Raw genomic sequence first — 65,637 nt, 5'->3', positions numbered from 1 at the left:
CAAAGCACCAGAAACAAAAACAAAAACGGACAAATGGAATTACATCAAGCTAAAAAGCTTCTGCACAGCAAAGGAAACAATCAATTGAATGGGGAGACAACACACAGAATGGGAGAAAATAATGTACAATCTCCCCGTCTGACAAGGGATGAATATCCAGAATATACAAGGAATTCAACTCAACAGCAAAACAAAACAAAACAAATAATCTCAGGTCTTACGGGACAATACAAAAAAAACAAAAACAAAACAAAACAAAAACCCCACAAATAATCCACTTTAAAAATGGGCAAATGATCTGAATAGACATTTCTCGAAAGACACACAAATTGCCAGCAGGTATATGAAAAAAATGCTCTACATCACTAATCATCAGAGAAATACAAATCAAAACCACAACAGTATCTTACCCCAGTCAGAATGGCTATTAAGATTAAAAAGAACAGATATTGGCAAGGATGCAGAGAAAAAGAAACTCATATATTGTTGGTGGGAATGTAAACTAGTACGGTCACCATGGAGATTTCTCAAAAAAGTAAAATCATAATTACCATTCGATCAAGCAATCTCCTTACTAGGTATCTATCCAAAGGAAAAGAAATCAATACATCAGAGGGATATCTGCACTTGCATGTTTATTGCAGCACTATTCACAATAGCAAAGATATGGAATCAACCTAAGTGTTCACCAGTACATGAATGGATAAAGAAAACATGGCATATATACACAATGGAACACTATCCAGCCATAAGAAAAAGAATGAAATCATGCCATTTGCAGCAACATGGATGGAACTGGAAGTCACTACGCTGGGTGAAATAAGCCAGGCACAAAAGACAAATATCACATGTTCTTACTTATATGTGGGAGTTAAAAAATTTGATCACATGGAGGTAGAGAATGGAAAGATAATAGAGGCTGGGAAGGATGAAGGCAGAGGAGCGGGGGGATGAAGACAAGTAGGTTAAAGAGTACAAACACATAGTTTGTTATATACTATCACATTATATACATGTGACGAAATTTTACATGCAATCCATCAATATGTACAAATTTTTCTAAAGAGTTCAGCAAACCAGAACTTCCTTGCTCTGATAGAGTAGCAAAACCAAGGAAGATTCAATATTGTAGCACTGTCAATACTCCCTAATTAATCATTAAATGTGATTCTAGTTTAAAGAAAGAGAAAGAGAGAGATACAGAGAGAAAGCAAGCTGGATACGGTGGCTCAATACCTGTAATCCCAGCAGTTTGTGAGGCTGAGGCAGGAAGATAGCTTGAGGCCAGGAGTTGAAGACCAAATGGGCAACGAGGCGAGGCACTGTCTCTACAAAAAATTTAAAAATTAGCTGGGCCTAATGGTGTGCACCTGTGGTCTCAGCTACTTGGGAGGCTGAGGTGGGAGGATTGCTTGAGCCCAGGAGTTCAAGGCTACAGTGAGCCATGTTTGCACCACCGCACTCCAGCCTAGGTGACAGAGTGAAACATTGTCATAAAATTAAAAAAAAAGGACAGAAAAAGAAATTTCCTAGAGCTATTTGCTTTTTATCCTAGTTTATCATTTTACAAACTGATTCTCATACTGAATTTAAAAAGCAGGCCAGACATGGTGGCTCATACCTGTAATCCTAGCACTTTGGGAGGCTGAAGCAAGAGAATTGCTTGAGCCCAGGAGTTAAAGACGAGCCTGAGCAACACAAAGGTGGGATGGAAGAGTGGAGGGGAGGCAGGTGGGGGTCATGGGGGTGGGGGATCACCTGAGCCCGGGGAGATTGAGGCTGCAGTGAGCCATGATCATGCCACTGCACTCCAGCCTGGGAGACAGAGCACGACCCTGTCTCAGAACAACAACAACAAAAAACAAAACCAAAAGGCCAAGAACATTCCTTAAGAAAAATACAAACGTAAGAGACTACCCTTGTCAGGTATCAAGACATATAATCAAGTTATAACAATGAAATAACGTGATACTTGGCCCTTGCTTAGGCAAACTGACCAATGGAACAGAACAGGAAGTCCCCAAATAAACATTTGGCTACAATGGCAAATTTCCGTGTAAGTAAAGCCTCTGAGGAAAGGATGCATCAGTCAATAAATGGTGCAGAGAAAACTGATTTTCTACATAGTAAAAAAATAAAATTTTAAATATGTATCACACATACACAAATCAACTCCAGGCAGACTAAAAACTGAGATACTTTTTTGATTTTCAGAAGCAACTATAAACAACTATGACCCTGGGATAGGACAAATTTCTTAAAACATAAAAAGGACTCACATTTGAATATGTTAAGTTTTGTTTACAAAAACCCAAAGTGAAAAGATAAGCCACAAACTAGATGAAGGTATGTACAAAAGGACAACAAAAATATCAATATCCTAAATATAAAAAACTCTTAAATAAGAGCAAAAATAGAAAAATAAACAAAAGACATCAAGACATATTTCACAGAAGAAACAGGAAAGACTAATAAACATGAAAATGTTTTTAACTTATTAATAATCAGAAAAATGCATTTTTTATATTGATGTCACATTCATAAGGAAAATGCAATTTAAAGCCACAATAAAATACCATTTTACACCTACCAGATTGGAAAGAATTGGGTCTTATGATAGCAAGTAAATAAGACACCATACTGTAAAGCGGTGCAACCAGTTTGGAAAACAACTTGGCATTATCTTGTAAAATTGTTATAAAAGCTGATCAGGCACATGCCTTACAAACCACCAACTTTGAATCTAGGTTCATACGCTAAAGAAACTCTTGGACATGAGCACCAAAAAACTGGATATGAGTGTTCGTTTCAGCATTATTTGTAAAAGCAAAAAACAAAAAAGTGAAAACTAGACTCAACAAAATAAATTGTAAAAATAAACCTGTTGTATAAAAACATCAAGTTACATAAGACTACATAGAGAATACTTTTTTTTTCTTTTTTTGAGATGGAGTCTCGCTCTGTTGCCCAGGCTGCAGTGCAATGGCAGGATCTCGGCTCACTGCAACCTCCACCTCCTGGGTTCAAGCAATTCTCCTGCCTCAGCCTCCCAAGTAGCTGGGACTACAGGCACGTGCCACCATGCCTTGCTAATTTTTGTAGTTTTAGTAGAGACGGGGTTTCACTCTGTTGGCCAGGCTGGTCTCAAACTCCTGACCTCGTGATTGGCCCACCTTGGCCTCCCAAAGTACTGGGATTACAGGCGTGAGCCACCACGCCCAGCCAGGATGATACTATTTTTTATAAAGCTCACAAAAATAAACAATATATAGCCATGGGACATATGTATAAAAGCAAAAGGAAAAAAAAAGACAGGATAGATTTAAAGTAGTGGTTACCCCTAAAGAGTAGGCTGGGGATCGGAATTGAGAAGGAACACAAAGGTAGGGTTAATACCACCAGAAAGGCTCCAGTTCCTAGTGGGTGGCTTCATAGGCATTTTATTATTAAGCCTTCGTGTTGCATATATTTTTATGTATGCATCAAATACTACCTACAGAAATGCAGTGACCAGGCCAGGCGCGGTTGCTCATACCTGTAATCCCAGCACTTTACGAGGCTGAAGTGGGTGGATCATTTGAGGTTAGGAGTTCGAGACTAGCGTGGCCAACATGATGAAACCCCATCTGTACTAAAAATACAAAAACTAGCCAGGTGTGGTGGCTGCAATCCCAGCAACTCAGGAGGCTGAGGCAAGAAAATTACTTGAACCCAGGAGGCAGAGGTTGCAGTGAGCCAAGATCACACCATTGCACTCCAGCCTGAGAGTGAGACTCTTGTATCAAAAAAAAAAAAAAGAGGCTGAGGCAGGAGAATCACTGGAACCCAGGAGGAGGAGGTGGCAATGAGCCGAGATCACGCCACTGCACTCCAGCCTGGGCAACAGAGTGAGACTCTGTCTCAAAAACGACGACGACGACAAGAGAAATGTAGTGACCAGAAATACTTTCATATTGCTAAGAAGAGGCTATAAAAAAAGGAAATGATCTTTTCTTAATGTATGTATTCTGTATTACCTAGTGAATGCAGATGTATATAACTGATATAGGTGGGGCAGTTGAGTTTTTTAATCACAAAGAATATTAGTCAATCACTAACTTAGTTGTGATCTTGGACTAGTTATTTAATGTCTTTGAACCTATTTTTTTTTAACTTTTGAACCTAATTTTTTAACTGTAAAGTATTGAATTACTAAGTGACTGGTACAGGCAATATATTTTTTAAATGATAGCTAATACTCCCCATGACTATTACTCATATCTAAGAAACTCCTTATATTCTACTGAACTTAGCCTCAAACCACTAAGATAATGGAAGAGTAACTTGTTAAAAACAACAAAAAAAAAACACCAAAATTTCTGCATTCAAATAAGGTTGCCCCTCAAAGAGACTATACACTTCTTTCACTGACCTTGCCATTGCTCAGGATGATTTTAGAAATATTTCATTCAAACTGTTTAGTGTTGAAAACATTTTTACCAGTAAAGGAAAAACCTTAATTCTTTGAAAGTAGATTTTATCTATGAAAATAGACATGAAATATTTTCAATCATGTTTGATGAATAATCAAGTTAAGGTTTTGGTCAAAATCAACACATAACTATGATGAAACTAATTCTTTTGAGTGACTTACAAATGATCTCTTCAGGCTATTTTCAAAGATGAGTTTCAAAAGAAGTTTTAGCAATGGCAACCTTAATTTTTTTAAAACAGCTATAACTTTGCAGAAGCTACAACTTTGCGAGGTTTCTACTTGGAAGGACAATAGTCATTCTAATGCGTAGTCTCATTTCTATATAGTACAAGTCTGAAATTACTGAAGAGACAGCTACTTAAGATCAGTGAAACTATTTACATCGGTTACCTTCAACCTTTAATTTTTGTAAGGGAAAACGAAAAGCTTTCTAAAATTTTCAGTTAAACATAAAGATCCTTCATGTAAGGAGAAAAATACAGCCAACCTACTGAATTTTGTATTTGAGGAGTGGAGAATAAACAATTACACAGTTTTGACAGGATCCCACAACAGCAATCAAATAATGATGAGAAGCAGTTACACAGACCTTAGAGAAATAAGTTTGTGCTAATAGAAATATGCAATATATTTTAATTAAATAAATAGCACTGATGTGACCCCAACTTTTTGATATCAATAATTGGTGATATATATGACCATTTATTACACTGATTTGCTCTAGTATTATAACACAAATTTATAAACGGTTTTAAGAAAATATTATAGAGAAGTTTTACTGACACTTGGAATTTTACATGAAGGGGAAAGAGACATAGCCAACAGCACCCCAATAATAATTTCTTTACACATCTGATATGAGAAACCACAGAAACATTCTTAACTGATACAACATGAATTAGATTCTAAAGGCATTCTTTAAGACATAGAGAAAAAAGAAGCAAAGAAAATTCTCAAGTTTACCATTTACAAGAATAGTTTATGCAATTTCAACAAGTCCTTACCAAGGCATTCAACAGCACTGTAAGTTCAAAGTTCATTGGGGAATTAAAAGAATGAATAAAATACTCCTTAGAGGGAGTATAAAGTTTATTCAAATATTTTAGAAATAATCAATTAATTACATAAGAATATAGTGAAATCCATCAAAAACAATGTCAAGTAACTTGTTTTTAAAGTGGCAGTGCAATATAGTAACGCAATGGCTTTAACGACTAAATGAAAGAATCACAAAGCACCTAGAAATATTTATTGAAGAAATAATATACAAATTTTCATGATTTCTTTTGACCATTTACAATTTCAGTATTTTAGCTCTATTTCATATCATTTTTTGGTAGGTGCTGTTAACATATGAGGTTAAAGTGGTAAGTCTCACAATAAAGTAGCCATCTTCTTTGAATGAATATTTGAATATTTCATCTCTTCATTTCTATGACTATAATCAGCTTTCAGCTGCATGATTCCTTAAGCCCGATTCTCATTTCATGTCTCAATAAATGCTTTTGTCTGATAAAGAGAACTGTGCACATATTGATAATATTTATCTTTTTTTCTTTTTTTTTTTTTGAGATGGAGCTTCACTGTTGTTTCCCCGCTGGAGTGCACTGGCGCAACCTCGGTTCATTGCAACCTCCACCTCCTGGGTTCAAGCAATTCTCCTGCCTCAGCCTCCTGAGTATCTGGGATTACAGGTATGCGCCACCACGCCTGGCTAATTTTTGTATTTTTAGTAGAGACAGGGTTTCACCATGTTGGTCAGGCTGGTCTTGAACTCCTGACCTCAGGTGGTCCACCCACCTCAGCCTCCCAAAGTGCTGGGATTACAGGTGTGAGTTACCATGCCTGGCCTATTTATCTTTTCATACTGCTGTCAGGTCCTTCAAGGCTATGCTTCTGATTGCCCATACACTTTACTTGTCTTATGAGTATTTCATATTTTATGGGTAGGTAGGGTTCCAACTTAGTATGTTAGATAACCACTGTATAGTAAAAACCAGAAATGAAAATATAATAACCCTTATAACTCCTTACATATAACAAAGACAGAAATATATCAAAGCAAAAACATTTTAAATAATCTCAGGAAACAATAACAAGATCCTCTTCCCAAAAATAAATATAACAAACATATTAGTAACCACAGCTAAACAAGCACTGTAATATAAGAACTCCATGAGACATGATAAATCGACATTGAAGCCAGGTTTTGACACTTATTCTCCACATCCAGGCAGTTGTCACAGTCTACTAAGTGCTACAGGGTTAATTGTCTCCGGACTGACTGAAATATGGTTGTACTGACACAAGAGAACACTGGTTCAGATCCAGCAATGCCTTATGAACTTGCCTATAGGTGACAGTAGAAAAAAATAGCTTATTGGATTTAAATCTGCTTCATAAGAGATTTTATCTGCCAGCCTGACCCCTCTTAAAACTTTTTTTTTCTTTTTTTGGTTTGATATACTCAATAGGCACTGGCTTTTGTGATGTGGCTTTCCACACTACTGTACAAGTCCAGAATCCCATTTAATAAGATACATGAGCTATCAGTCAATGAACTTTAGGGCTGGATGGATAAAGGAAGTGTTTTTCACTGCCCCCACTTCCTTATGAACCAGATAACTGACGAGCGGTAAATTACAACAAATTCAAAGACACAACTAACAAAAACTTAGGAAGACCTGGAAAAGAGGTGCCAAATTGCACTGCAAATACAAAATAAAATATTTTCATGTTCTTGATAAATATTTACAAAAAAAATACATATAATGAATAGGCCATTTTACAATGCTAGTTAAAACTTTGAAGAGCTGTTAAATCTGTAGGTCCACCAATATCCTGGCTTCAAATCAATATGTAGAAATATTTTTAATTAAATTTCAATAAATACACCAGAGGGATTTAAATATGATAAAAACAGTAATTCAATCTCTGTTTTTACCAACGATATTTTTAATTGGCTCATGATAGGCTTGAACTAGTCAATAAACTACAGTCTACAAAAGGGTTTTTGTAAAAATGCATTCATTTCTGATAATAAATAAATGCAGATTCTGTACAGTCAGAAAAACCAGGATGGTGGCAAATAGCAAAATAGAGAGTTGATAAATCTTGGATCCAAAATCAAATGATCAAAGAAGAGAGTTAAAGATATTTTCAGACTGCCCACATTCGAGTCATGTAATCTGCATCATTCTTTCTCAAGGTCTCTCAACTGGGCGCCAGACTAATATCAGATCTAAAACCTTGTTCACTATTTCCTCTGGTTCACCTTTTGATTATGTAACAAATACTTCTTGCAAAAGATGAAAAAATAAAACTGTAAAATCATTTGGATGGCGTTAGCCCGGCTAGGTCTTTTGGTGTCCTAGCAATTCAAACTGAAATTAAAGGCTTCTTATAGCCTATAAGCTTCTGAAAATGCAGCCAAGTGGCACTCAAAAAGACAGAACATTTTTTCTACTTCTGTAAATACAAAAGAAATTGAAAAATCACCAACTAGAAAAAAAAAGCAAGACATAAATTCATCAGCACCAAGTAGAAATCATCTTCAAAAGGGGCAAGTCTTTTATGTATCCTCATGTTAATGAATAGGTACTAATCTCTCCTCTAGGAAAAATCCACTGCCTGAAGTTAACATCTTTAGGCAAAAGAAAGGGCAAAACTCAACAAATTACATTTTGATTCATCCAAATAAAGAGAGAGAGAGAGAGAGAGAGAGATTTCAAGATTTTTGGCACTACTTTAAGCATTTTTCAGGGTAGGTATGGTTTTAAGTTCGACTGTCTTCTTTCTTTACTCCATAATTTGCAAAAGCAGGAAATATCAAATTTAATTCTATTACTAATAATTCTTCAGGTATCATTCCAAAAGTTGTACTTTGTCACAATACATCAGTTAACGTTTACATAAGACTCTAGTTGTAGTAAAAAGTGTTGAAAGGTGGTCATATCAAAATCTTGGTTTTCTTTCGTACCTATCAGATATGACTAAATTGTTGGTGGCCAGAACTCAAATCACATACAGTCAACCACATTATTGGATCCATGACCTACATCTCGAATTTGGCTAGTTAAACAGGAACACACAGCTACGCCTGCTCCAGCTCTGCAGTGAGACACAGATCCAACAAGCTCCCACCTGAAAAAACAGAGAAGATAAAATGTTATCTTAAAACAAAGCATAATTTACTTTACTCAAAATACTAACCAAAGACAAAAATTCCCTATGTGGGACTGGTTTTGAAGGACAGCAAGCTTCCAGTGGGAGATAAGATACCCCAAAGCTTAGTATTAACTACGACTAGCAACATTCTAACACTCTGGAGTAATCTACTATTATACCAGAAGATACTATAAAGCACAGACACAACATGTAAATTACCTATTCAGCACTGGATCGAATGCTTCTACTGTATTTAAGTATGCATTGCCATTATGACCACCAACTGCAAAGATTTTGCCCATCACTGTTGCGATTCCCACTCCACCTCTGGGGGTAGTAAGTGCTGCCACATAATCCCACTTGTTGCTTCGGGGATCATACCGCTCAACTGAACTCAGAGGAGAATTATCATCAAAACCACCTATGTAAAGAAATATTTTAAAAACAGCATTACATTTCTTAGAAATTAACTATTAAATTTCAATTCAATGGGCTTTACAACCCAATCTTTTAAAATCATTTTAGAATGGTTTAGAGAAAATTTTTTAAAAATTTCATCCAATACCCGTCTACCACCAACAACTACTATTAGACATTGTCTACAATTCAATGTAAGATAAGTGACATTTTCCTCAACACTAGGATTAAAGATCTTATAAGTAGGAAAAAACTGGAGTCCCTGTATCTAGGCAGATAATTTAGAGAAAAAGAAAAAAAAAAAAAAAAACACAAACATACATAAATTTGTCCTTAGCCGTCTAGAGACAAGCAAGACAGTACTGAGATTCCTTCTCTGTGTATTATATCTTTAACAGAAGGCATAAGAAAGGAATAAACTGAATCATGTGATTCATCCAGATAAAAGTTAAAGTTTTCCAATTGTTTCCCTTAATACTATAATCGCCATCATAATTACAGAGATGGACTATGACTGAATTCTCAGCAATTTTTGCCAAAACAACATTTTCCTGCTACATATTCTAGAAGATAGCAGTCCTTTCTATAGCTCATTCTAACAATGTACTTAATCTATTCCTGAGGTTACAGACACAGTTATTTCAATAGTGCTCCTTCCTTTAAAAACAAGTGTGTCTCTTTTTAGGCTCCAAGTTTAAATGAATATAATGGCTTTCTTTGGTGACAGCCTAATTTACTGAGAATAGAAAGTGTTGATATTATGATCAATCTATTTAAAAACAAAGTCAGAGGCCGGGCACGGTGGCTCACCCCTGTAACCCCAGCACTTTGGGAGGCCGAGGCGGGCAGATCACGAGCTCAGAAGATGGAGACCATCCTGGCTAAATAAAACGGTGAAATCCCATCTCTACTAAACATACAAAAAATGAGCCGGGAGTGGTGGTGGACACCTGTTGTCCCAGCTACTCGGGAGGCTGAGGCAGGAGAATGGTGTGAACCCAGGAGGTGGAGCTTTCAGTGAGCTGAGATCACGCCACTGCACTCCAGCCTGGGCGACACAGCGAGACTCCGTCTCAAAAAAAAAAAACAAAAAAACAAAACAAGGTCACAAAAAAAAATTCAAGTCAACTTCTCTAATGGGTTTAATTTTATTAAATCAATTAAAATGAAATTCACCAATTTTATCTGCATTCTTTCCATGAATTCTGACAAATGTATAGTGTCACTGCCATTACAACCATTACATAAAACATTTTTTCATTATAATAAAGGGTTTGGCTTTAATTATTGCTCATGCTAATGCAGAAGATTAAGGGGTTTTTTTAATTTGTTTTTTGTTTTGTTTTGAGACAGGGTCTCACTCTGTTGCCCAGACTGGAGTGCAGTAACACAATCACAGCTCACTGCACTGTCAACCTCCTGGGCTCAAGCGATCCTCCCACCTCAGCCTCCCAAGTAGCTGGAACTATATGCACATGCCACCACTCCTGGCTAATTTTTTAAAATTTTTTTAAAATAGAGATGAGGTCTCACTATGTTGTCCAGTCTGGTTTTAAACACCTGCCCTCAAACAATCCTCCTGCCTCCGCCTCCCAAAGTGCTGGGATTACCCGGGTAATCCCTACACCTGGCCAAGTTTTTGATAGTTATATTTTATATAGTCTTTTTCCATAGTCTTCTTTTTCACTAGTTCCCTATCATTTCCCCAAATAATGCATAAAAATATATTATAATGAAGAATTCAAACCAGGGATAGAAAAAGTAAAATGCAATTAGGATGTTAGACATGCCCACACCTTCAAATTTTTCTTATTCAGATCAGTTGTACCTGTTTTAAGTAGAACTTGAATGACCAAGATTTTTTTAATGTTCAACCTGAATCATTCTTATTTTTACCATGTCTGTTCTAATTATAAAGGTCCAAAAGATTAAAAAAGTAACAGCAACAATGTTATTCCTGTCGACATATAATATATGTCAACACCTGTGGTAGGACAGGGAGCTGTGAGAGGTAGCAATGATATAACCTAAGAACTTTGGATTCACAGACCCAAGTTCAAATTCCAGCTTTGCCACTTATTTATGCATGTGACCGTGAGTAAATTATTCATTCTCCCTGAGTCTCTTGACTACCTTACAGTTGTGATGATCAGGCAAGATGTAGAGGTAAATTATGTTATTTCCCTTCTTCCTTAATACACAAGAGCACTGAAAGATTCAGCATTACTTCTGCTACTTATAGATATTTATATGCATTCTCTTATAAGAAATATGTTAAATACAGCATTCTAAGAAATATGTTAAGTAACACAAACAATTTACATCAACATATATGAATATGACCTTTGCTAGTGACAATCTCTCTGAATTCATTTCCTCCTCTATAAAGGAAGGTATTACTAATCACAATATAGCTAATCATGTACTGGGGAACTACAAAGTGCCAGACCCACTTTGAGATGCTTAACGTGTATTATCTCTAATTCTTAAAGTGATTCTGAAAGATAGGCATTATTCCCGTTTCATAATCATTTAAAGCTTTGCTACTGGAAGTATGTTGTGTGAACCTGAAACTGTATCACTATAACTTGAGAACTGTTTAAAACACAGAAACTAGGCCCCTCCTTTGCAATATAACAAGATCTCCAGATTATTCATATGCACATTATGATCTGAGAAAGCACTGATCTAATGTTCCTCCCAACTCTGCAATTCAGTAAGTCAAAAAGCAATATAGACCAATTACTGAACACTACAGCCAGGGCAAGTCTTGCAGTCCCCAGGTGGTGCACATTCGCTCCCGCAGGCCCGCCAGGAAGCAATGTGCCTGCAGCCCTGAGATGGATGACCTGGGGACCAGCAGGAGGAGAGTGAGGATGCGGGGGCCGGTCCCGCCAAGAAGGCCCCAGCCAGACAGGACAAGCCCAAGACGCTGCCCTTCTTGCCACTGGGCAGTCGGTCAGTATCCAGAGCAACGAGGCTGCGGCCCTACTCAGACTCATGGCCTGTAATGTGTCCATGGGCTTTGGTGAGAGTTGGAAGAAGCATCTCCACGGAGTTTGGGAAACTTTTTTACCAAGGTAATAGGTTTGCTGCAGAAGAAAGGAAACATTACACTGTTTACCCATCCCCACACTAAGTCTTCACTTGGATCTAGATGTGTGACATAAGAGATGTGAAGGTTGTCATCCCGGGACAGGATCCATATCAGAGACAGAATCAAGTTCATGGGCTGCTTTAGTGTTCATAGACCTGTTCCACCTCTGCCCAGTTTGGAAAACATTTATAAAGAGCCGTCTACAGATATGGATGGTTTTATTCATCCAGGTCATGGAGATTTATCTGGGTGGGCCAAATAAGGTGTTCTCCTACTCCAGGCTGTCCTCACTGTTCTGCCCCATCGAGCCAATTTTCATAAGGAAAGAGGAGGCTGGGAGCAACTTACCAATGCGGCTGTGTCCTGGCTAAATCAGAATTGGAATGGCCTTGTCTTTCTGCTCTGGGGCTCTTATGCTAAGAAGGACAGTGCCATGCACAGGAAGCAGCACCATGTGCTGCAGATGGCTCATTCCTCCCTGTGTACAAAGGGTTCTTTGGATGTAGATAACTTTCTAAGACCAATGAGCTCCTGCAGAAGTCTAGCAAGAAGCCCACTGACTGGAAAGAGCCATGATCCTGAGCTGAGGGGCAGCCTGTCTCCACTGGTGGTTATTGAGAAGCTGTTGGTAAAGTATTTGTCACTTACAAAATCAAACTGAAAATTTTCCTATTAATTCTTAAATACTCTGCGCAAGCGGTAAAGCTTCCATAAAGCAGCCATGAACCAAGTTGCCCAGAAATGGCAGCTTTATGTAGCCACACATAGCAAAGCCTATCCTTTGGCCAAATGTCTCTACAACATGGCTTCAGCCTAAAATATGCTGACTTCTCAGAAGACAGATGAGGTCAAATGCTCACTTGGCTCTCCTTACCCCGCTACCCCCCGACCTTTATGGTTAAAGCAGGGAAGACGTATACCTTTTAGGTAGAACCATACTTTGGTGCCTGCTGGTACTTGGTTTCACCTGGTTAGACTTTCAACTACAAGGTGTTTTAGGGGGTATTTTTGCATAGAAAGGCCCCCTTTTCCCAGCCTGGCAGGCATTCCAATCTGTGCCAAGTACACTGCCCCCTTGATCTTTCAAGGGGCCTTCAGGTCCTTCCTTGAAGGAAGTATGAAGGTTTTGCAGGTTTCTAGAAAACTGGCCCTGAAATTAGGGCTCAATTCTCTGATGGTAGCAGAGGTGAAGACTCCTAAGGAAGAGCCCTTAGTGTTGGTCTTAACAGACAAGGGCCGAGGGATGTGAGCTGAGTCTTGTTATTCTTTGGGCATTTCGTGGAATAAGCAGTGAAATTTAGACAAGAAAGAATAGAAAAGAGAATTTTCTTTAAAGGGGGGAGGTGATTTTCTCCTAGGGTTATCCTGAGTTGGGGTTTTTAAGATAGCACAAACTTGCTACATGCTGTTTTTTATGGACTGAAATCACTTTATAATATTTTTTTCTGTAACACTGGAGAGTTTTAGTTTACAATATATACACATATGTATCTCCTTCTTTTTCAAGACACAATCTTTATTGGGTCTGTACCTTCATCCTTGATCTTGTTAGCAATGCCATTTTTTTTTTTTTTTTTTTTTTTTTTTTTTTTTTTTTTTTTTTTTTGCTGTTAGGTGGTTTAAAGCGTTAACCCTGCATGGGGTTTGGTAATAAAAGCTTGTTAAAGTAAAAAAAAAAAAAAAAGCAATATAAACATTGACATGACCTTTATTTATATTAAATACCTAGGCCGGGTGCGGTGGCTCATGCCTGTAATCCCAGCATTTTGGGAGGCCAAGGCAGGCAGATCACTTGAGGTCAGGAGTTCGAGATCAGCTTGGCAAACATGATGAAACCCTGTCTTAACTAAAAATACAAAATTCAGCTAGGCGTGGTGGCACACACTTGTAATCCCAGCTACTCAGAAGGCTGAGGCAGGAGAATCACTTGAACATGGGAGGCAGAGGTTGCAGTGAGCTGAGATCACACCACTGCACTCCAGTCTGGGTGACAGAGCAAAACTCCATCTCAAAAATAAATAAATAAATACCTACTGGCTTACTTGAAGTATTCAACATAATTTCCCTTGAAATGAGGCTGAGAAAAACAAATCTTAGACCTTTTAAAATTTATTGTAGCAAAGCACATTCTATCTGTGTCCTTCCATTTAAAAACATATAACTTATTTAAATGTAATCTCCTTCTTTAAATAACTTTGTTACTCTTAGAAAAATAAGGTTGTACATGTTTTAAACATGAAAGATGAAGATTTAAACACAAATTATGAATGTGACCTTAACAATTCAGCTAGGCATGGTGGCCCATGCCTGTACCCAGCACTCTGGGAGGTCAAGGCAGGAGGATCACTTAAGGCCAGTTGTTCATGACTAGCCTGGGCAACACAGCAAGGACCCATCTCTACAAAAAATAGAAAAAAACTGGCTGGGTGTGATAGCATGGGCCTGTAGTCCTAGCTACTTGGAGGCTGTGGCAGGAGGATCATGTGAGCCCAGGAGTTCAAGGCTGCAGTGAGCTACGATTGTGCCACTGCACTTCAGCCTGGGCAACAGAAAGACACTGTCTCCCTCTAAAAAAGAAAAAAAAGAAAAGAATTCAAAAGCATCAGACTGAACACGTACAATTCTTCTCTGTTAATTATAAACAAAATTTTTAAGAAAGAATTCAAAAGCACATTTCAGCACTGATTCTACTTAAGGCTAAATGCAATGTAATTTTTGTTACTCTGTTATATGACACTTGTCATTGTATATACTGATATATTAGAAAAATACCCATTTACTCACCAACTACGTATAAGCAACCATGAAGCTTGCTAACTCCATTGCCTGCTCTTCGCTGACCCATTTCTTTAACTTCTATCCACTTATCCAGATGTGGATCGTATCTCTCCACACTAGATAAAGAAGCCATTCCATCATTGCCACCTACTGCATAAACATGATTCTAAACGAAGAGAGTCAAACAAAACACATTAGATTTTGAATTTACTTATATATTGTTCTAATGGTAAATTAGAATGTACAAGGCAGTATCTCATGAAATAATATGGTATATAATATCTTCATACTGGTGACGACATATTGGACCTTTCCTTATTTTGGTTATGAATGTGATGCAACGTAACAATGGCAAGTTGCCATATAACTTACTACTAGAGCAACAGAGCCAACTCCTCCACGGGGAGTATTCATTGGTGCCACTGTACTCCACTGATCAGATTCTATGTCATATCTCTCCACATCATTGAAGCAAGTATTGTCATCTAACCCTCCAATTGCATAAATTGGGCCTCCTAAGGAAGCCAAGGCAATTCCTCGCCTGCAAAGACAATAAAACATACTTTAGCAAATGGATTTGTTTCCAGGAAAAAAGTCATATAAAATATTGTGCTAATGCAAATCATTTATCATGTTAACCTTCAAACAGTATAGTTTGTTTCCATTACCTTTAGATTTATCAAAGCTTTTGACTAGATGGCTACAGAATTGCCAAACTGCAACTCTATGTGAATACTGCCCCCAAAGTTGTACAGTGCATAACCTACACAGGCTTAAACTCAAAACAATAAAATATAACCCAACAAAATAGTATAAAAGAGTCCAAAATACTCAGTTAGTGCACACACAGTTGCATAATTGAGAGGTTAATGAGTTGACAGAGAAGTTTTGCAGTGGAGGTCAGAAGCCAATCTCACTTACAAATCCATGCAATTACAGAGCTCATTTTGTTGCAGGACTTCATTATATCACACAAAAGAATATTAAATTTTATATTACAGGTTTTATGTCACATTCCTTTATTTCTGAAGGGTATTTACTTCTCTTTGAAAGTAAGAGACTTAGCCCATGTTAAAAGCTGACTTATTTAACAGTGATCAGAAAAAAACTCAATTTCTTAAAAAACACACTGCACCAATCAAAAGTTGAACTATTATCAAACTATTATTTTGTCACTAGCTTGGATAATTTATAAACCTCTACTACCTTGTGTCTCATCTGAGACACAGCTGATATTAATGAGTCAATACAGGTAAAGCACTAAGAACAATGTCTGGCCCACATTTAGTGCTATGAAGTATTAGCTTTTATTATTACTGAGAAAGCAGCTGCTTCACTGAGATTCTAACTCTAAATTTACCAGAGAGTATCCAACAAAAGAATTATTAAGGATAATGTTATCATTCACTTTCAGTCTCCTCAACCTCTTTTCTCTTGGGTATAAAGCTATGAGTTACCAAATACTGTGCTTATAAAAATGTTCAGCTGTGTCAGAACAAGCACATGTGTTCTCTAGAGTGTAAGGATGTTAGGTCAGGGAAATAAAGTAAGTATGCCTAATAATTGTCCCTCCCCTCAAACAACAAAAGCAGACAACATTATTGGTTTACTTCCTACTCCTCAAAACTCTCTTCATTTTCATAACAACACACATTTTAGTCCACTTCTACTCTGGCTAGTGCTTTTCAGCTTCCTTTATCAGTGCCTTCTTTACTCCATCATTAAATTATAAAGTTCCCTAAGGGTCACTCTATACTTTCTCTCCCTAAGCAATCCCATTCTTTCCACAGATTTGTGATAATTCAGATATATATTTTCAGACATATACCCAATTTCTACCTCAAATCTGTCTTGCTGGTTCTTCAACTTTAACTTTAATCTGAAATGAAACTCACTGCCCACCTCCCTGTGATAGGCAGAATTTTAAAATACTCCCCATCCCCCATGACCTTCAGCCCCTGGTGTTACTCTCATGATTATGCTACATTATATGGCAAAACGGAGGTGACCTTGGTGGGCTTAATCTAATCAAACAAACCTTCAAAAGCAGAGAGGTTTCTCCAGCTGGTAGTCAGAAATTCAAAAAACCAGGTGAATGCAGTGTGCCACTACTTGTTTGAAGGTGGTGGGGGGGTGACATGTGGAAAGGATCTGACAGTGTCTCGTAGCCAACAGCCAATAAAAATGAGAAACTCAGTCCTATAGCCACAAGGAACTGAATTCTATCAATAACCTAAATGGCCTTGGAAGTGGCTTCTTCCCCAGCGCCTCCAGATAAAAGCCTAGCCCAACCTCTTGATTCTGGCCTTGTGGGACCCTAAGTAGAAAGCCCAGCAAAATCTGTATCACTTTTGAACAGTGAGCTAATAAATGGGTGCTATTTTAAGCTGCTAAATTGGTGGCAATTTGTTACACAGACACAGAAAACTAATACACCCCCATCACAAAACAAGCAAAAATTTTATCCCGTTCACCATGTTGCTTTCCTAATTCAGAAATCATACTACCTATCCAGTTGCTAAAGGCAGAAACTGAAGAATCATCTTTGCCTCTATCTAATTGTTCTTTCTAATTATCATAAAGTCTTTTTGACTCTACACCTCTGAACTATCTTTCAAATATGTCCTCTATTCTCTATCTCAATTTCTATCGTCCAAGCCGCCATTATTTCTTTACATCAAAGGATGAAGAATTACAATAACTCTTTTTGGTCTGTCAGACTGTTTTCACTCTGGTCATCCTCAAATCCCTTCTCCATTTTGTATGCAGAAGTTCTCTGAAAAGAAAATCTGATCCTATAAAATGGGAGATAAAAATCCCAAAGTACTTTTTTAATCCTTATATCCCTGTTATTATGTTGGTTTTTGCCAAAGACTGGATGAAACTTCTCTAGCAAAACAGCAGTTGAATTTCTGTAATCTTTTAAAATATGCCCTGAGCATTTACAATCTGTGTGAAAAATAATAGAGCTACAATTATTTTGTCATATTACTTGTTTATAACTTATATACCCCCAAATAATCTTTTTAGTATGCATTTCAATAAATTTTCACATGTGAAATATCGGTTATCTTTATTTTTTTATTTCATCTTTCCACTGAAATGGACACCGATGTTTGTTCAAGTTGTGAGTCTGTTGAAACCCATCATCCTGACAGCATGTCTAAAGATTCACTTACCTATTCAACAAAAAAGTTGTAAATGCCCACCACAAGACATACCAAGTGGTAAAGATACCACTTTGTTTTTTGCTACCAGCAGTAAAAAACATAGCCAATATCTCTGCCTCTGTATAGCTTACATTGTAGTTATCTCATAGTATAAATCACTCCCTATTAAATCACTCCCTATTAAAGTATTAAAATGTCATTTGTAGACAGTGGGAGATAACAGTTTAAGACTAGCTTTTTTTTTTTTCTAGGATTCTTTCTCACGAGAGGGAGAAAAACTTAAAATGTCTTCACATTTCTTTTCAATCTTTCATATTTTAACACATGAAGCAAAAACTAGTTGAAAATATTGTTATATTATTCAAAAACAGAAAATTAGAGGCAACATATCCCCATATGTAGTTTAGTTTTTAATTGCTCATTTTGATAACAAGTCATTTTTAACTCTTATAGAATGGTGCTAATTTGCCAACCATATAAGCCACAGTATCTGAGGTATGGTTTTACTAGTTCAGGTTTGTTTCTTTTAATTAAACCGTGGGTGATACATTTATATATATTAACATATGTATCACTATATGTCATATATATATATATATATCACCTGCAGGTTTTTTGTTCTGAGACAGAATTTTGCTCTTGTCATCCAGACTGGAGCGCAATGGCGCAATCTCAGCTCACTGCAACCTTCACCTCCTGGGTTCAAGCGATTCTCATGCCTTAGCCTCCCAAACAGCTGGAATTACAGGCACTCGCCACCATGCCCAGCTAATTTTTGTATTTTTAGTAGAGACACGGTTTTGCCATGTTGGCCAGGCTGGTCTCAAACTCCTGACCTCAGGTAATCTGCCTATCTCGGCCCCTTAAGTGCTAGGATTACAGGCATGAGCCACTGTGCCAGGCCCACCTGCAGTTTTATTAAAAGAAACTCTTCAGCGATATTTTCAATATTTACTAAGATAGCCCTCTTCTCTCTTCTTGCATTATATTTTCACTCTGACACAGAGGCAGAATTATTCTATTCTCTAGTTTCATATAAATTATTAAGCTCAGTCTTTGAAATCCTCATGCCATTTACAGAACAATAAAGTTGAAAAAGAAAAATAATAGACAATAAAATTTAATCTCCCATTTGGTGCAAAATATATGTGATCCTTCTGACAATACAATTCCAGACACTGGGAGGAATTACAGTATGCTTCACTGCTACTATACTGAATCATAAATAAATATTTATTCCTTCGTAGTAAAGCAACATACACCTCTTACAATATCTAGTTACTCCTGTAAGTTTTCTTGCCTCCAGATCATAAAACTTCAACTATTTTTTGTAGATAACATGGTTTTCAGATGTATTACTAACCCACTAATTTTCTTACATGCATTCCAGATTATCATTCTCACATTTATAACAATCCATTTTTGTGCACCTTCTATGTATCTTATTTTCAAATTATAAACACATTCGTGTACTAACAAGTTATGTTCATTATAAAACATCCACCCAAAATAAATTTTTAAAAATGTACAGAGACTCTAATCTTTTATTCTCATACCCCCACTGGTGTTATATATCCTACTTCAACAACACAGCTATAGATACGGAGAGATCAGTGTCAAGAACAATAAAACTACAAACTCCCTTAACCTAAGGCTTCGCTTTTTTTAATGTAGGCAACTCTATTATATTCACTTTTTTCCTTTCCTTTTTTTAAGAGCTGTGTTTCATAATGGTTCAGGTACTTTTCTCCATTTGAAACAAAAACCTGATTTCCCACCATGTTATGTTGTGCTCATGTGATTGAGTTTTTAAAATACCTAAGGCAGGTTTTAACCAATAACTCTCATTTTAACATTTTTTAGGTTTTTGTCTAGAGTATATGTGGTCTACTCTGTCTTTGGAATCCTAATGTGGTCACATGCCTTAGTGATCTTTCCACCTTAGGATATCTAAAAATTTGGTATTCGAGTCATTAATAAAAGTGTCAAGCAGGTTAGAGTACTAAGTATGTCACTGAAAATCTCCCCTTTAGACTGATACATTAATCAACATATATTCCAGTTTATGTTGATGAGAATATAAATATTAGAACATAAATATGTAAATGGGAACATAAATATGTAAGCAATAACTTAAAATATTACTGTTCATCAGGATAAAAATCAATGAAGAAAAGAGAAATTGAGGACTATTTTATTAACATGATAAAAATATAGATACCTTAGTCCTAAAGTCAGTATCTTATTTAACAGCAAAACACTAGATACTTTTCTAATAAGATCAGGAGGCCGGGCGCGGTGGCTCAAGACTGTAATCCCAGCACTTTGGGAGGCCGAGACGGGCGGATCACGAGGTCAGGAGATCGAGACCATCCTGGCTAACATGATGAAACCCCGTCTCTACTAAAAAATACAAAAAACTAGCCGGGCGAGGTGGCGGGCGCCTGTAGTCCCAGCTACTCGGGAGGCTGAGGCAGGAGAATGGCGTGAACCCGGGAGGCGGAGCTTGCAGTGAGCTGAGATCCGGCCACTGCACTCCAGCCTGGGCGACAGAGCGAGACTCTGTCTCAAAAAAAAAAAAATAAGATCAGGAACAAGACAAAAACACCTACTGTCTCTGCCACTATTCACCTGCATTAGATTATTAGGCAATACAATTAGACAAGAAAAATCAATAAGAAGCATAAGGATGTGTGGGGAAAATGACCGAAAAATTCTACAGATTAATAGTACTGTACCAATGCTAATTTCAAAAACCACTATGGCTGTGTAACATGTTAACATTATGGGAAGCCAGGGGCAGGGTAAGTGGCAAGGTTTTGCCATCTTAGCACTGGCATTTGGCATTATCTTTGCCACTGGCATTTGGGCTAGAAGATCCTTGTTCTGCACTGTAGAATCTTTAGCAGCATCTCTGATTTCTTCCCATAGATGCTAACAGCAATTTTCCCATCCCCAAGCTGTGACAACCAAAAATGTCTCCAGACACTGCCAAGTGTCCCATAGAGGAGGCAAAATCATCTTCAGTTGAGAACCACTGGTACACAGAAACTTTAATATTTTTGCAACTTCTCTGAATAAACTAAAATTATCTCAAAATAAAAAGTTTTAAAAATCAATGCTCATGTATAAGTGAAAACCGTGACTACCATACAGTACTCCAAAACACAACTGCGTTTTTAATTCTTAAAAAAACTAAAAGGTGGTAACAAAGTATCACCTTGGACATGCTAACAAAATGTGTTTGAGAAGGTATTTAAAGTTTTTAAAGTAGCAAAAAAAGTTTAAAATAAGGCCTTTAAATTTTAAGAAATCTTATTTCCACCATCAGTTCAAAATAACTTTCCATGCTGATCTACCTCTTTGTGTTCATTGATGCCTTCATCATCCATTTATTAGTGAGAGGATCAAACATCTCCATGCTACCTAAATGTTCATTTCCATCATGTCCACCTACTGCATACACTTTACCTGTCAAACAGAGAAGTATTTTCATTTGACTCCAAATAAATTCATAATATTAATGTTACATATATAAACATTATAAAATTAAAATGTCACCAGAAGTTAATTTTCAACAATTGTTGTTCTGTTCAACATGATCATCAATGTCATTTCAGTAGTTGAATGAAAAATCAATGTAAGCTTGCACTAAACATGCTGTTCTACATGAAGTTATTTATTAGTAAATGCTCTAATATTTATCGCCCCTTTTAGGTTTCCCAACTTTTTATTACTTGGTAGACGAAATCACTAATCATGCCTTCAAAGAATGCTTAATAAAATGGAGAAACGCTCTGATTAGGTTATATTTTAACATATAAAACTGGTGGCCGAGCACAGTGGATCATGCCTATAATCCCAGCACTTTGGGAGGCCAAGGCGGGTGGATCACCTGAGGTCAGGAGTTCGAGACCAACATGGTGAACACCTGTCTCTGCTAAAAATACAAAATATTACCCGGGCGCGGTGGTGGAAGCCTGTAATCCCAGTTACTCGGAAGGCTGGGACAGGAGAATTGCTTGAATCCGGGAAGCGGAGGTTGTAGTGAGCTGAGGTCGCACCACTGCCTTCCAGCCTGGGCAACAAGAGCGAAACTTCATCTCAAAAACATAAAACAAAACAAAACAAAAAATACATATATATAAACTGGTTTGCGTGCGCACGCATGCACACACACACACACAAAACTTGTTTGTTGTTTGGTTTTTCTTTTTGAGACAGGGTCTTGCTCTGTCACCCAGGCTGGAGTGCAGTGCCATTATGACTGCTCAATGCAGCCTCAAACTCCTAGGCTCAAGTGATCCTTCCACCTCAGCCTCCTGAGTAGCGGAGACCACAGGCATGCACCACTACATCTGGCTAAATTTTTAAATTTTTTTGTAAAGATGAGGTCTCCCTACATTGCCCAGGCTGGTCTTGAACTCCCAGCCTCAAATGATCCTCCCTCCTCAATCTCCATAAAACTGTTAATATGATCAACTTTTTTCCTAGATGATACAAACAAAAATACACAGAGAAAGACAGGAAAGACTGTACACCAAAATGTTAACTGTGACTATTTCTGGGTGTTTGTGTTGCAAGTGGTTTTCATTTTTTATGAAAATGTTTTTATAATGTTAAAAATTCATTTATACTTTTATAATAAAAAAGTGACCTTTTAGAGTTTTCCGACAATTTATCCATGATTCTACAATTAATTCATTTTCAGGAATGAGTATTAAAATAAGATGGGTATTTAAAAAACTGATATGTAATTATAATTTGGGTTCAATAAACATTTTTCCTTGGTTTAGTTTTTTGGTAACTATATAACTCAGAATAGTTTATTTTAACTCTTTATATCTCTTTTCTCTGATATTCATCTCCACATTATGCGCACTGAGTATCTGTGGCACAAAGCAAGTAAATTATCACTAACCAGCATTTTATTTAAAAATAATTTACAATTTAGTCATTTTCTTATATAAAAAATACATTTTCAAAGTTGAAATACTTTTAAAAGAGCATTGTGATCATGTGATATTTCAGACAAAGTGGACCCACCTTCCACAGAGATTACACCCACATGTCGCCTTCGACTATTCATTTCTGGTCCAAAGAACCAACTGTTTTTGTTGATAGAATAGCATTCAATACTGCGAAAGGGGTCACCAGATCCACCTCGACCACCTACACAAAACAGCACACCTAAAGGTAAAGCCACAAAATAGAGATAAATCATAGCTGCCAAATGAAAACAAAATTAGGGTGGAAAATATTTAGAAAGTCAAAACTTTGAGTAAAAGTAAAAAGACACACACAAAAAGTTATTTGGATAGTATGTTATTATGTTACTATAAATCTAATAAAATTTTCTTCCTGTCCCCTCATAGAATAGGGTATATCAACTATCTCTGCTTGCTAATATCCCACTACAATATGGTCTATACTCTCACGTACCATCTAAAATTACTCTTGCTAAGGTTGTAACAAAACCAATCGGCCTCTAAGTTAATTTCATATTGAACACAATTGTAGCACTTGATATGCTGATCATCCCATTTTTTGGGAAACATCTTACTTCCTTGATTTCTATAATATCAGTTTCCTTTTATCTCCAATCATTTATTTCCTTCTATGTTTTCCATGTTCCATCCTTAGTCCATTTCTCACACACTTTTTGTTATAGGAAAAGTTCATCCCTTTGTTTTAGATTCCACCTATATCATAATACCTTCCCACATACATTTCTAAGCCACATCTCCACTTGATGTCCCACAGACACCTTAAACCCAACAAGTTCAAAAGGATCTCCCCTCCTTGCCTACCTAAACAATCTCTTCCTTTCCTGTGGTGTTCTATCTGTTCCTCTCTGTTCCCAGTGCCACTGGGAACAGTTCATGCTCTCATCAACTATTACCTAACTACCGCAAAATCCTGTCATCTCTTAATACTAAGCTGTCTTTTTGCGTTCAGATTGTAAACATAGTACACTAACGAAAAGGCTCTTTTGATAGCCTTCCATTACCTACACCAGTACTTCTCAAAAACTTCAGTGAATGACACTGAATTGTACACTTAAAAATGGTTAAAATGGGCAGGTGCAGTGGCTCATGCTTGTAATCCCAGCATTCTGGGAGGCTGAGGCAGGAGGATCATTTGAGGCCAGGAGTTGGAAACCAGCCTGGGCAACAGAACAAGACCTCCATCTCTACAAAAAATTTTTAAATTAGCCAGGTGTGGTGGGGCATGCCTGTAGTCCCAACCCCATAGGAGGCTGAGGCAGGAGGATCACTTGAGCCCATGATTTCGATGCCACAGTCTGCTATGATTGCAACACTGTACTCCAGCCTGAGCAATGGAGCGAGACCCTGTCTCTAAAAAGTAGTAAGACAAAAAATGCTTAAAATGGCAGATTTTGTTACATATATTTAACCACAATTAAAAAAAAAAAAGAGTGTAGTGTAATGCAGAATCACCTGAAGGGCATAAAACACAGATTGCTGGGCCTGACTTCCAGAGTTTCTAATTCAGTAGGTTTGAGATAAATCCAAGAATCTGCATTTCCTACAAGTTCCCAAGTGAAGGCTGATGCTGCTGGTCCAGGGGCGACCACTTCCTTCACACTTTGAGCAGCAAAGGCTGCCTTACAAGGTAAAACCGTATCACAGCATAAAGGTCTTCCAGGATCTAACCCAATCTCCTCCCCTCTTTCTCTCTCTTAAACTTCATGCTCCTGCAACTATGCATATAGTACACATCTTTGGTGTTCCTATAGCACTTTTGGTAATTAGCATTTATTTAACACATAGTATTAAAATGATCCATTATGCCAACATCTGTTACTAGAGTCTAAGGTAGGTTAAGACTGTGTATTAAGCAATCATGCATGAATACGGACTAGCACAGTACTTGCAATGTACTAGGCATTCAATAATTGTAAAATGAACTGAACACCCTTACCCTAACTAGCATTCAGAAGAACATTTATTTATTATTCACAACTAAGGCTAAGGTTTACTTTCTCTATAAAACCTTTTCTGACTCTTCCAAGATAAAAATAACTACTGTTTTCTTTGTAAGTCCCATTATAGCTTATGATGATATAAAAGCACCTGCTAAGACTTTACTGCATTTATTTATTCAAATGTCTATTTTCCTAGACCAGACAAGTTATTCCAACATAAGTCTGGCTATATTCTGTATGTGCCTGCATTTCTTACGCCTAACCCTGAGCCCTTCACATGGTAGGCACTTAATAAATGTTTGCAGAATGACTGCATAAATGAATGCCTTGAAGCTGCCTGTGCTATCTTTTCCAACTAATTCAATATTTTAAGTTAGATAAATGTAAAGTCGGAAGAGCAGCTAGGTGTGGTGGCTCACACCCATAATCCCTTTGGGAGGCTGAAGTGGGTGAATCACTTGAGCCCGGGCGTTCGAGACCAGCCTGGGCAGTATGGTGAGACCCACTCCCTACAAAAAAGAAAAAAAATTATCTGGGCATGTGTCTGTGGTTCCAGCTACTCAGAGGGCTGAGGGAGGAGGACTGCTTGAGCCCAGGAGGTTCAAGGCACAGTGAGCTGTGATTGCAGCATTGCATTCCAGCCTGGATGACAGAGCAAGATCTCGTCTCAAAAAAATTTTTTTAATTAAAAAAAAAATGGTTGGAAGAAACTGCGAAGATCATTTAGTCCAACTGTTTATAAGTAAACGGAGGCCTTGATTAAGAAATCTGTTTATAAGTTGGGCTGGGCGCAGTGGCTCGTACCTGTAATCCAGCAGTTTGGGAGGTTGAGGCAGGCGGATTACTTGAAGCCCGGAGTTTGAGACCAGCCTAGCCAACATGGTTGGCTCTACTAAATATATGAAAAAAAAAAAAAAATAGCCTGGCATGGTGGTGCACACGAGAATCTCTTGAACCTGGCAGGCACAGTGAGCTGAGAAAGTACCACTGCACCCCAGCCTGGGTGACAGAGTGAGACTTGGCCTCAAAAAAAAAAAGAAAACCAATGCCCTGATTAAGGAATTTGCCCAAAATTACAGATGTTCAATGGCACAGCTAGGATTATAAACCCAGAATGTAACATTAATCTTTGATTAGATTTTCTTTAAGTGGAAACTAGCATTTCATCTATATAGTTCACACAGGAACAAAGTATGGAAGAAAAAAAAAAAAGTAACTAAAATAAAAGTAAAAGACCAGGATGCACACTCTTTTTCTGCTATTCCTATGTGTGGCCTTCAGCATATTTTTAACTTAATTCTTAGTCTCCTCATCCTTAAAATGGAATAAAACCACCTATTTCAAAATGAGGATCAAATCCTTCACTAAAACCTACTACATAAAGTTCCTTCAGTCATTTAAGAGATCATTTATATGACTATCTAGTACATTTTGGCATATAACCTAGGCTGCTAAGATGTTATTTGAATCCCACTCTGAATTTAAAGAATTTCATCAAATACCTTGACTTTCTAAATTCACAACAAAAAAGCTACGTAACTAAAAAAATGAATTATTGGGGTGGGCGCAGTGGCTCATGCCTGTAATCCCAGCACTTTGGGAGGCCAAGGTGGGCGGATCACAAGGTTAGGAGATCGAGACCATCCTGGCTAACACATTGAAACCCCGTCTCTACTAAAAATACAAAAAAAATTAGCCGGGCATGGTGGCGGGCGCCTGTAGTCCCAGCTACTCGGGAGGCTGAAGCAGGAGAATGGCATGAACCTGGGAGGTGGAGCTTGCAGTGAGCCAGGTGAGATCGTGCCACTGCACTCCAACCTGGGTGACAGAGTGAGACTCTGTCTCAAAAAAAAAAAAAAAAAGAAAATTAATTCTTTACATCAACCTATAGAAAATGAGGATAATTAGTTGCATGTTAAACTAATTATCTAGAAGAACTACTTCTTCATAGGTAGGTGTATGACTTTCAGCGTTTCTTTGTATTACCTAGATAAAATTTCATTCTACTCATAATCATGAGTAGAACATAATCATGTTGTTTTCAGGCTACTTCAAAGACCTCATTATTTGATAACTGCATATTTAGATAGCACCATATATAGAGGAAGTCTCTATTCAGGGCACCTCTTCCCTAAATTTCTGAACCTCATGTATTCCCTCATGTCTCAAATATATTACACTTTATAAATATTTTATTAAAAAGTGATACTTCTTATAGCATAATGTCTCAAGAAAAAGAAGTGAACATGAAATATTTTCTTGGGAAAATATAAAGCCTAAAAATTGTATCAAATAAAGGTGAAACTGCATGCCTCCTAAAACATAAGGGCTTTAGATTCTAACAGTTTAATACAACCCATTATACAAATGTTAGCTATGTTTAGTGCCCTTTTTATTTGGTAAAATGAAAAAACAAATATTTAGACACACAATATATTTCGAGCTCCACGCTTGGCCCCAGGGATAGAAACCTAAATAAGATACTCAGCTGTCTTTGAAGAACTCAAGACATGTCAAATGAATAAATGAAAATGCAACATAGTAAAGCAAGTTCAGAGTCGGGGAAGATTTCAAAAGAAGAGATATTTCAGTAGGCTCTGCAGAGTATATAGGACTGATTATGGCTTTTTGAAAAACTGGCTTATTAGTAAAACTAAATACTGTACAGTAAAAATGATAAATACATATATAAAACCGTATTTGCTAATTATTACTTTAAGGCAATCAGACACTAATTATATTACAACTAAGTTTGGGCACACAAGAACAACCCTCAAATACAACAAAGATCCATCCAGGAGAGTTGACAAAATAATTTGGTTACCAGCAGTATGCTTCCTTGGGGTAGTTCGAATGGAGTATTCAAAGTCAGGTACTGCTCTGCTACTCAAGTGAAGATGGTAATTTCTTGCTTCATCCAGTAAATCTCTACATTTTAGATTTTGCTTGACAATCTGTTCTTTTGCCACAACACCCATAAGAAAATCAACCGGCAACAATGGCAGACGAACCTAAGATCATGAATAGTTGCAATATAATACATTTTATATTTTCTTGGGAAAATATAAAGTCTAAAAATTGTATCAAATAAAGGTGAAAATAAGATGGGTAATTCTCCACTTCTACTGCAGCATGTTCTCTTTTTAAAATTTGTTACTTCATGAAATCTAACATGTTCATGAAATTCAACGTGCCAAATTCTAAAGCAATTTCCAGTATTCATTTCCAGCTCAAATGAAATCAGACTACACGTTAAATTACATCCACCCACTTTAAATATAGGTTTAAATAGGCTTTATAATTGAATTATCTTCAAATTGCTTACTTCCAAAAACGGTACTGACATAATCACAAGGCCCTTCTGTTGATAAAGGTACAATCAAAACAAAAGTGCTGGGCTTTGTTCTTTTGTCTTTTTAAGCTAAGATTAAACATAGGGAAATGTGATTTCTAACTTAAAAATGTAAAAATTAACATCTGTAACAAGCGTTGTTTTCTTCAAATCAATGATCTTGGAAGGGAATATACTAACTCAGGGATGCATCCCCTTTTTCAACAGAGGCATTCGCCATTCCTCTATTAAAGATGCACTGATTTTCCAATGGATTAAAGGGGATGATGAAACCAGGTAATGCTATTTTGAGTTAAAAGCACACACACGTAAGGGGTTGAGTCCGGTCTCTCTCCCCAGCTGCAAGACTTTGTTGCAGCAGTCCCTATATCTACTGTTATGGCCCCCTCCTTGAATGAAGTCTGCCTTACCATCTTAAAGAAAAACACATATACACAAATAAGATATAGCTGCATGATAATGAAACTTTCCATTTCAAAAGTTGAAGATTCAAACGTGTTCTGAATTTTGATACTCATATGAATGCATAAATATTGTGATATGCACTTGAAAAAATATGTCTTATCATCACACTTTGAACAGGTTTACTTCATCTGCCTATAAATATCTAAAATGACAACACTGGTAATTATAAGCACTTTCATTCTTCTTACTATTTGTTTAACTTTCTGATAATGCTATTAAGAAACTTTGTTATTAAAAATCACAAGATTGCCAGGCGTGGTGGCTCAAGCCTGTAATCCCAGCACTTTGGGAGGCCGAGACGGGCGGATCACGAGGTCAGGAGATCGAGACCATCCTGGCTAACACGGTGAAACCCCGTTCCTACTAAAAAAATACAAAAAAAAAACTAGCCGGGCGAGGTGGTGGGCGCCTGTAGTCCCAGCTACTCGGGAGGCTGAGGCAGGAGAATGGCGTAAACTCGGGAGGCGGAGCTTGCAGTGAGCTGAGATCCAGCCACTGCACTCCAGCCTGGGTGACAGAGCCAGACTCTGCCTCAATAAATAAATAAATAAATAAATAAATAAATAAATAAATATCACAAGATTATCATTGAGTGCTTTTAATAAGCACTAGTTTTAATAAAGCATTTAATTTAGAAAAAATAAGTAAATAGGAACACTCTTAAATAGTAAAACATCATTTTACTTCTCAGGAATAAATGAAGAAAGGAAAAAAGGGAGGAAGGGAAGGCGGGAAGAGAGAGAAAGGAGAGGGGAGGAAGACAAAAGAAAAAAAGATCACGAGGGCCTACAATCTTCTTATCCTGGTAACTGCTATCGACAGTGAAAAATAACAACAGTAACAATGAGACACATTTCTGAGGTTTAAAAAGTCAAACTATGGTGAAAGAAGAAAACAGAAAGTGATGTCCTATGGTTGTTTACATAATAAACCTTCACACATTAGGAATAACTATACTTTTATTAGCAAAATAATTCATTAATTTAGAAACTTCATCACAAAACAATAATTATAAATTATATTAATTTAGAGCTGTTTCCTCAAACCATTTTCTACTGGCATAAATAAAATATTCATCATTAGTATCCCAAAGGAATATTTTAAATATTCAGGTTAAAAAGCAGAGAATGATACTGGTAATTCAAATGTGACAAATTTAGAATTATCCTGAAACAGCACAGCAAGTTAATAGGAAAATTAGAGAGCTAAAAGTCATTTTTATCATTTATTACATCAATAATTTCTATATTCCTTCAAATAATCTACACTTTTCATAATAAATGAAGCATGTTGATTTGCTTCCGTATCATTTCATTTCTGTGTGAAATCTTATTTCAGCCCCTACCTGTGCAAGTGTTTCATCCAACCATTTGGAATGATGCTGAGGATTGGCAAGTAGCCACTTGATGGCAGCATTATAGACCTGCTTTTCATTTTCAATATTTAGATCACTGGAGGACAAAAGCTTATGGAGGTGCTGGGGTGATACACTTACAAAGTCTTCACACTCCACTACTTCAGTAAAATGCTCACAGGCATACTGATCCGCCATGTCCATTAAGTCTATTCGATTGTGACTTTCTGCAAAGGCTCTTACTGCCAGGCAATTGGAGGGATGAAAATGTAACTTCATGTATTCACAACAAGCTCTAGCCACCAGTTCAACCTGCAGAATACAGGCTGCATATAAAAGAGGCTGGACATTGTCAACAGTCAAAGTGAGCCGTGAAGAATAGACAAACTTTACCAAGTCTTCTATTGCATCACCATCAAAATCTCTTATCTCAATGAGCGTTTGCTTGGCTTCGGCCATTTCAGAAAGAAACATGGCTCTAAAGTAGGGAATAACACAAGCCAATACCAGCTTGTGACAAGAGATTAGCTTTGAGCCAACCTGTTCAAAAGAAACCAAGAAAGATTCAGTTTAATATCAAAATCAGCTTCAGGTCAGCATTTAACATGTGTTTGTAACAGGAACATAATTTCCAGACAAATTTAGAGTATCTTTTTACAAGGCGAACCTTTGGTCACTTACTTTCAATGTAGGCCAGTTTCTTAAAGTCAAGCAATTTTCATTTTCCAAATTAACCACATATCTCATATATATACATACATATACATACACACACACACACACAATTTATTTATTTATTTATTTATTTTGAGACACGACCTTGCTCTGTTGCCCAGGCTGGAGAGCAGTGGAGCAATCTCAGCTCACTTGCAACCTCTGCCTCCTGGGTTTAAGCGATTCTCTTGCCTCAGCCTACCAAGTAGCTGGGATTTTTCAGTAGGGACAGGGTTTTGCCTTGCTGCCCAGGCTGGTCTGAAACTCCTGGGCTCAAGTGATTCACCCACTTTGGCCTCCCAAAGTGCTAGGATTACAGGCATGAGACACAGAGCCTGGCCTTCTAAGTGCTTTTCATATACTAACTCAACTGTCCCAACACCCCTGTGAGTAAGTACTAGTATTATCCACAATTTATCAATCAGAAAACTGAAGCACAGAGTATTTAGTAGTATTTACTATGAGCTCAACTAAGATTTTTTAATTTTCTATTTACATTATCTTGAAATGATATAGCTCACATAAGAGCAGTTAAAAAAAAAAAAAAAACCACTGCAATCTCATCACCTTAATTATTGAAAAATCAGATAGCTTCCAACAGTGTGCTATTACAAACAGCACAGCAGTGAACTTCTTTGTAACTAAATCTTTCTTCACATTCGCTATTATTCCAACAGATAAACTCTTAAAAGTAGAAATGCTGCTTCAAAGGATACAATGTGAATACGTGAATACATACTGTCAAACTGTCCATTTCTGAGCTTCTTACAGTATTTGCACCATATCTTGAGTGTTAAGAAACACTTTTTTTTTGTACAAAGTCTATGCTGCCCAGGCTGATCTCAAACTCCTGAGCTCATGCAATCCTCCTGCCTCGGCCTCCAAGAGTACTAAGATTACAGGTGTGAGCCACCATGCCGGGCCATAGTTGCCAATTTGATGAATAAAAAGATCTCATTGTTTATCATTTTTTCTCTCTCTAAGATCGAATCATTTATAAATTTTGAGCTATGTGTATTTCTTCTATGAACTACACATTTTTTATAACTACTCCTCATATAATCAGAGTATTAGGTATTTGTCATATATATTTCAAACTTCTCTTTTAGTTTGCTTACAAATTTTATTCTCTCCCAATGGATTTTTATATAATTAAATGAAGTCTTTTTATTTATTGTTTTAGGTACCCTGCTAGAAACGGGAATCATTCTAATATTCTATATTTACTTCACATATTTTTTATACTACTTTTATGATTTTATGTTTTACACTAAAATTTTTATTTACATCTGGAAGTTTTTGGTACTGAGTGGGCAGATATCTTTTTAATATAGAATTTATCCCATTTTCCCAGGAGTTTACATTAATCAAATACAAGTAACAGTTATAGTACTATTTAAACAATTTTCCTGTTTTCATGTAGTGTTTTGATGATATAATAAACTTACAGTGGCCGGGCGCGGTGGCTCAAGCCTGTAATCCCAGCACTTTGGGAGGCCGAGACGGGCGGATCACGAGGTCAGGAGATCGAGACCATCCTGGCTAACCCGGTGAAACCCCGTCTCTACTAAAAAATACAAAAAAAACTAGCCGGGCGAGGTGGCGGGCGCCTGTAGTCCCAGCTACTCGGGAGGCTGAGGCAGGAGAATGGCATAAACCTGGGAGGCGGAGCTTGCAGTGAGCTGAGATCCGGCCACTGCACTCCAGCCTGGGCGACAGAGCGAGACTCCGTCTCAAAAAAAAAAAAAAAAAAAACCTACAGTTGTACCTCACTGAGAAATAATTTTTAAATGACAACTTCTGGAGTGTTCAAATGTATAAATGGTTTTGCTTATAAAAGCCTCTTCCTCAGTCTTTCTTCACTAATGTGGAAGAACCAGTATCACTTATTTCAGCAAGTACAAGACAATCATTTCTGTCTGTTATGCTATATTAAATTTTTTCACAGAACTCACAAGGCAGGATTTAGATTCCATTCAGACTAAAGTTGTAATGTAGATTATAACATAAAGCTTGGCATGTTTTCAAATTCACGTCAGCTCTAAAATGGGATCTGAAATCTGATACTAAGTAATTTTTAAATAGCCTAAGCATATCCTTTAAAAAATTATTTCCACATGCCACCACCGGGATTCAGTTTCTATGTAAATATTTGTAAGTCTCACATGACTTAAACCTGCTCCATTAAATAACTTGCCAACACTCTCCTACATAATAGTATCATAAAATATGGTTCTACAATTTCTAGATAACCATTATTTTAACACTTGCCATTCAAGTTGTACAAATCAATGGCCAGCAAGTCATTTTCATGTTGTTTTTAATAAGATTCTGTCCCTTTACAATTCTATTTGAATCTTGATTCAAATAAACGAAAATGTGGCGATTTAACACATACACCCCACGTACCCTTTTAGAATAAATATCCATCTTTACTTTATAAAGATCTTTGAGCCACACGTATAAATAGGAACAGCCAAAAATTTGGCTTTTTAATGCAGTGATTCTCCTTTGATGTTACATAGTTCATTACATTCCTGAAAGTTTATTTGTACATTTTCTTTCTCTGGTACATAAAAATAATTACCAATTACCAAAATCATTTCATTAGAAATTTGAAAATGAAAGGAATCTAAGTCTAAAGATCTGATATTTAAAACTGGATGAAAAACATACAAGTTACATAATATTAGACACTACCATATAATTTAGAATTACATAAATACTACACGTACCTGATACTCGTTAATTTTCTAATTTATATTCTTTCTTTGTTAGATCAGTGAACATGTGACTAATTCAAGATACTATCACAAAAGAAAAACCTTAGACAAATTTAACAGAGTTTAACTGAGCAAACATGGATTCAAGAATTGGGCAGTCCTGGAACCAGAATAGGTTCAAAGAGACTCTGGTGCTGCTGCATAGTCAAAAATTATTTACAGACAGATAAAAGGAAGGTGGCACAAAGAAAACGGAAGTGAGGTGCAGAAACAGATGGGTCAGTTACAGCTCAGGGTCTGCCTTACTTGAACAAAGGTTGGACAATTGGTTGCCTATGATTGGCTGAAACTCAGTGATTAGCACAAGAGTAGGTAGCAGTCTGTTTACACATCCAGTTAGGTTACAGTTCACTGTGTACAGAGAAACTTTTAGGCCAAGCTTAAAATACGTAAGGCGGGAGCTTTAGGCTAAACTTAACAATACTCAGGGAAAAATGTCACACTTCAGTATTAAAATATGTAGAATATCAACATTCATTAAATAATTCCTTAGACTTCTGTTTAAAAAGCTTGAAATACCAACCATTAATAAAAACTCTTGAGTAATTTTCCAGAGATTACCCAATATGAATGGAAATACAATGAAAAAAAGGCTTTTGGATTAGTAAAGCACTTGACTATCAACATATAAAGCATTCCTAACTCCACTAGTTAGGACTCCATCATGGCTCTTGAGCGCCACTTGATCGAGCCCACTTCCACTCTGTGGAGTGTACTTTCATTTCAACAAATCTGTGCTTTTGTTGCTATTTAAAAAAAAAAAAAAAAAAAAAAAAAAAAGAGTTCACCATGGTTAACATTTATTTTGTAAACTATTTCCACTTCACTTAAAAAAGTTTAGCAAACAAAAGGCTGGGCATGGCGGCTCACACCTGTAATCCCAGCACTTTGGGAGGCCAAGGAGGGCAGATTAGGAGGTCAGAAGATGGAGATCATCCTGGCTAACATGGTGAAACCCCATCTATACTAAAAATGCAAAAAAAATTAGCCGGGCATGGTGGCACGTGCCTGTAGTTCCAGCTACTTGGGAGGCTGAGGCAGGAGAATTGCTTGAACCTGGGAGGCAGAGGTTGCAGTGAGCTGAGATTGTGCCACTGCACTCCAGCCTGGGTGACAGAGTGAGACTCCATCTCAAAAAAAAAAAAAAAAAAATTAGAAAAAGTTAAATTTTATCTTAGTATTATTAACCATTATATATACAGGAAATTTTCCATATCAGTATTTGAAAAATGCCCTTCTACTCTAATATACTTTAACATTCATCATTAGCAACTCATGCAAGCATTTCTTTAATATCTAATATTTTACGCTACATGCATATTATTCATTACCATTTCAATGTTGTTTTGACATTTACATTATGACTTTTTAATTACCGTAAATACTATTATAGTAGATATACAGTTGCATAACTTCGTGAGTAAGAATAATCGTGACACTTGCCGTGACCCACGATTGCATCACTCTACTCCAGCCTGGGTGACAGGACAAGACCTTGTCTCAAAATAATAAAATAAGCCTATAATCTGTCCTTTCCCCTTATAAAGTAAAAAAATTTTACTATTCCTTCATTCTTAGAGTTTTATTTTTATTTTAAATTTATATTTTTATTTTATTGTAAATATATATTTATAAATAATTATATAAATTATAATTTATAAATAAATATATATATTTTTTGGTTTTTTCAACTTTTACTTTAGAATTAGGGGTGCATATGTAGGTCTGTTGCACAGATATATTGCATCATGCTGAGATTTGGTGTATAAATGAATCTATAACCTAGGTAGTAAGCATAATACACAACATGAAATAAACAGTTTATTTCAATTCATACCCCCACCACCTTCCCTACCTCCCCCATCTTGTATTCTCCACTATTTTTCCCATTTTCATGACCACGTTTACTCAGTATTTTGTTCCCACTTACAAGTGAGAACAAGTGGTATTTGGTTTTCTGCTTCTTTATTAGTTCACTTAGGATATTGGTTTCCGGCTGCATGTATGTTGCTGCAAATAATGTGATTTCATTCTTTTTTATGGCTGTGTAGTATTCCATAGTGTAAATATAACACATTTTTCTTATCCAATCCACCACTGATGGGCACCTGGGCTGATTCTGTATCTTTGCTATTTGCCAATAGCACTGCAATGAACGTACACATGTGTCTTTTTGATAGAATGATTTATTTTCCTCTGGGTATATACCCACCAGAAGGATTGCTGGGTTGAATGGCAGTTCAACTCCCAGTTCTTTGACAAGAATCCAAACTGGTCTCCACAGTCCACAGTGGCTGAATTAATTTACATTCCCACCAACAGTGTGTAAGTGTTCCCTCCTCTCCACAGCCTTGCCAGCATCTGTTATTTTTTGACTTTTTAACAAAAGTCATTCTGACTGATGTGAGATGGTATCTGGTTTCATTCCTCTAATGACTGGTGATGATGAGTATTTTTTCATATATTTGTTGGCCACTTGTGGGTCTTCTTTTGAGAAGTGTCTGTTCATGTCCTTTGCCCACTTTTTACTGTACCTTTTCTGTTTAGATATGTTTAGATAAACAAATACCATTGGGTTACAAATCCCTACAGTTTTCAGTATGGTAATAGGCTACGCAGGCTTATATCCCAGCGACAACAGGCTATACCATATAGCCTAGGTATGTAGGTTATACTACACATGTAGGCTGTGGTAAGCAGTTCTAATACAGTCATGTGTCACTGAAGGATGGGGATATATTCTGAGAAATGTGTCAGGTGATTTTATCATTGTGCAAATGTCACAGAGTGTACTTACAGAAATCTAGATGGTATAGCCTATTACATACCTGGGCTATATGGTACAGCCTGTTGCTCCCAGACTACAAACCTGCATGGCCTGTTACTGTACTGTACACTGTAGGCAACTGTAGCACAATGGTAACTATCTGCATATCTAACATATAAACATAGGAAAGGTACAGTAAAAATACGGTATAAAATATATTTTTTTAAAGTATACCTGTATAAGGTATTTGCTATGAATGGAGCTGCAGGGCCTGAAGTTGCTCTGGGTGAATTATTGAGTGGTGAGTGAATGGGAAAGCCTAGGACTTTATTGTACACTACTGCAGACTTTACAAACACTGTACACTTACGCTACACTACATTTTAAAAAATATTTTTCTTTCTTTCATGATTAACCATGTCTTACTGTGACTTTTTCCATAAACTTTTTAATTTTTTTAAAACCTTTTGACTCTTGTAATACCACTTAGCCTAAAACACACACATTGCATAGCTCTACACAAATATTTTTATATGCTTATTCCAAAAGCTTTTTTCTATTTAAACTTTTTTTCTTTTACATTTTAAGCTTTTTTGTTAAAAACTAAGACACAAACTCAGACATTAGCCTGCATCTATACCAAGTCAGGATCATCCATATCACTGTCTTCCGCCTCCAGATCTTGTCCTACTAGAAAGGAGATGACACATGAAGCCGTCATCTCCTATAGTAATAATGCTTTACTCTTGAATACCTTCTGAAGGACCTGCCTAAGGCTGTTTTTACAGTTAACATTTTTTCTTTTCTTGTTTTTTGTTAAGAATCAACTTTCTGCAATTTTTTTCTTTTTTTAAGTAATGTTCTTTTCTTTAGAAGTAGCAGGAGTACACTCTACAACAATAATAAAAAGTACAATAAATACATAAACCTGTAACACAATCATTTATTAGCATGAACAGGTATTAGGTACTATACATAACCATGTATTATACCTTTTACACAACTGGCAATGCAGTAAGTTTGTTTACACCAGCATCACCACAAGCACGTAAGTAATGCACTGTGCTAGGACACTATGATAGCTACAACATTACTAAGTGATAGGAATTTTTCAGCTCCATTATAATCTTATGGGACCACCATTGTATATGGGGTCCATCGTTGACCAAAATGTCCTTACGTGGCACATGATTATACCACCTTTCTGAGAAACATGAAAAAGATTAAAATACTGATTTACTAGCTGAATGGATGAAGTAAAAGGTAATCTTCCTTAAACACAGAATCTTAAAATTTCTTAATACAGAATGCTTACGTGTTAAACATAGGATCACTTTCTCCATTATTATTTTTCTCTTCTATCAAATTATGTCTGTGCTATCTTCTAAATGTCCTCCAAAATCATGTGTTGAAACTTAATCCCCACTGTACTAATACTAAGAGGGGGAACCTTTGGGAAATGATGAAATCATAAGGGCTCTGTGCTCATGAATGGATTAGTGCCTTAAAAGAGGACTGGAGGGAACTAGCTTAGGCCCATTTTGTCCTTCTGCCTTCCATGTGAGGACATAGTGTTTATCCCCTCTGGAGGATACAGCAATAAGGCACTATCTTGGAAGCACAGAGGGCAGCCCTCACCAGACACCAAACTTGCTGGTACCTTGATTTTAGACCTCCCAACCTTCAGAACTATGAGAAATAATTATCTACCATTAGCACAGTGGCTTACAGTTATAATCTCAGCTTTTTGGGAGGCCCAAGGCAGTAGGATCATTTGAGACCGAGTTTGAGACCAGCCTGGGCAACATAGCAAGACCCATCTCTAAAAAAAATTTTTTTTTAATTCGTCAGGCATGGTGGTGCATGCATCTAGTCCTAGCTGCTCAGACACTTGTGGCAGGAGGACTGCTTAAGCCCAAGAGTTAACAAAAAAGTTTTAATATTTCACTGAGAGATAAGAAGAAAGTACTTTAAATGTGTAATGAGAAACAATCAGAACACAGGCTTTTCCATACTGCTTTATCACTTTTCCAATTTTATTAAAACTGGTTGCTTTAGGAGAACAACATGATCCTATAGATCATGAGCAAAGTTCACTGAGGACTTTCTCATCTAAGGTTAAGTAGACTATATTTCACTATCAGGTGTAGATAAACAATCCCACTTAACAGATGAAAACAATGAAGTAGAGATTGAATTACTGGAATAGAGATATACAGTAAATCACTAGCTGAGTAAACAATCCAAAATTGCTGACTTCTAACTTACTTCTGTATTCAGAGTAAGCAAATACACCAAGTTATTTAAATTCACAAGTGAAAAGCTTATCTGGTCAACAGCAATTTATTAATTTCACTAATAATATTTGTTGTTCTAGGGTTTCAGAACTCTCAGAAGTTAACTAAGAAATAATGAATATCAACATTAAATTGGTACAATAATTTTATCTTATTCTAACTTCTCTTCATTTGCCCTCTATGTCCTTTCTCCTACACTAAAAAAAAAGATTGAGACTAAAAGCACTCCAACTGTATCAACTATGTATAGCAACAAAATTTGCCTTGTGTGGTTACAGAAACCCCATTTTGCATATTACACTGAAGCGGCCTGAGAAAAGTAGAAAAAAGGCAATCTCACCTTGAGTGTGACATCGCAGAGTTCTCCATTTTCATAAAATCGAAGAAGAGAACCATGAAAATCTTTCCAAGCTTCATTTGCTTCAAAAATAAAGGAATCTTCTCCATCACCATCACTAATTGAGGATCTGTTCTTTATTTGCTGGTGCTGTTGTTGCCTTTTCCCCTTTGTAATGTGATTCCTAGCTTGTTTAGTATTCACAGAATCTGAAGCCATTTGCAATATTCCTCTTTCAATATAGCTCTCTTCTCAAACATGTCATTTATTCTTTTTCAAAGGGTAGGGAGAAGGCAGAAGGTAGATGTAGACACTACAATTCAGACGTTTTTCAAAACCCACTCAACTGCCATTGTACAGTTTGCTGTGACTGAAAAATCAATAATAAAACACATAGAGACAAACCAAAAGAAAAAAATTATTGTTAACTATAATTTGTTAATACTATACATGCAAAATAACTATATCAATTATTATTTATAAAAGAACAAAAAACTTTGTTTTTATGCTAAATAACACATAATTCACTTCTGCTAATTATTTTATATCAATAAAGGAACTCCTTTAAAATCCAACAGGAACAACTGATTTGAGCACATGACTTTTGAGATGTGTAATATGCTATCTTCAAAGAGAAAGGCTATGGACTACTAAAATTTTTCTATTTTTAAATTTTTATTTCAGAGACGGGGTTTCTCCATGTTGCCCAGGCTGGTCTCAAACTCCTGGGCTCATGCAATCTGCCCACCTAGGCCTCTCAAAGTGCTGGGATTACATGCTTTAACCACCACACACAGCCATGAACTGAAAAAGTTAAGTTTTGAGACTTAACTCGGATTTTTTTTTTTTTTAGCAGAACAACATGATCCTACAGATGATAGGTAAAGTTCACTAAGGACTTTCTCATCCAAGTGTAGATAAACAACCCCACTTAACAGATAACAATTAAGTAGAGATGAAATTACTGGAATAGAGATATACAGTAAAACACTAATATAGCTGCCTTCCAGCTATACAATTTAGTAATGCAAGGCCAAAACAGAAGGATATTTTGATTGAACTAGGTTCATCCTAGATTCTGAAGTCAGATTATGGTTCTACCACATACCAAATATATGAGCTTGAGCAAATGACAACCCGCTTAGACCTCGATCTCTTCTGTAAAATAGAGATACCACTTAAGGAAACATTTTGAGGATTAGAAATATTGTACTGCCAAACATACGAAATGCTGCACTCTTATAAAGATCTCATTTCATTTGCATTTTTAGATAGAACTTATTAGTATTTACATACCAAATCAAACTTTCCTCATCATCAAAGCATATTTGATGAACAGTCACACCATCAATAATTCTATGCTACAATTCTACTTTGCTGACAAGAACAGAGGATTTCAAGTTACTAATAAATAGACACCTATTCCATCACTCACTGGCTGTGTAATTTTTTTTGAGGCTGTGTAATTTGTAAAACTGAGGCTTTACTAATCCTCAGTTTCTTCATCTATAAACAGGGATACCTATCTCCCTCATGGCACTATCCTGAGAAATACATCAAATACAATAATGAATTTACAAGTGCTTGTTTAAAATATTGGCATTATCAGAGTGGATAGCTCTGCTTATTATGTAGTTTCAGAAAACTGTAAATATTCTAACCAGAACTTTAGCTATATTAGGTTCTTTATTGTTAATCTCATCATTTCCAGCTTTTGACAGAAATCAAAATGGTCAATGTAAGGTTATAGATTATAGTTATTAATGCCTTCTTATGGTTTCTGTGGCAGACATACATGATAGTGATCCTTAATGAGTCATGTCTTCATATAAATCCCTTGCATGCAGGAAGAGCCTGTGACTTGCTTCTAATTGACAGAATGTGGGAAAGTGATGAGATGTCACTCTCTTGATTACGTTACATTATAGAATACTGTGTGAGCAGACTGGAGTAAGAAGTTCTCCTGCAGGCCTTGAAAAGCAAACCACCATGGAGACAGCCAAGTAGCAGGGAATTACAGGCAATCCCTAGGACCTGAGAGAGGCTTTCACCTGACAGTCAGTAAAAAGCCAGGCCCTCAATCATACAGCTCCAAGGAAATGAATTCTGCCAATGACCTGAGTAAGTGTGGAAGCAGATTTCTCCATAATTGAACCTCTTCATAATACAGCCTGGCCAATAGCTTTATTGCAGTCTTATGAGATCCTAAGCAAAGGACCCAACTACACTGTGCCCAAACTCCTGATGCACGGCAACTGTGAGATAATAAATGCATATTATTTTAAGCCACTAAATTGTGGTAATTTGTTACACACAATAAAAAACGAATACAGACACCTTCTGTCAGGTCTAAAATGTTATCTGAGGAAAGCATATATAGATATTCTAACAGGCACCAGTCACTGTAATATCTCTTCTAAATTCACATTCCTGCTGCAAAATCAACAAAGAACAGATGGGACAAATAGAAAACAAATAGCATAATCAGGGCTTAAAAACTTTTTCTGTAAAGGGCCACAGAGTAGATATTTTTTGACCTTCTGGGCCATATGGGTCTCTATCACAACTACTGAACTCTGTCATTGTAACACAAAAGCAGTCACAGACAATAGTAAATAAATAAATATAGCCATGTTCCAATAAAACTTTAATTATAAAAAAAAAAAAAACCACTTAGTTGCCGGGTGTGGTGGCTCATGCCTGTAATCCCAGCACTCTGGGAGACTGAGGTGGGTGGACTACCTGAAGTCAGTAGTTCGAGACCAGCCTGGCCAACATGGCAAAACCCCGTCTCTACTAAAAAATACAAAAAGCCAGGCATGGTGGTGCGCGCCTGTAACCCCAGCTGCTTGGGAGGCTGAGGCACGAGAGTCACTTGAACCCAGGAGGCGCAGGCTGCAGTGAGCTGAGATCACACCACTGCACTCCAGCCTGGGCAACAGAATAAGACTGTGTCTCATAAAATAAAATAAAACAAAATAAAATAAAATAAAATAAATAAACAAAGAATAAACACTTGGTGAGTGTGATTTAATTCCCAAGCTCATAGTTTGCTGATCCCTGAGTAAGATGTTGATTTAAACGCAACAGTATCAATAATCACATTAAATATAAATGGACTAACCACTTCCAATTACAGGCAGAGACTCAGGAATGCTACTCAGCAATAGGGACAAGCTATTGAAACATGTAACAACCTGGATGAATCTCAAAGTATGCTCAATAAAAAAAGCCATACAGTAGGATTCTATCTATATAACATTCTCAAAATGACAAGGTTATAGAGGTGGAGAACAGATTATTGTTTGCCAGAGGTTAGGGAAGGATGAGAGGAGAGGAGTAGCTGTGGTTATAAATGAGTAGCACAAGAGATACTTGTGATGGAACTGTACTGTATCTTGATCATATGAATCTACACGTGATAACATACACATACACACGAATGCATGTAAAACAGGTGAAATTTGAATAAAATAGACAATGTATCAAAGTCAATTTCCTAGTACAAAAGTTATACAAGATGTTATCACTGAGGGAAACTGGGTGAAGGAAATATAAGATCTATTATTTCTTAGCATTGCAAGTGAATCTACAATGGTCTCAAATAAAGACTTCTTTAAAAAGAAAGATTTTCAGATTGGATAAGAAAAAGCAAAATCCAACTATCAAATGCGTACAAGAAAAAAAACCTACTTTAAGTATAAAGACACAGTTAAAGGAATAGGATAGAAAGAAGACACACCATGCCAACAGTAACAACAACAACAACAAAACCCTAAAGAATTTTTTTAAAACTGAAGAGTAGCTATAATATCAAACACATAAAATTGTTAGTGATAAAAAACACTATATAAAAATATCATATGCAAAAGAAAGCAGTTGGACCCTTACTTTACACCATATACAAAAATTAACTCAAAATTCATTAAAGACCTAAATGTAGCCCTGAAACCATAAAATGACTAGATTTGAAACCATAAAGCTACTGGAGGAAAACACATGGGGAAAAGGCTTCACAACATTGAATTTATCAATGATTTCTTGTGTATGACGTAAAAAACACAAGCAACAAAAGTAAACACAGACAAACGGGACATCAAACTTTAAAACTTCTGTGCAGCAAAACAATCAATCAATAGAGAAGAAAAGGCAACCTACAGAATGGAAGAAAATAGTATTTGCAAATATATACCTGGAAATGGGTTAATATCCAGATATACAAAGAACTCCTACAACTCAATTAAAAAAAAAAAAAAAGAACCCAATTTTAAAATGGGCAAAAGGTTGGGTGCAATGGCTGGTGAATGACTGTAGTCCCAGCCACTTGGGAGGCTAAGGTAGGAGGATCACTTGAGCCCAGGACTTCAAGGTCAGCCTGGACAATACAGCAAGCACCTGTCTCAAAACAAAACAAAACAAACAAAAACTAAAAACATGCCAGGTGTCACCGGTTCACTCCTATAATCCCAACACTGGTAAGCTGAGACTGGAGGACTGTTTGAGCCCAGGAGTTCGAGATCAGCCTGGGCAACACAGACCTTGTCTCTACAAAAACAAAACAAAAATTAGCTGGATGTGGTAGCATGTGCCTATAGTCCCAGCAACTCAGGAGGCTAAGGTGGGAGGATCACTTGAGCCCAGGAATTCAAGGATGCAGTGAGCTGTTATCATGCCACTGAACTCCAGCCTGGGTGACAGAGTGAGACTCTGCCTCAAAAAAAAAAAAAAAAAAAAAGAAAAGAAAAAAAAAAAGGTAAAGGACTTGAACAGACATTTCTCCAAAGATGATATACAAATGGCCATGAAGTACAGCCCTTACTCAGTATCCTCAGAAGACTGGTTGCAGAATCCCTGCAGATACCAAAATCCATGTATCCTTAAGTCCCTTATATAAACTGGTATGGTATTTGCATATAATCTATGTACATCCTCCTACATATTTTAAATTATCTCTAGATTACTTATGATACCTAAGACAATGTAAATGCTATATAAATAGTTATTATATTGTATTTTTAAAATTTGTATTATTTTTATTGGATTAAAAATATTTTCAATCCATGTTTGGTTAAATCTGGGGATGTGTAACCTGCAGACACTGACAGTCAACTGTATATAAAAAGATGTTCAATATCATTAATCATCAGGGAGATGTAGATCAAAATCATGAGATATCACCTTACACTTGTTAAGATGGGGAAAGAAAGAAGTGTTGGCAAGGACTTAGAGAAACTGGAAACCCTTTCTACTGTTGGTGGGAACGTAAAATAGCTTCCATAGCTGCTTTGGAAACAGTATGGATAGTCCTCAAAAAGTTAGAAATAGAATTACCATATCCAGCAATTCCACTTCTCAGTACATATCCAAAAGAAGTGAGACCTGGATAGCAAAGACATATTTGCACACCCATGTTCACTGTGGCGTTATTTACAACAACCAAGAGGTAGAAGCAGCCTAAATGTCCATCATCAGATAAATGGAAAAAGAAAATGTGACTTATACATACAATGGAATACCACTGAGATTCAAAAAAGATGAAAATCCTGTCATATGTTACAACATGGATAAATCTTAAGGACGTTATACAAAGTGAAATAAGCCAGAAACAAAAAGACAAGTTCCACTGATTCCACTTATATGAGGCATCTAAAGCAGTCAAATTCATAGAAAGTAAAATGGTAGCTGCCAAGAGGGGTGGTAAGAAGAGTTATTGTATCGTTTCAGTTTTGCAAGATAAAGTTCTAGAGATCTGTTGGACAACAATGTATGTGTAGTTAACACTACCGTAATGTACACTTAAAAATGGTTAAGATGGTAAATTTTATGTTGTGTTTTTCACTGCAATAAAAAAAGACACTGCATAATGATAAAAGTATCAATTCCCAAAAACATACTATAGTCTAAATGTGCATCCACCTAACTTCAAATCTTCAAAATACACAAAGCAAAACCAAAAACAACTAAAGGGAGAAACAGATAAATCCACAATTACAACTGAAGAGATTTCAACATTCCTCTTCAGTTACAGGACTAGTTAGCAGAGAATTAGCAATGACATAAAACAACAGAACACATCACCAACCAATTGGATTTCACGGGTGCTTATAGAACACTCCTCCCAACAACAGCAGAATAGACATTCTTTTCAAGTGCACCTGGACCTATATAAGCCATACCCTGAGTCAATAAACAACCCTAAACAAATTTAAAAGAAATTACATTGTATAAAGTGTAGTCTCTGATCATATGGAATTAAACTAGAAATAAGTAATAAAGACAACAGAAAACTCTCCAAATGCTTGCAAATTAAATGCACACATCTAAATAATCCATGGAGCAACGAGGAAGTCTTAAGAGAAATTAGAAATTTCTTCGTTAAGTTAGTTCTTAACAAAAATGAAAATATAAAATATCAAAATATCAAAATTTGTAGTCTACAGGTAAAAAAGCGGCTTAGGGGAAAGTTTAGAAAATTAAGTGCTTACATTTAAAAAAAGTATTAAATCAAAACAATTAGCCAGGCATAGTGGTGGTCGCCTGTAGTCCTGCGGTCGCCTGCAGTCCCAGCTACTCGGGAGGCTGAGGCAGGAGAATGGCAGTGTGAAACCGGGAGGCAGAGCTTGCAGTAAGCCAAGATCGCGCCACTGCCCTCCAGCCTGGGTGACTGAGCGAGATTCCGTCTCCAAAAACAACAAAACAAACAAACAAACAACAACAAAAAAAAAACCCGAAGTATTAAATCAATATTCTAAGCCTTTACTTTCAGAAACTAGAAAAACAACAAAATAAACTCAAAGCAAGCATAAGGAAATAAAAAGCACAAACAAAATAACATTGAAAACAAAAACAATAGATAAAAATCCAAACCAAAAGCTGTTTTTAAAAGATGAACATATTTTTAGTAGAGACAGGGTTTCAGCATGTTGGCCAGGCTGGTCTCAAACTCCTGACCTCAGGTGATCCACCTGCCTCGGCCTCCCAAAGTGCTGGGATTACAGGTGTGAGCCACTGCACCTGGCCTGTTGATCACCAGAATTGATAAACATCTGGCAAAAAAGGCACGGAGGGGAAGACACCTGTCACCAAAATCTGTAATATCAGAGACTATCATTACAAACGCTACTGGCATTAAAAAGGTAAATAAGGTGAATACTATGAAAAATTCTACATACATAAATGTGATAACTTAGATGAAATGGACCAATTCCTCAAAACCCACAAACTACCAGAACTCACCCAAAAGACAACCTGAGCATTGCTACAACTATTAAAGAAATTAAATCACAGTTTGAAAAGCAATCTTCGAGCCCAGATGGTTTCACCAAATTCTACCAAACATTTAAAGAAGAAATAGCCTCAACTCTACAAAATCTCTTTCAGAAAATGGAAGAGGCGAAAACACTTCCCAACTTATTTCATGAGATAAGCTATTACTCTGATACCAAAAACAAAGATAGTACAGAAAAGGAAAACTACAAATCAATATCCCTCATGAATACAGACATAAAAATCCCCAACAAATATTAGCAAATATAATCCAGCAAAACATAGAGAATGATCACGACCAAGTAGGATTTATCCTAAGAGTTTATGCAAGGCTGCTTCAATACTCAAAAAAATATAGTCTACCATATTACCAGCATATTAAGCCATATTAAACCACCACAACAACATACTAAAGAAGAAAATCCACATAGGAAGTAAAAGTTATCTCCAGTGCAATAAAGCAAGAAAAAGAAAAGGCAAAGATTAGAAAGAAATAAAACTGTCCCTATCAGCACACATAATTGTCTGCGTAAACCATTCCCAAGGAACAGCTAGAACTAGTAAGTTTAGCAAGGTCACTAAAAACAAGGTGAACATAGCTGGGCGCGGTCGCTCACGCCTGTAAACCCAGCACTTTGGGAGGCTGAGGTGGGCGGATCATGAGGTCAGGAGATTGAGACCATCCTGGCTAACATGGTGAAACCCCATCTCTACTAAAAAAAACACAAAAAATTAGCCGGGCATGGTGGTGGGCACCAGCTACTCTGGAGGCTGAGGCAGGAGAATGGCGTGAACCCGGGAGGTGGAGCTTGCAGTGAGCTGAGATGCACCACTGCACTCCAGCCTGGGCGACAAAGCGAGACTCCGTCTCAGAAAAAACAAAACAAAACAAGGTGAACACACAAAAAATTAATCATACCATAGCACACTGTAGCCTGGTACTTCGAGCTACTGCACCTGGCTATAGTTTCATATAGTTTCTGATGCATTTTATATAATGTATAAAATATATTTTTATGTTATATATGTAACTACACCTAAAACAATAAAACTTTTTGAAGAAAACATAGGAGAAAAACTTCCTGACTTGGGGTCAGGCTACTAGTTGTTAAATATGAAAGAAAAAAACTGCTAAAATGGACTCCATCAAAATTAAAACCTTTTGCTATGAGAAAGACCCTATAAGAGAATAAAAAGACAAGCTCCAAACCAGGAGAAAAATGTTGGCAAATCACATATTTGACAAAAAATTTACATCCCAAATATATAAAACTTTCAAACTTAACAGTAAGAAAAACAACTCAATTAAAATATGGACCAAAGACTTAAGACACTTCACCAATGAAGATATATGGATGGAAATAAGCACACAAAAAGATGTTCAACATCACTGCCATTAGGTAAATGAAAATTAAAATAATGAACCAGGACCAGTGGCGTGCACTTGTAGTCTCAGCTACATAGGATGACTGTTTAAGCCCAAGAGTTCAAAGTTGTAGTGCACTACCATCCGATCATGTCTGTAAATAGCCACTACACTCCAGCCTAAGCAACACAGCCCCTGCCACACCCCCATATACACACCCCACAATCATAATGAAATACCACTACACATCTATTAGAATGGCTAAAATAAACAATAATAACAATACCAAGTGCTGGTGAGGATATGAAACACCTGGAATTTTCATATACTGCTGGTGGCAATGCAAAACAGCATCACTGTTCTAAAAAAAAAAAAGGTGGAAGTTTCTTACACAGTTAAACATACTCTTACACTATAACCCAGCGATCTGACTGCTGGCAATTTAACCAAGAAAAATGAAAGCTCATGTTTGCACAAAAACTTGTACATGAAAATGTATAGCAGCTCTAGTCGCAATTGCTAAAAACTGAGAATAATCCAAATAACCTTCAACAAGTGAATGGATAAACAAATGGTGGGTACACCCATACAATAGAACACTACCTTACAATAAAAAGGAACAAACTTGGTACATGCAACAACCTGGATGAATCTCAATGGCTGCTGAGTGAAACAGGCCAGTCTCAATAGGTTACTACACATTCTATGATTCCATTTATATGATATCCTCAAAAGGACAAAATCATAGTGATGAAAAACAGATCCGTGGCTGCCAGGGATGAGGGGCAGGGAAACAGTATGACTAAAAGGAGATGACAAAAAGAGTTTTATGGGATGATGAAACTATTTTGCATCTATTTCAAATGTTAATTTAAAACTGATTTGGGTGACGATTAGACAAATCTATACATTTGTTAAAATTCATGGACTTATACCCCAAAAATGTCAATTTTGCTTTAAGATAAAAAATAAAATGGAAAAAAAGAAAGTTGCATTCCAACATACTCATGATAAAACTCAAAAGACACAAAGCAATATAATCATAAGCCACTCTACTGCTTAAGGGATCAATTAGCCCATAAAATAAAATGCAAACGCCGGCCAGGCACAATGGCACATGCCTGTAATCTCAGCACTTTGAGAGGACAAGCTGGGAGGATCGCTTGGGCCCAGGAGTTTAGACCAGCCTGGGCAACAGAGTGAGATTCAGTCTCTACAACAAATTTTAAAATTAGCCACGTGTGGTGGCACAAACCTGTAGTCCCAGCTACCTGGCAGGCTGAAGTGGGAGGATGGCTTCAGCCCAGGAGGTTGAGGCCACAGTGAGCTGTGATCATGCCTCTGCACTCCACCCGGGGTGACAGAGCAAGATTCTCACTCAAGAAAACACACACACACACACACACACACACACACACAATAAAAGCAGACATCATCAGCATCACGATAGAAAACACTATCTGCCATCACTGTTCTATCTGAAGAAACTGAGGCACAGTGAGATGAAGTGAAGCCCAAGTAAGTGGTGGAGCCAGGATGTGAACCTAGGCAGCAGGGCTCCCAGCCTGTGCTATTAACTACCACACTACTGTTCAGAGCACTTTATAAGTGAAATATAATTACAGAACAAAATATATGAAAAACCAAGGTCCTTATCTTCTCCCTCACTATACTTTTAGATTCCCCTACTTTTACAAGTAGCAACACCATTTTTTCAGTTACCCTACTTCAAAACGTGAGCCATATTTGACTCTTCTCTCCACTTTCCCAACCTATCCACTTCAATTCTCCTGGATTCTGCTTGGAAAAATCTCTATTCATCCATCTCTTTCTTCCTATTATCATTGAACTCTATTCTGTCTCACTGTACTCTAGTTCAGATCCATATATTAACCTGGATTGTAATGACTTCCCCTAACCAATCACCACATCCCTCCTTCCCATCACTGAACATCGATCAAGGATTAGATGCTGCTAGATTTATCTAACTCTAATTGTCCTTTCCAAACTGCTTAATGTATGTAGTTCAGCTTACCCTGGCATTCAAGGTCCTCATTGCTCTGGCTCTAGTCTACCTTCTTTTTCTCCGTTCATTTTTTACATCAAGTAGGGAAAGGGTGAAATAAGACGGAAAAACTACTTATTAAACCACTGTGCACCACCTATTTTGGCAGAAATCTTAAATATACTCTTGGTTAAGCATCACCTCATAGATGGTTCTAACATCCCTGACTTGCCCAAGGCCACACAGCTAGAAATGGTGGGAGATGGGGCTTCAATCCAGCTGTGATTAAGTCCATTCTTTTTCCACTATATCACAGATAATTAATTATTCAGTTTTCCTCAAAGGTATTTGCAAGTGCTCAAGCTGTTCCTTGTGAGGGAATGATGTCAAGGCCCAGCTTAAATAATTCCTTTTTATGAATTATTTTCTAATTCTCCCAACGGGATGTGATCTTTCTCATGAACCCCCATAGTACGCCATATTTCTCCGACTTGTTCACTTTCTTTCTTTTGTATTTTAGACTTGCCTGCTTAACACAGTGTACTCTTTCTTGAAGACTGTGTCTTAACAATATCTATGTATTTGCCCACAATGAGCCAGAGTCATGAGTGGCTGAATTAACACGATCTCTATGGGTGGGGTTTTTTTCCCCAATGTAAAAAACTGGGTCACCTTGGCTCTCTGCTCCTCCCATTCGACAGACAGCCGCATCTTCTCATGCACTTCCAGCTGCATCCCTGAGGTACCATGGTGAAGGTGAAGGCCAGAGTCAACGGATTTGGTTGTATTGGGTGCCTGGTCACCAGGGTGGCTTTGAACTCTGGCAAAGTGGATATTGTCGCCATCAATGACCGCTTCATTGACCTCAACTACATGGTCTACTTGTTCCAGTATGATTTCACCCATGGCAAATTCCATGCAACGTCAAGGCTGAGAATGGCAAGCTTGTCATCAGTGGAAATTCCATTACCATCTTCCAGGAGCGAGATCCCTCCAAAATCAAATGGGGCAATGCTGACGCTGAGTACGTTGTGGAGTCCACTGGTGTCTTCACCCCCATGAAGAAGGCTGGGGCTCACTTGCAGGAAGGAGCCAAAAGGGTCATGAATCTCTGCCCCCTTTGCTGATGCCCCCATGTTCGTGATGGGCATGAACCATGAGAATTATGACAACAGCCTCAAGATCATCAGCAATGCCTCCTGCACCACCAACTGCTTAACACCCCTGGCCAATGTCATCCAAGACAACTTTGGTATCGTGGAAGGACTCATTACTACAGTCCACGCCACCACTGCCACCCAGAAGACTGTGGATGGCCCCTCTGGGAAACTGTGGCGTGACGGCTGTGGGGCTCTCCAGAACATCATCCCTGTCTCTACCAGTGCTGCCAAGGCTGTAGGCAAGGCCCTCTCTGAGTTGAACGGGAAGCTCACTGGCATGGCCTTCTGTGTCACCACTGCCAACGTGTCCGTCATGAACCTGACCTGCCGTCTGGAAAAACCTGCCAAATATGATGACATCAAGAAGGTGGTGAAGCAGGATGCCTCTCAAGGGCATCCTGGGCTACAATGAGCACCAGGCTGTCTCCTCCGACTTCAACAGCAACACCCACTCTTCCACCTTCAATGCTGGGGCTGGCATTGCCCTCAACAACCACTTTGTCAAGATAATTTCTTGGTATAGTGATGAATTTGATTACAACAACGGTGTGGTGGACCTCACGGCCCACATGGCCTCCAAGAGTAAGACCACCAGACCACCAGCCCCAGCGAAAGCATGAGAAAAGAGAGAGGTCCTCACTGCTGGGGAGTCCCTGCCACACTCAGTCCCCCACTACACTGAGAATCTCCCCTCCTCAGTGCCCATGCAGAACCCCTGAAGAGGGAGGGGCCTAGGAGCCCCACCTTGTGTGTACCATTAATAAAGTCCCCTATGCTTAGCCAAAAACAAACAAACAAACAAAAAACTAAACTAAACAAAACAAAAAAAAATAAAAACCTGGGTCAACTCTTATTAGTCTAGTGAGTCTTCTTCTTCTTCTTTTTTTTTTTTTTAGGCAGGGTCTCACTCTGCCACCCAGGCTGGAGTGCAGTGGCGCAATCTCAGCTTTTCACAGCCTTGACCTCCCAGGCTCCAGCAATCCTACAGGCGTGTAACCACCATGCTGAGCTAATTTTTGTATTTTTTGTAGAGATGGGGTTTTGCCATGTTGCCCAGGCTGGTCTTGAACTGTTGGACTCAGGCCATCTTCCCACCTGGGTCTCCCAAAATGCTGGGACTACAGGCCTGAGCCACTGAGCCCGGGAGTCTTCATTTTGTCATGCCATATTTTGTGTCCTACATGAGTATTATGACAGCAGGTATCACTAATATCTTATTTTTAAATTTTACTAAGTTAAAATGCATACAATTCAAAATGACCATATACTTTTTCCCCTTACATCAAACTACTCTAGCTCTATCTAGTGAAAGTTTTATTATTGTTGTCACAAAATGTTTTCATTTGTCAGCGTACCATTTCTATGAAAAGGGTTTTAATAAATATTCGTTTTTATAAAATTATTTTTACATTTGAATTCAGATTTGGGCAGGACACAACAGCTCACAATCTGTCTATACAAAATTCTCTTAAACAACTTTAAAAAATCTATTATATATAATAGAACAAGAAGACAGGAGCCGGAAAAGACTGCTTACTCAAAGACTATTCACTCTGCCTAAGGAACTCAGTAGACTTTAGGACTTATAAAGACTATATATTAGTATCAAGTAAAAATGTAATTCAGCCTAAACTCCAGAATTTAAACAACAAGAATTTTTTTAAAAATACGCCTAAGATTCTGATTCTTATGGAGAAAAATAAATGATATTCCTCCTTCCTCAAATATGTTAAAAGATTAAAAGCACAAAACAAGAGAGAAGAAAAAAAATGGACATCCGTGGTATGTCATTGTCATAACATGCTACAGATGTCCATTTCTATCACACGCTGGCATGTTATGACAATGAAGCGGACAGCAAGTTGATTCCTTTTTTTTTTTTTTTGGCTCCTCTAAGTGCCAGTAAAGGCATATCGATCAACAAAATAGGAAGTTATGAAGAGAAAACACTTCAAACAGAAGCAGACAGGTTTATGGTTCAATGCAAAGCATATGTAACAAAACTAATATATTTTTATACGTAAACATTATTTACAATGAATTACAGAAAACAGGACTGATAGCAAAAGCTTAAAGATCCTATTATACTAAGCCAGACCACCTTATTCTCTTTCTCTAGCTTCCTTTGTACTCACAATTTCTATCACATTTAGCATGTGGTATCAGTATGTAATACCATTACACTGAATACTGTACTAACTCACTTTATACTGTATTATCCTCATAACTCTTTGCAGCACAGTGACTGTGTTTTCATATCACACATTAATCAAAAGACTACTAAACAGAAAGAAGAATTCCAAATGGCACTTGGTGTTCTGTTTTGTTTTTTTTGTTGTTGTTCTTGTTTTTTTTTTTGAGGCAAGGCCTGGCTCTATTGGCCCAAGCTGGAGTGCAGTGGCACAATCTCGGCTCACTGCAACCTCCGACTTCCGGGCTCAAGCCATCCTCCCATCTCAGCCTTCTGAGTAGCTGGGACTACAGGTACACACCTCCACACCAGGCTAATTGTTGTATTTTCTGTAGAGATGGGGTTTCGCCATGTTGCCCAGGCTGGTGGTGAACTCATCAGCTCCAGCAATCTGCCCGCTTCAGACTACCAAAATGCTGGGATTACAGGCATGAGCCACTACGCCCAGCCCCAAATGGCACTTTGAAAGCACCTCTTTAAAAACTCAATGCCAGGTGGGTGCGGTGGCTCACACCTGTAATCCCAGCACTTTGGGAGGCTGAGGCAGGTGGATCACCTGAGGTCAGGAGTTCCAGACCAGCCTGGCCAACATGGTGAAACCTTGTCTCTACTAAAAATACAAAAATTAGCCAGGCGTGGTGGCAGGCAATCCCAGCTACTTGGGAGGCTGAGGCAGGAGAATCGCTTGAACCCGGGAGGTGGAGGCTGTGGTGAGCCAAGACTGCTCCACTGCACTCCAGCCTGGGCCTACAGAGTGAGACTCTGTCTCAAACAAACAAACAAAAAAGTACAAATAAAAATAAAAAACCTCAATGCCATAATATAATTGCTGCTGCAGTACTCTATTAGACACAATCTTCTTTAAAGTAATTTTAAAGAAGATATTCTATAATTCAATTTGATGAAGATTTTAAATGATATTAAATATTATATTTTATAGCAGTATCTGATTAGTTTTAGAGCTACAACTGAAAGCTGATGGAAGATGTGTGTACATTTACCAAAATCAACTCTTGCATATTTATGAAATAATAATTGGCTGGGTGCAGTGGCTCATGCCTGTAATCCCAGCACTTTGGGAGGCCGAGACGGGCAGATCACAAGGTCAGGAGATTGAGACCATCCTGGCTAACACGGTGAAACCTCATCTCTACTAAAAAAAATTAGCCGGGTGTGGTGGCGGGTGCCTGTAGTCCCAGCTACTCAGGAGGCTGAGGCAGGAGAATGGCATGAACCTGGGAGGTGGAGCTTGCAGTGAGCCGAGATCACGCCACTGCACTCCAGCCTGGGGGACAGAGCGAGACTCTGTCTCAAATAGTAATAACAATAATAATAATTTTAAAACTTATTTGACAATTCAGTTAGGTGAAGACTTTGGATACAAGAAGATTATATTTTATAGCAGTATGTGATTAATTTTAGACCTACACCTGAACGTTGATGGCAGATGTGTGTGCATTTACCAAAATGAACTCTTGCATACTTGTGAAATAACAAAATGGCAAACCCCACCTCATGTTCTATAGAGCAAAACTTGAATGTGTTTAATTTTCCACATACTTTGGGCTATTTTACACCTCTGCCTCCTTTCAGGCTTTCTACTCTTTCTGAAATGCCCTTTATCACCACTCTCTCCTGCTAACTCTTGCTCATCTTCTAAGACTCAGCTCAGGTTCATCTGCTCAAGAAGGCCATCCCTAAAAATCTTCCCTATTCCTAGTGTACTTCCTCTGTGCTCCCACAAAAATCTGGTATTTTTTTTTTTTTTTCATTGTACTTACCACAAAGAATGTCATACTCAATTTTTGGTCAAATTTAAAATACTTATTACTTATAAGTGCCTATTTACCACTAGTCTTCTCTGTAATACTACATAAGCCCCTAAAGTAGAGGCACCGTCTGTCTTCACTGCTATTACTCCCATGTTCAGTAAACACATATAACACAATAAACAAACAGAAGTACTTAAAATATTTTTACAATGGATGAACAGATTATGAACACTAGAGATTTTTCTATTATAATCCAAATCAATGTATGCTTAAATAATTTTAACTAAAGTAACACTGTGCATAAGACATTTACTTCAATTTTTGAATCACTTTATTTCAAAGGTAATACTCTTCTTAAAATTTCCATTTTTACTTTTAAGTCAGGAAAAAAGTAGGCTATACTCTATTTCCTTTTTATTTACATTTAAAATTTTGAGTCAAACAGTCCAAAATATACCAATAATTAAAGGAGAATCTGCTGGTTTGAAAAACTATATAATAGCTTCAATAGTTCCTACTGAAAGTATACATGACTTCCAACAAGTTACTGCTGTGACTTTAAAAAAATGTTTTTCTTGGCCAGGCACAGTGGCTCAAGCCTGTAAACCCAGCACTTTGGGAGGCCAAGGCAGGCAGATCACTTGAGCCCAGGAGTTTGAGACCAGCCTGGACAACAAAGCAAAACACAATCTCTACAAAAAATACAAAAATAAGCTAGGCATGGTGGCACACGCCTGTGGTCCCAGCTACTTGGAAGGCTGAGGTGGGAGGATCACTTGAGCCTGGGAGGTGGAGGTTGCAGTGAGCCGAGATCACTGAGTTGGAAAGAATAATTTCCTAATTGGAAGTCAGGGTGTGCTGAAACTCAACACTGATAGGAGAGCCAATGGAGAGATCTAGTAGGCTACTGGAAAGACTGATAAGAGAGGTCACTGGTGCTAAATTCAAAGTCATAGCTAAACATAGGTGTGAATTAGATGCCTGAAACAGCTCGATGTCAGAGTCCTCCTTTAGACAAATGTGTTCTTGAAGAATAACTGAGTAGAGACCAACAATAACATGGCCTTCAGTTAGTAGTACAGCAACACTGTCTGCCTAAAACTATCCTTACATATAGAAAAAAGGCAGATTATAATGAAAGGGAAAATGATCAATGAGATTATTAAAACATCCTTATTAATCAATGAAATTAAATATTGGCAAAGACAAAAAAAAACTGTAATCCCAGCACTTTGGGGGGCCGAGACGGGCGGATCACGAGGTCAGGAGACTGAGACCATCCTGGCTAACATGGTGAAACCCCGCCTCTACTAAAAAAATACAAAAAACTAGCCGGGCGAGGTGGCGGGCGCCTGTAGTCCCAGCTACTCCGGAGGCTGAGCCAGGAGAATGGCATGAACCTGGGAGGCGGAGCTTGCAGTGAGCTGAGATCCGGCCACTGCACTCCAGCCTAGGCGACAGAGCGAGACTCTGTCTCAAAAAAAAAAAAAAGACAAAAAAAATAAAATTGGTAGGGCTGTCAGGAAATAAACACTCTCACATTGCTGTTCATATAAGCTTTCCCAGGTTCCATTTAGCTAAGATATCCAAAATCTTTTTAATTTACGTGCCCTCTCATGTACCAGTTCCACTTATTAAAAAATATCTTGATGACTTACGTTGTGAGTTATACAACCTAGTAATTTTTTGAAAACTGAAATGCTTAAAACAACCAGTTACCAATGAGCTGGGAGGACTGCTTGAGCCTACTAGGAGTTCAAGACCAGCCTGAGAAACATAGTGAGAGCCATTCTTGACAAAAATTAAAAAATTAGCTAGGTGTGGTGGCTTGCACCTGTAGTCCCAGCTACTCGGGGGACTGAGGTAGGAGGATCATCTGAGCCCAGGGAGGTCAAGGCTGTAGTGAGTCATGAGCTTGCCACTGGACTCCAGCCTAAGCAACAGAGTGAGATGTTATCTCAAAAAAAAAAAAAAAAAAAAAAAAAAAGTTGTTCTTAACAATAGCACTTACAGTCTTTACAGTCATGTGCTGCATACCAGTGTTCTGGTCAACAACAGATGATGATGGTGACCAATGCATAGATGATAGTCCCATAAAATTGTAACACTTTATTTTTGCTGTACCTTTTCTGTTTAGACACACAAATAGGTAACCACTGTGTTACAGTATTGACTATAGTATTCAGTATAGTAACATGCTATACAGGTTTGTAATCCAGGAGCAATAGGCTACACCACATAACCTAGGTGTGTAGCAGGCTATACCACCTAGGTTTGTGTAAGTATACTCTATGACGTTTGCACAATGACAAAATTGCCTATTAACATGTTTCTTAAGAGTGTATCCCCATCCTTAAATGACACATGCAATATTAGATACGACTATTATCAAAGTCTGCTTGTTAAATACTAATGTCATTTCTAGGGTCTATAAGCAACATTTTCACTACATTGAATACTTTGTAAGATGTTTATTTTGGGATCTGTTTTATTAAAACAGAATTCCATTGACACCTTACAGTAATCATTTCCTTGTTTGAACTGGGCCACTTAGTTTATCACAGTCATAGTGGTCTAAAAGTCTAGTATAAAGTAGTAAAAGAAAGATCTTGAATTTTACCTAAATATGTGAACTACATGCGTGAACCTTAAGAGGGGCCTATATTACTCATTATTTTTACTTGAGAATGTCAGAGAAGTGACAGGGCTGTACTTAAGATAACAAGGCCTACTAAAAATTAATTTATCAATAATTTGTTGCCAAGTATCAAAGTATGGGATACTTCACACTGGATGTCTGAAATCCAACGAAAAGCACAAAGCTGAATACTTAGTGAAGGGATAGCTATGCCAACCAGGGACCGACCCTCTGAATAGAGCACATTGCTGATCTTACACAGAGTTTAGGGGGTAGCATGGGATTCAGGGATCAGCGGACTTTCAGAGGCTTATTAACATAGTTACTGACATTAGATTACTACTAGTTACATTACTGGGAAGTTACCTAATCTCTCTGGGTCTCAGTGTCTTTATTTTTAAAAGAACACAGCATGGCTGTGTTCCAATAAAACTTTGTTTACAAAAACAGGCAGTAAGCTGGGTTAGCCTACAGGTAGTAGGTAATCAGTTTCCTTCCAGTTCAAAATTATAGTAGCACATTTTGCTGTTTAAAATTACAGAAGCTGCTGCCTTGCTTTTGAGAGAAATCTGTCAGCCATACGTGACACAAGGCATATAAACTGGTGGTTAGCAGCAGAGACTTTAGAGCTAGACAGTTTTGGGATTCGGTGTTAATTGTGTAGCCTTGGGCAAGTTACTTAAAATTACTCTGAGCCTCAGCTCTAAGGTTGTTGTGAGGGGTAAGTGAAGTAATGTATATAAAGTATTTAGCTCTGTATCTAGTACACAGTAAGCATTCAATAAACAAATGTTATTACTTTTACAAATTATGTGATCCTGAGTCCTTGGTCAGGAACACAGTCCGGCAATCAACATTTTTTTCCAGCAAAGAAATAAAATATGCTTTATAATGCTCTACATGAGACTGCAATTATTAGAAACCCACCATAGAAAAGATGATAATACCCTAAGTCATCTTTTTTTTTAAAATGACAACAGCCAGTATTAATTGGGTGCTTCTATCTACTTATTAGTTGTATATTCGTTGTACAATATTGGTTATGCTACATGTTTCATTAGCTTTAGTTTCCTCATCTGTAAAAATAAGGAAAGTAATAGTACCAACCTCATAGGATTGCTATAAAGCTTAAATGTGTTAACAAAGTGGCACATAACAGATATATGTATATATGTATGTATGTATATAATTGTCATCATGAGTTAAATACATGTATTCATTTGAATCCTCAGGATAACTGAAAAAGGTAAAATTCCTATTTGTTTACAGCTTTGGATAATGAGACTCAGAGAAGTTAAGACACCTACCCAAGGTCTCATAGCTATGAAGTGCAATGTCCAGGATTCAATAGAGACTTGCCTGACTATAAAGCCCAAGCTCTTATCACTAGGCCGAAGACAGAATTAATGTTATCTCTGTATGGAGGTGCCTATGTGTAAATGACAATGAGAACCAAAATAGTGGTATTAATAATATTCTCCCTATACAGGAAATGTTTCAGGAATTTTTAAAGGTTTTTTTTTTTTTTTTTTGAGATGGAGTCTTGCTCTGTCACCCAGGCTGGAGGGCAGTGGCACAATCTCAGCTCACCACAGCCTCCTCCTTCTGGGTTCACATGATCCTCCAGCCTCCACCTCTCAAGTGCTAGGATTACAACTATGCACCACCATGCCCAGCTGATTTTTGCATTTTTAGTAGAGACAGCGTTTCACCATGTTGACCAGGCTGGTCTTGAACTCCTGTCCTGAAGTGATCCACCTGCCTCCCACGGTGCTGGAATTATAGATGTGAGCCACCCCGCTCGGCCAGAAGTTTTAAAGGTTTAAGCGTAGAAGAACTCATACAAATCACTGATCTTAAAATGATAGGATTCCCATAGGTAAAATTTTTGCTGAAATTATTTCCTTTTATTTTCCATATCTAATTAATTCAAACTTTCATTATTAAAGTTAAGCAATCCTCTGCATTAAAATAACTAAAGATCCAACATGACTTATCATTTACATATAAAGTATGCTGCAATACTGGCATTCATCTCTACTGCTAATCTTTGAGGTCTATTTAAGACTTCTCAGACTATTTTTACAAAGAACCACGCTTCTGCTACTTTATTCTATAAATTTCCAAATACTAGTTTAGAACTTTGAACTCTGAAAAACATTTCAACTTTAAATGAAAATATTAATATCAAAGGAAAAAATATCTCAAGGAAAACGACATTACTTGATAGATTCATTCACAAGTTTGTATAGCATCACCGGATCCACCTCATACTCTCCCAGCCTTGGGAATGCTACTGGTAACTGATCCAGAACAGAACTTGGTTTTACACTGTAAAGCCTTATAGCGCAGCAATCATTATACAAGGAAAACAGGGCAAAATTCCAAACTCTTATAAGAATAAACTAAGATTTAAAAGTATATCTGATTCAGAAATTCCAAAAAAGCAAATAAGTTTTAAATGTTATAAATGAAAATCACAAATTATAATATAATCTACAAAAGCAAACTGTAAATATCTTGAAAACATACATATCCATCTTTCCAAACTAGAAATACTAAAAGTCAAAGTGATAATCAATTAGGATTTAATATAATTTTATACTCTATGATATACAAGAAAATATACAACAGCTTATGTATATATCATCATCTAGTTTGAAAGATTAAATACTTTATTTTCTTTAACATTGGGTGTTTTGTTGTGAAAACAAAGAACATCCAAATTTAGAACAAACAAGCCAAATTATCTTTTGGCATTTTAAATAATATTCTGACATGCTGAATTGTATTAAAGTCCCATTATCTGCCCCACTGTATTGCCCATCAAGGCTAGGGGTGGGGAAGAAGAGAGGAGTAGACAATATCTGCCTAATCATAACGAATCAACCGAAGGTACCACTTCCAGGTAGAAGTAGCAGCACTATTATTCATATAAAGGTAGTGTATCATAAATATCAACTTCTAGCTTTGGAAGAAAAACAGACACTCGGTGCTTCAAAAATAACCTGTTTTCTTTTCCTTTCCACAATATAACCTGTTTCTCTTTCCTTTCCACAAAAAACTAATTTTAAAAATAATCTCTAACATTTTTACTAAAGAAACCTGCCTAGATCACTGAAGCTAGTGGTTTCCTAAACCTTTAGTGGGAACAAGGTCATGTTGCTCTTTTAATTTAATTTCTCCCCAGAAAAGTACAAATTTTCATTTAATTTCTCCCCAGAAAAGTATAAATAGTAGAGTTCACAGACCCTTGAAAGACCATTTATTCGCACGCTAACAGATGCAGGTTAAGAGTCAGAGAGATGAAGTAGAAAATTTCCCAAGGTCCCTCCAACTCTCTTCCATAATTATCTCTCTGACTCATAAGAACCAACTAAATCATTCATAACCAAACCAAACAATATACTTTCTTGCATGACCAACCCATTAAAAAAAAAAAAAAAAAAGCAGCTGACAGTATCTACGTAGCAATATCCACCAGAAAATAAATTGTACTGGCAGCATTTTTAAATGCAGCAAACCTAGAAAGTGCTGTGGAAAGAAGGTTAAATTTACACCCACAAACATAACAATAAAGTGGGCTTTGGCGCAGACCTGATCCAGGGTGTAGCCTGAGAATAGGGGAAATCAGTGAATAAAACCTCCTATAATAGCAAACACGGCTCCTATTGACAAGACGTAGTGGAAATGAGCTATGACATAATATGTGTCATGTAGTACGATATCTAGTGATGATGCTAGCACAATGCCGGTTAAGCCTCCTACGGTATCAATGCATAACATACAATACATATCAATGCATATTATAGTTGATTACAGCTTACAGAATGCTTTCACATACAACACCAAATAATCCTCAATTCTGGTAAAACAGAAGTACGTATTATTTTTATCCCCCTTCCACAGCTAAGGAAAGAGGTTTAGAAAATTACTTGCCATGCTCACACAGCCAATAAGTGGAGATCTGGGATTCTAACAGAGAATTGTGTAGTACCAGAAGTGAGCTCAGAACATTATTATAGTCTGGTGCTTCCATAAAAGTCCCTCAAAACAGAAAAAACCGAATTTTTAAAACAGACTAATGGGTGACATTTTTATTGTAGACACATCTTGACATGAGTAAACAAAAATTAATTTATTTAAAATGCTCACCTCCCTCTTTTTTGGTTAATAAAAAACATTTTGTTCAGAAAAAAAAAAAGACATGGTCAAGTGAATTTTGGCGATTGAAAACATTTTATTTTATGAAACATTTATCCTCCCTCATCTCTCGCCTTTTTTTGTTTTTGTTTTTGTTTTGTTTTTGGAAATAGGCTCTCTTTCTGTCACCCAGGCTGGAGTACAGTGGTGCAATCATGGCCAACTGCAGCGGCACAATCATGGCTCACCGCAGCCTTGACCTTCCTGGACTCTGGTGATCCTCCCACCTCAGTCTCCCAAGTAGCTGGGACCACAGGTGCACACCACCACATACGGCTAATTTTTATATATATATATATATATATATATATATATGTATATATATATATATATATATATATATATTTATTTATTTATTTTTGTAGAGGCAGGGTTTCGCCATGTTGTGCAGACTGGTCTTGAACTCCTGGAATCAAGCAATTGGCCTGCTTTTGGCTTCCAAAAGTGCTAAGATTACAAGCATGAGCCACTGAGCCTGATCTTTTTTTTTTTTTTGAGACGGAGTCTCGCTCTATCGCCAGGCTGGAGTGCAGTTGCGTAATCTCAATCAGGAGATTCCACCTCCCAGGTTCAAGCGATTCCCCTGCCTCAGCCTCCGGAGTAGCTTGGACTACAGGCACGCGCCACCACGAACAGCTAATTTTTTTGCATTTTTAGTAGAGACGGGGTTTCACCATGTTGGCCAGGATAATCTTGATCTCCTGACCTCTTGATCCACCCGCCTCAGCCTCCCGAAGTGTTGGGATTACAGGCATGAGCCACGGCGCCCGGCCCCAACTTTCTTCTTAATGAATGAAGAAATACTGTTTTTAAAAAATTCCCTCACTGAATGTGAACTGAGTTTCTTGTCAAAAAATGTGCAATTGCTACAGAATATATAATCCTAATCAATTATCAGTAATCTTATCAAATGCTAAAAGAATTGGCAGCTTTAAAAATTAAAAGGATGAAGCTAAGTGCTCATATGTAGTTGAATAGAGTATCCTGAGACTTTTTTTTCTTTTTTTGAGATGGAGTCTCACTCTGTCACCCAGGCTGGAGAGCAGTGGCATGATCTCGGCTCACTGCAACCTCTGTCTCCTGGGTTCAAGCCATTCTCCTGTCTTAGCCTCTCGAGTAGCTGAGACTACAGGCATGTGCCACCACGCTCGGCTAACTTTTGTATTTTTAGTAGACACAGGGTTTTACCATGTTGGCCAGACTGGTCTCGAAAATCCTGACCTCAAGTGATCCCCCCGCCTCAGCCTCCCAAAGTGCTGGGGTAACAGGCGTGAGCCACTGCACCCGGCCCCTGAGACACTTCTTTTTATATTTAGGCTTAGGCAACTTGGTATCTTGAAAGCAATTTTTTTAAAAAGTGACTAAATAAATAAAGTGACTAAAAGTTTGAAGTTTGAACTGGGTCAGTTTGACAAATGAAGGAGGGTGCCAGGAGGAAGTCTGAGGAAAAGCAGCAGCTTAATGCCACCGCCATCTCCAAGCTGCTTTCCAGCTGCCAGCAGTGATAGCAGCAGTCCTCTGCGTACTCAAGAGTACCGCAGGGCCAGAACATGAGAAAGATGCGGGAAGAGGATTTCCTTCTAGAGAGAGAATAAAGGACACCGAGAGTCCAACAATTACCATCTTGTATGGGAGAAAAACAATGCAAAGGAAAAAACGTGCAACCAGCAGATAAAATACTTATGTCAACCCAGGTTCTAAGGACCTTTTCCCAAAGTATCCCTCTAAACTGGTGACATTAGCTTAGGGCAAAGAGTCAAAAATGAAGTTAGCCATGAACACAGATGAAAATACTGAACGTTTTCTACGAAAAGTCACCCGATTAAACATTGCCAAGAGGGAAAAACAGTGCAAGTCCAGTAAAGCACGAGGCACGTAGAAAATTCAAGCTATGTAGTCAAATCGCTCTCTCTGAAGAAACCAGCAAGACAACTGAGCCCAGCAAGGAGTGGAAGGCGTAAAGAGCTGTCATTGTGTCGGTAACAACTCCATCCGGCGGCTGCGCGTCTAGAAAGAGGCTGCGGTTCCTGGGTCCACACCAGGAGGCACTCTCCACAAAGTCTACACCGCCGCGCCCGGACAGGCACCTCCAGCGCGGCCAGCAAGCCCCCCGAGTGGGGAGTTGCAGTGCCTTCCTCGCCTCGTCCCCGCGCGGCGTGGGCCGGACGTAGCCCACTCGCCCCGCCCCCGCAGGCAGCGGCTCCAGGGGGCTTCCGGCCGCCCTCCCGGGGCCCCGAACCCTCGCCAGCCGCACCGTGCCTGCCCACTCCCTGGACCTCGCTAAGCACCTGCCTGGGTCCCTCTTCGAAAGGCCGGGAGGAGGGAGCCAAGGAGGCGCCGGCGAGGCTGACAGAGCCAGAGGCTGGGGCTCCCCTCCGGGAGCCGGGAGCATAATCCTGTTCCTCTGGCCAATGGAGGCGACAGAAGCCGTGCAAGGGAGCTCCGGGGCTGGAGCTCTTGCTGTCAGGCCCCAAGCCCTCTCAGCTGTGGAGTTTCGGTTGGTGCACGAGGGCTCGAATTTCCTCCGCACGCCAGAGATCCGAGACCAGACGGTGTTGCGACTTCGGGGCTGGGGTCAGGGAGGGCTCCGCGCGAGCGCACGGCACCGCACAAAGGAAGAGGGGACTGAGGGGAGACAAGCGTCCCGTTACCTCGATCTTCGACCCTCCGCTCTATTCTTCCTGATGTCGCTAAGGTTGCAGCCACGTTACCCGGCTCCCGGAGCCCCGGCCGCCCTCAGCAGCACCTCACCAGCCCTGCGCTAGCACCCGGCGGACGCGCGCTCTCCTGCACTGCCCCGCAGAGCCCTGGCTGGCGCTTGGCGTCTTCTCACCTCAGCCCCCGCGAGAGGCGGCCTCCGGGGGCGGGGCGGGCGGGGCGAGGCAGGCTGCGCGGGGCTACGCACGGCACTCTGGGAAGTGTGGTTCTCGTAACCTCTTCCCGGAGTCCACCCCACGACCTCGCCCCGGCTGCTCACGGGTCTCGGGGACTGGGCAGTGTTGCCCGGCCTGGTGAAGGCGGACCAGGGCGTGGCGGACGTCCCCATAACAAATCTTGAAATAAAACACTGCATGAATACCTTTGAGCTTATCCATGCTTCACTTCTGTGGCGGTACAAAATTTAGTTTCTTTTTATGTCCACCAAATCCCCTTCTGTGGTTGTGTTTCTGGGATTTATGTCTTTGAAAAAAGAAGGGGGAAAAAGGTTTGCATTTATTCCTGTGTCACTTTCACCACGTGCTCTACAAAGGATATACAAAACAACTTGTGTTTATAAATACACACCCACAGTTTGTAAACCTAAGGAAGCAGTTGATTGACCTGAGAGCTCGCTGCTAAAAATCAGTGGAAGTGCGCGGTGGCTTCACGCCTGTAATCCCAGCACTTTGGGAGGCCGAGGCGCGCGGATCACGAGGTCAAGAGATCGAGACCATCCTGGCCAACATGGAGAAACCCCGTCTCTACTAAAAATACAAAAATTAGCTGAGCGTGGTGGTGCGTGCCTGTAATCCCAGCTATTCGCAAGGCTGAGGCAGGAGAATTGCTTGAACCCGGGAGTAGGAGGTTGCAGTGAGCTGAGATTGTGCCTCTGCACTCCAGCCTGGTGACGGAGCAAGAGTCCGTCAAAATAAAAATAAAATAAAACAGTGCAAGTAAAAATGCTGTGAATCAATTTTTCTATAGTGTCAATAAAGTGGAATGTGTGAGGCGGGAGATCAAGAGACAGTAAAAAAAAAACAAAAGTTTTTTAAAGAAAGATATTCCCCTAAATGTGTCTTTTGCCAGGCTAAACTTTCACAATCTTAGGAGTCTATTTCAGAATAAATTTAATCCTAGGACCTTTATTAACACATATGAACATTAGCACATTGATTTTAATAGAAATGAACATATATATCTGTATATACATATACA

General features: G+C 38.0%; 1 protein-coding gene and 2 pseudogenes across 5 annotated transcripts; 2 read left to right on the top strand and 1 right to left on the bottom strand.

Annotated features, from left to right (window-relative positions):
• Nucleotides 1-5,077: 5,077 nt before the first annotated feature.
• KLHL8 (kelch like family member 8) lies at nucleotides 5,078-64,589 on the bottom strand. Of its 5 annotated transcripts, none has more exons than XM_010383131.2 (10): nucleotides 64,374-64,589; nucleotides 39,125-39,491; nucleotides 30,215-30,763; nucleotides 27,877-28,063; nucleotides 23,150-23,293; nucleotides 21,463-21,574; nucleotides 15,306-15,474; nucleotides 14,940-15,099; nucleotides 8,861-9,062; nucleotides 5,078-8,617 (listed from the first exon to the last, which is right to left on the bottom strand). In XM_010383131.2, exons 2-10 carry the CDS (start codon nucleotides 39,338-39,340, stop codon nucleotides 8,494-8,496), a joined length of 1,863 nt encoding a protein of 620 aa, XP_010381433.1. In that variant the 5' UTR covers nucleotides 39,341-39,491; nucleotides 64,374-64,589; the 3' UTR covers nucleotides 5,078-8,493. The 5 variants fall into 5 exon arrangements, with proteins under 5 accessions (XP_010381433.1, XP_030775967.1, XP_030775960.1 ...); XM_030920107.1 differs by having other exon boundaries at nucleotides 23,150-23,275; XM_030920100.1 differs by having other exon boundaries at nucleotides 64,011-64,550.
• Nucleotides 11,204-12,810, top strand: LOC104677969 (annotated as a pseudogene).
• LOC104677971 lies at nucleotides 50,506-51,538 on the top strand (annotated as a pseudogene).
• Nucleotides 64,590-65,637: the final 1,048 nt, after the last annotated feature.

This window comes from Rhinopithecus roxellana, chromosome 2 (assembly GCF_007565055.1).
Source record: "Rhinopithecus roxellana isolate Shanxi Qingling chromosome 2, ASM756505v1, whole genome shotgun sequence".
NCBI classification, from domain to species: domain Eukaryota; kingdom Metazoa; phylum Chordata; class Mammalia; order Primates; family Cercopithecidae; genus Rhinopithecus; species Rhinopithecus roxellana.
This window is presented reverse-complemented; position numbering and strand designations above follow the sequence as displayed.

What these genes read in the sequence shown, in the direction of transcription:
- KLHL8 (XM_010383131.2), bottom strand. Translation starts at nt 39,340, where the DNA reads ATGGCTTCAGATTCTGTGAATACTAAACAAGCTAGGAATCACATTACA. An exon ending in GGGTGTAATCTCTGTGGAAG is followed by an intron (nt 21,575 to 23,149) that starts GTGGGTCCACTT and finishes TCTGTTTGACAG; the next exon opens with GTAAAGTGTATGCAGTAGGT. An exon ending in GCATCAATGAACACAAAGAG is followed by an intron (nt 15,475 to 21,462) that starts GTAGATCAGCAT and finishes TTGTCTTTGCAG; the next exon opens with GCGAGGAATTGCCTTGGCTT.